Here is a 72,089-nt window from a genome sequence, read left to right on the forward strand (position 1 = left end):
AACTCAACACAGCTTTGAAGGGGCCATGAAGACACAATACAAAGTTGGTTCATTGAAGGGGCACACTGGTCTTAAGAAGAATGGACAGTTGGGCTAGTTGGTAGGTGACCATCTTGGTGGAAACAAAACCACACAAAAAACAGGGACGAAGGAAGACGTAGACAGCACGGCGCCGTGCTGTCTACGTCTTTTTTCGTCCCTGTTTTTTGTGCGCTTTTGTTTCCACCAAGATAAACACTGGTCTTAAAACCAAAAAAGTTTAATTTTTATACTTATGATGATGAAAATTGGGGGACATATGCAGTTTGTCATTCTGATTGTAGATATAAAGTTTGTTTTTGTGTAAGACGATTACATTCAAACTTGAGCGAATTTTTATACTTGATTGTTTGGAGGCTTTTCTAAGAAAACGGCTGGAGCGATGCATCTGAACAAGGTACCAGTGAACTGTGCACAAATGAAGGAGTGCAATAGGACTAACGTTATCATTCTATCTGGTCTGTAGCAGAAGTTCCGACTGTCTGAAGTTTGGTCTTGGAAGACAAAACCGTTTTTTCTGGTGCCCACTTCACAAGCCCGAACTTCAACCAAACTTCAAACGGTCGTAACTTATGCTACAGACCAGACAGAATGACAACGTGAGTAGTTTTATTGCACTCCTTGATTTGTGCACAGTTCACTGGTACCTTGTTCAGATGCATCCCTCCAGCAGTTCTTTAGAAAAGCTTTCAAACAATCAAGTATAAAAATCCGAACTAGTTTGAATTTAATCGTCTTACTCAAAAACAAACTTTATATCTACAATCAGAATAAAAAATTACATATGTCCCCCAATTTTTATAATCCTACATGTAAAAATAAAGTTTTTTTTTATCAAAGACCCATGTGCCCCCTTAAAACAACAAGCGTTTTGTCCCTACATAACGATCGTACCAATTTCTCTAAAATTTTCAAAGGAATAGCCGGGATATTAGAGGAAATAGTTAAAGCACTGGCGACTCCCTAGTCATTATCTAGAAACTTTTCGAAGACGTCACAGAATCTTGTTTGTGTGATTGGCGGCTGCTGATCTAAGCCATCACCAAGCAACATGACTGGGCAATTGTAGTGGGGCCTCTATACTCCGGTACAAGTTAAGAATGGCAACGGAAGTTGCCGCTGTGCCTCATCACCGCAGCCAGATGTTACTCCGTGTGGCGCAAGTAGCACGTTACCGGGAATATTTTGAACATGGCACGAGCCGTTTTCATGGTTTTTACGACTTAATATGCATATAAACTACCACACTGACAACAAACAAACTACGTGAGAAAAGCCAGACGATATTACGCATTCACAGCAATCTCCTTTCAAAATGCGCACCCCCGTTGACATCCGTGTCCGTCGCTAAAGTGGAGTGATACTGCACATGAGCTATTGCCGTTCTTAACTTGTTCCCGAGTGTAGTTCCGTTTGATCATATCATTTCATAGCTAACGTGCAGTTGACACACTGATAACCACGTTTCTCGTGCTGGCCCATGGTACATCACTCCGGCCCCATATTACGTCACCACAGCGCAACACTTCAAAGTTTTCCAATATTTCTCGCGTTGTTTTGGTTGAAGAACGCTTTTTGTGGCTGAATAGAGCTGAGTGAGTCACCAAAGCCAAGTTCTTTCAATCTGAACAAAGTTGAATTCTGTCTTCACAGCCCATGTGGAATGCTTCTGAGCTGTTTGTATTTTTTTTAAACGTTTTCCTTTTTGTTATCTGTCATACAAACCAAAAATCAGTTGCCCCAAGTGAAATCTGGAGCGCACAGCCTTTTACCACTTCGAGCCATTCGTCCATGATGGCCAAGGGTGGTTGGGCTTGCCACGAAAAGACGTATACTCCAAATTGTCTGAACTATAGATGTGACACTTTTGTCGTGAGGTTATTTATAGTGGAACGACTTAAAGGGGACATGCAGAGAAAACACAAGTTCGATTCATTTGAAAGATTGCCTTGTTAAAATCATACTGACACCAATTTTAATGCAAACTTCGCTCAAATAAGCTATATAATTAGGTAGGAAAAAGGGAATGGCCATGCGACCCACTAGCTGATTTCCCGCAACAGAACCTATAATGTCATACGTACCCAGCTGTGCGATTGGCCGAGGCCAGCAAAAACAAATGCAAATTAGGCGTGGCTTATGAGCTTGCCGAATGGGCTATTTGCACTTAAATGTAATGCATATTCATTTTACAGCAGTAAGAATGGTGGGGTAAACAATGAAAGTTATGAAAATACACGTAAGCATAGAAGTACTGATGCGCACTGCTGTTGGTACTGGGCGTACTACGCATGTTTTAGCTGCACAGCAGTCCGCCACTTTGGAGTTGTCTTATACCCGTGCTACACGAGCGTTTCGAAGGCCTTCGAATCGAATGTCATTTGACTCAAATGACACCTTTGAGCTGCTACACGACGTTTTTCAAAGGCATTTGGTTAAAATGGCATTTGAGTCAAAGGAGCACGACAACTGACCCTCGAAAGTCTCAAAGGCCTTTGAAACACGAACGGTCGTACCCTCGGGCTCAGTTTCTGTAAGCCGTAATGTTTTGTGCGCACTTGTAGATCGTTATCAATTTGATCACTAATAATTGCTTTTTTGCCCATTTTAACTTTAAAATTAAATTTTCGGCAAGAACGAAACATGGCAGCAGTGGCGACACCAAAACTTTCAACTGCCTTTGAGAATGGTCGTGTAGACCGACAGAACTCCTTCCAGTTCGAATGACATTTGAAATTTCGACGGTCATTCGAGTGAAATGTCCTTCCAAACGCTCGTGTAGCACAGGTATTACACGACACTGGCCGATTGGCGTAAGCGACATTGTCTTACGTAACCCTGTTTGTTGAGCATACCCTATGCTTCACGAAATGACTACTTCCTAACGTAACAGAAACAAGCAAGGTACTGATACGGTAAAAAACAAAGCAACGGCGAACAACGGTCCATGGATGAGTATGGCAGCGCCATCTGGTACGACTGTCGGCAAGCAAGGTTGCATAGCCGAATGACACAACAGAAGTTTGTTTGACTAGGCGCACCTATGTCTTCATGGCAGACGTCACGAAAACGCACGATTTCACGGGAGAATGGAAATTTTAACCTAAATTCATTAATTTCTCAGTGAATACGGCATAGTTTGCTTCCGGACAAGTGCTGGGGGCACTACAAAACATGCGCTCTTACGAATAAAACAAAGTTGTATTTTGTCTGTATGGCCCCTTTAAGGTAATGTAGCAAATGTTTTCGAATAAATTATGGCTGGGAAATGACATAAAAAAGTACTGTCTGTATTGTGGCCACCTTTCACACTTCCCCCGTCTTTGTCTTCAAGTGACAATATTTTGCACAAGAATAAACATTAGCAGCAACGTTTGGGCTATGAGGCGTACCACAATGGTGGGTCAACACATACCCTCAGTATCCCAAGGTTCTTCATTTCATACCAAACACTCCTGTACGAAGACATTTGCAATGCATTCTGCAATCGTGAATGTGCAGCTAGTTGTGGAAAGATGTTACAACTGTGATAACCAATACACATACTTTCGTACAGTACGCGTCAGGCTTGTCTAGGGCAAGCGAGCGAGCGGCTTCGGAGCATGTTGGCGACATCTGCTGATAGCGGCTGGGTTGGAGATAACTTGCCATTGCGCATGCGTGGATTTCAGACAGGCTCGGGCCGCTCACCTTTTAGCATGGACAACTCAAACTTACAGACGCCTTCCACCGAAAGGGGCGCTTCTGTTCTGCAGTGCCAGCCGTAGGCAGTGATACAGGAATGAGCGCGTAATTTGACGCGATGCCTTATCAGCGCAGGCGTTACGTAATCGCACAAGAGGTTTGACGGAAATCGCTGCAGTGCACTCTTGTTTCGTGCTTTTCGTTTGCTAAACGTAAGATTCAAAATTAGCGCAGGCTGTTTTGCATGATTGCGTAAACACCTGTGGAGATAGTGCACTGCGTCGAATGACGCGTCTGTTCAACGCTCGCTGTTCGCCGTGTGGAAGAAAAGTGCTCGACGAGCTCGGGTGGTGGCTTCTGGAAACTAGAGTGGCGCATGTGAGACGACGACTGGCCTTAGCCTGTCCGAGATCCGCGCACGCGCAAAGGCAAGCTATCTCCAACCCAGCCGCTATCAGCAGATGTCGCCAGCACGCTCCGAAGCCGCGTGCTCGCTTGCCCTAGACAAGCCTGACGCGCACCGTACAACCTTTCGTGGCACAAGTTGAAGGTAAAATTGGTACGGGACTGTTGCAGAAACTAAGGTGGCGGTACCAGCTGCAAACCAAAATGAACAAGTTCTCCCATTGAAAAAGCTCATTTACGAACTCAAATTAAACTGCTGGTACGGCACCAAAGAATTATTTTGTGTGAAAATGTATGTGTAAGACCTGAAAAGTTATTTTCACATGACAATAACACGAGGCTGCAGTCAACGTGAGTAGTGCAAACGCGGCTACTGCTATTTTTACTCCCTTTTAGTTATAGCAGAGTCCTTCAATGCTTTTCTGGTCACGAAACTCCGCCCGAAGTTTCATTCAGGGACAAAAGCTGCCGCTAGGATCGCCCCTGTTAACGTGAAGGCTTCGCCGGCGGGCGACGACGCTTGCGGGCCGGCTGTTTTTCCGTCGACAACGCGCCTACTTTCATCTGCTCTTCATTTCCACCTGTAAAAACGCGAGCGAAGTGTGCACGTTTTTGATTCGAGTGTTGTAGCGTAGCTCAGCTGTGAAATTGAGGCAAGACCACGGGTGTTACTGAGGCGTATATGTTGCAGTGTTCGTTCGTAGCGGCAGGCACCGCTACGTTCTCGCTTTGAGAAGGCGGACATCTGACGTTTTCAATTTTTGACTAGTCTTTGCAGCCGCCTGCACGATTTGAGTTAACTAGCGCCAGAATTAAATGTGTATTCAGCCCTGGGCGACATGCTGCGCTGAGCAAATAGGTGTGCAAACATACAGCACGTTGAATTAGCGCTGTGTTTACGCTATTTTATAGCACGCTAATAATGTAAAAAAATATTCGAGATTCGGAAAGTGAGCGTGGACACCAGAAAAAAAAAACGCTCACAAAATGGAAGCAGCATAATGGGCGCGCGGAGGGGCCAGGGTAGGAGTAAATGCTACAGTCTTGAGCGACTTTCTCGGCTGTCCTCATAGGCATAGGGTGCCAAAAAATAAAAACTCGCCCGCTCAGTACCTGTCACACCCCTCCCACCCAAACGGCAAGTTAAAAAATATTGATTGATTGATTATGAGGTTTAACGTGCCGACGCTACCCCGGCAATGGGGCGCGCGCCGTAGTGTAGCGCTCCGGATTAATTTTAACCACTCAGGTATCTTAAACTTGCGCCGAAATCTCGAACACACAAGCGTTTTTTTTTTTTTTCTCTTTTCGCCTCCATCAGAAAAGCGGCTAGGAACCCGAGTCCTTGGGCTTATCAGCACAACGCCTTAGCCCCTGGGCAAGCCCGGCGGTGAAGTTCAAAAAATATATATATGCAGGCAAAGATAGCCGTGCTCCGCTTTCCCAATTCAAAATGTCTGATTGGATAACCAAAATCACAGTAGCTGCAGTCCCATCGTTGTTCAGCGCCTAAACGCGACGACATTTTGCAGACGGATTTTCTCGTTGTGAGCGCGACCGTGGCTTGGTCTCCGTAAATTCGCCGGCAGGTTTTCAAATATCCGGAGTATGGCATCGACGCGGAACTTGAGCTTCTTGCGCTGCAGAAGCACAGATCGCCCACTTATTTTGAACTCAGCGGCTCGAATAATGTCCGTAGAATCGAAATGTTTCTCGCACACACCAACGGCCTTCGACTTGAAGCTGAAAGCGTCCGTCTCCTGTCGTGGAATCGCTCGCTTCCACCTGTCGCGTTGTTCGCGGTCGCTTGGGAGGCAGAACAGCGAAACCTTTTCCGTTGTACTCCGATAGCCAGAGCGGCAACCAGGTACACAGCACGTCAGAGGCATGGTAGTTCACATAGTTTGCCCTTCGTTATGAGTGTAGAAAGCTATATCACGCAACAAACACCAGCAAGCCCGCGCTCCAACGCACTTCAAATGCGGCAGCCGCCGTCCAAGCCGCCTTCACTGGACTCGTAGCGCCACCGCGCGGGAGCTTTGGTCCCCATATGAAGCTCTCCCATAGCGTTACGGAGAAGTTTCGTGACCAGAAAAGCATTGAAAGACTCTGGTTATAGTTACGCTGTACCACTATAAAAGCCGTAACTATAGCTTCTAGCGTTAGCTATATGCTAGCGAGGGACGCGTAACAGCACGCACAAAAGTGGCGCGCGCCTTAGTAAACGTGACAAATGCATGAGTGAGAACACGAAGGTTGGCCTTTGGTGGTACCTTTTTGAGCTCCTCGGCTGCCGCTTCGCAGTTGTTGAACGTAAGCACCCTGTAGATAACAACTGTAGCGGCGTAAACCTGAAAAGTTAAACGTTAGCAGTAAGCTGCGGAAGGCAACTTCGAAACTTTGGTCGACTAAGTAAAGTCCGCGATCTTTCGGGAAAATAAAAAAAAAAGCATTATTCGTAACTTACTCCAAACACGACGCAGGCATACAATGGCAGCTGTAAGCAGGTAAAAGAAGAGGTGAAACCAAAATCAGTCAAAACATTCTTTCGAGTAGGAGTAGCAGCAACAAGTGTTCCTCCGTCAGCTCACCAGCCAAACGTGCGTTGTCGCAGCGCCCAGCCTTTGAGAAAGCAACGCGGTCCATATTGCCATGAATATAGACAGCCCTAATAACCACTGCATCAGTTTCGTCATGGTAGATTCTGAAAAGATGCGGCACAAACAAACACGTAAGCAAAGTTGATCGTGCCAGCGATGGACGGGTTTAGATGGAATTCGGCGATTCGTTTTTAACGACGAGCCACCGCTCGAAAGCTTTATGGAGGTGTCGAATGGCTTACGTACTTACCTGTCACCGCTCTTGGACCACGCGGATAGTTGAAGTAGGAGAGGTTGCGTTTACGCTAGCTTCGCGCCTCGGGTGTCGGCGTGTCCAGCGGGGCAACCGGTGCTATGCACGCCAGTTTCGCGAAATGTGCTGGCGAAGCGGCATCGGCAGCGACAGTATCAAAACTCTGAGCTAAAAGGTGTTTGACAAATCTTTTTTTTTTTTTCAAGCAAGCATTTTACCTGCTAAACTTCAAGGTAATATTTGATGAAAAGAATGCACTTGGTTTTGCAAGATGGTTCAAGATAGCTGTTGGACGTTTCTGGTTTCAGTTTTGTTTTCGTAACCGCTGAGGTTCGTGTGCGCGCCACGTCAGTAACCATTCCAATTATTTTCCTACCTTCCTGCTCCTCCTCATCGGTGTAGATGATACGTGCCTACTTGGTAACTGCCAAGTTTTTTTTATCTTTTAGTGTGCAAGCACTAGGAGGGCCGAACGTTACAATTTGTGCGCGTACCCTGAAGCCTCTGCAAGAGCGAACGAACGATCGAGACGTTGCTACGGTTGGAAGAAATGGCGACAGGCGCGAAATAACGTGTCTGGTCATCGCAGGTTAGAAGGGAGCCAGAAAGATTAATTTGGGCGCGCTTAGTGACGCAAATTAGCCAAATGAGACGTGCTTGTGCACGTAGAACGGATATGCATGAGGTTGCACCATGTTTTCGTTTTTGTTTTTTTCTTGTCCCACTTGATGGCATTGCCTAGGCTTCCCCAGCATGTGATGCAGCTGTCCATTTGAGCTGCCATTCTTCAATACTGAAACAAAATGTGTAAACAAGGCCAGAGTAATTACTGCATGCAGAAGTTAGCTGTTCCTAAACTAGTCCTTTTAGCTCGAACGCGTTCCATCTTTTTGTAAATTGTAAGCTCCTATGCGCAAGCTGCACATTGAAACCCTGAATCATGTAGTCGACATGCGGTGCACACATAGAGTTGCACTGTGTATGCACCAACATTGGTGCTTAATCTTTATTACAAAGGCGGAAGTGCCCAAGAGGAACAAATGCAGCTAAGGTGAAGATAAAGAACGTGTTTGCCAAACTCTTCCTGGGGCTTGTAATCTCTCACACTTTTCTAGCGATAATCACTCAACTCACCTGATACGTTGGCAACTCCTAGAAGAAATGTTCGAGACGATACACTGCCGAGCTATTCTCGGCACCTCGAGAACACGACGCAAAGACGCCCGTCAAAAATGTCAAATTTGAATTTATTCGTTCAGAGAGGCTACAGCAGAGTAAAGAAAAGGAAAAGGGACAGTCGAACAGTCGGGATGGCAGAGCATACATAATGCCTATATTAAGAAACAGTGGCGTTATAGCTACAACCTGGGACAGGCAATGTGACTAGTCATTGCTTACTACCCAAAGGGCAACCGGAAAACATTGCACGGGGGCGCGGAGGGAGGGTAAGGGAAGGCAGACAGGGCCCTCGCAGCTACATAGCCCCCCGCTCGTAAGCTTAGGAAGTATACACAATATATATATACAGAGACATATATATATATACTATCGGTAGTAAAACGTGACAAGCCCGTATGCCTGTCACCGACTCCAGGGTTTCGTTTCGGGGCACAGACATTCAAGGTCGAGGCAGGGCTGGGAAGAGTAGAGGAGAAGAGTTCGCTTCCGAAATGGCTGCTGCCTTGACACAGCGGTGCGCACTGCGATTTAGGAAATATATCTGCAGAGACGCAGGAACGCGGCAAACGGCAGGGCACATATTGGATTCCCAATGACGACGTCTGCTCCTTGACAACACCTAGCACCCTTAGAAATTCATGACAAACGCTTCAGTTTGCTCGCGCGCTCCAAACTAGGATACCAAACAATCCTTGACCCACTTCAATGCGCAGTTCGGCTCTTCCAAATTCCCTCACCACACTGGGCGGAGAAGACACTTAGCACCCCAAATGAAGTTTCCAGGATGGGAAAAGTCGTAGCGAATAATAGTTAGATGGTCTAACAGTTTTGTTTTCTTTGTGCTGCCATCATTTTCCAAGACAAAAATAGAGCCCAAAGAGTGTTTAGTAGGCTGTTCTAGCTAAACTAAGGCAGAAAAGGCTTAATGTTTAAAAACAAATGCCTCATTCATTACAGTACAAACAATAACAATACACAAAATGCCAATACACCAAAACATGCACTTGACAAAGGCCACACGACGAGAAATAATGCGTTTCCTTTCACTCTCACATGGCCGAATAAATTCTTTAAACATCTTGTTGTCGCATGGCTGTGTTCAAATGACTGGGGACGCTTGAATGTTCCCACCTTTTTGAAGCCACACTTTGACATTCGCGTGCAGTACACCAACAAGCAAAACCGCGCACCCTGTAGATAAGTGAAAATTTACAGCCTTTTGCCACCACTCGGCCCTTTCTTTGTATCCCAGCTGCAACGTTAGTATTTAGCATTCTTGTCCTAGATCACAAATACTTATCCGACATCCTTTCCTCGTCAAACAACACTCAAATACGCAAGGAGAAGCACTATCAGGACGGCCCTTAAGACGAAACCAGATCAAAGCAATTTTTGCAAGCGATGCAATAAGAAACGGAAGTACATTAGCTGTGCTAGATAACCAGCAGATCTGGCGATCAAAACCAGTTTAACATGAGATCTGGTAGTGTGCGCAACAGCAACAAATGACAAGACTGGACTGTAACCAATGCCTTTTGTGGCCGACTTTTGTCGTTTTGGTGCGATAAAGCAGCTGGCCTGTCTTCCTGGAAAATGATGTCACAAGATGTCGTCACGTCACTCAGTCGCATCGCTGACGAAAATCGCTTCAAGTGCTTTACGCCTTTGGCATCTTTTATTGAACCACTAACATGGTAATGCCGTCTCATTGCGCCAAAATTTGGTAGGCTTACCGAACCACGTTACCGGGTGAAAATTTTCAAGTGCACCAGTAGCGGACGTACAGCGAACGGGTCATTCTGCTCTGCTCTTTTTCTGCCCCGACCACGGGCGTCACGCGCAGCCATTCACCGGCTGCTTCAATGAGGGTGGACGTATGAGGGCCTGAGGTATGAAATACTAACAGCAGTAATGACTTCGTTTCGTCTGATATGCTGGCGAGATAGCGAGTGGTAAAACTGTTGGAACAATACCCTGCCTTGCGGAAAGCTCAACTTCGTTGGTGCAGTTTATGCAAACTGGGGCGTACACGTCGTTAACTTATTATCCTTACTTTCTGCGGAGAAGTTATAACATTACCTTCAGCTAGTGTTTACGGTGCTATGTGACAAGCCGCAGCACAAAATGTATCACTCCTAGAAAAAAACACCAATCGCTTTTAAAAATTAGCCAGTACTCTTCCACACGGTGAATGAATGACTTAAATAGCGTCACTTTATAGGCACGCCTGACAACTGGACTTGACAATTTCCAACTGAAAAAATGGGTAGAAAAATTTACAAATTCGCAGCGCATGTTAGCTACAAGCGAACAACTTCATTTACCGACTCATAAAAACGAAAAATGTTGACGGCAACAGCTGAAGCTGAAATTTGCAGCAAGTACCTCCTTTTGCCTAGCTGCGCCATTTTTTTTTTGATCGTAGGCCACACTGGATTTGGTAGGCGGCTTCAGAAGTGGTCCTTTCTGTACCTCAAAGAGAGGCAACGAGAAAAACACCGTGAACCTGGCTCTGTTTGTAAAAGTACTCGCTACGTGGCTAGCGCTTCTGTCGAGGCACACCCAGTCGGTACGACTGTTACACAGCAACTTCGCAGATACAAAGAACGACAAATCGTACATAGCATGTACGACGCCCCACAGTGCACATCAGAAACAAACCAGAAGCGCACCAAGCAATCATCAAACCACGAGTCCAGTCATGAGCTTTTTTTCTCCCCTCCAAGTACGAAAGTCAAGTCAATGAGACAATACTACATGGTATTCTTTTAAGGGCTTGTTCAGGAAGGCAGGGCAGAGGCGGAGGGGTTGACAGCAGTAACACCACAGTCATACATTGGTCACTTACATTTGTGTCAATAGAGAAGCATTTAAAGGGATTAATTTTGCTTTCGCCACGCACCATGTGAACCTGACTAGCTAAGCCACAAAACGTCTTGCGGACGACTGGTATCCCTCACGGTCGCAAGCTGTGACAAACGTGACCCTTCAGAAAGGAGATGTGACTGACATATTGCATTTGAGAAGCCCCGGGAAAGCTGGCGAAGTTTTGAAGTGCCCGCTCTTCCGTACGAATACGTATTTCGAGTTCGGAAACTTTCGATCTGAACGAAACACAACTACGAAGTAGTACTAAGGCTCATGTCACAGGGACACATCACTAGCCAATACGCATATTTGCAGCCTGACGAAGAAGTCACCGCAACATCTCTAACGTAGAAAAAAAAAAAAATGTGTGATAACTTAAAAAATGGACGCCCGAACACACGTGTTTCCAACTTCACGTAAAAAAGCTCCAGTGAAAAAAGTTTACTCTGCGCCTCATTGCATTTGAGCAGGACAAGCAACAACGTGTCTCTATGTACAGAATGCTTTGTCACACACTTCCGCACGCCCATTTTTTTTTTGTTGTTGTTATTCATTTAGGAGGTTTAACTACGACACCAAACACATGCAATGCTACGTTTAGACTCCCCGTTCACCACAAGCATCTCAGCACTATGGGAATAAAAATTCTCGTTTGCTCCCAATCAATCGTGACCATCACAGCCGACCGATCATGGCCACTGCAGCCGCGGGTGACCCGTAAAGCTACGATTGGCAAGTCACAAGTGACCAGGCTGCAGGAACAGAAATCCCCATTCTTTACCAGTCAGTCGTGACCGTCACAGTCGTGACCAATCGTGGCCACCACAGCCGCACGCAAAATCTGATGCTATGTTCAGACTTTAGTTCATCTTAAGCACGTCACAAGTGACTGGCTACAAGAGCAGAAATCCCCGTTCTTTACCAATTAATCGTGACCGTCACAGTTGTGACTGACCGTGGCCACCACAGCTGTAAGTGACGTGATTAGAACTCCCGATTCATCACAAGCATGTCACAAGTGGTTGGGCTACGAGAATAGCAATCCTCGCTCTTAATAGCAATCCCACATAATCACGCTTGTGACTGACTGGCCACCACAGCCACGAGCAACATGTGACGTGACATTTAGACCCTCTATGCCTTGTCCGTGGCCCAAGCGACTGGGCTATGGGTACAGCAATCCTTGTTCTTTTCCGACCGACTGTGACGATCACGGCCGTCATGGCTGTTGTGACTGTTTTGCCTCAACATGCTCTATCACTCAAATTCTAGGTCTGTGAAATACAGCAGCACACTTATTGCTTAGTTCAGCAACAAATCGAAGCTAATACGGTCACCGGCTATTATCTACTACAGGCCGGGCGGTACATACAGTCATGCACAAAATAAAAGGGGCCAGTTAACGCGTGTCACATTACGGGGAATACATCAGTTTCTGCCTACTACAGAATGCTCTGCTGGCACCACAAATGCACTCTACTAAACGAGAAAAAGTACAGGGCTTGTCGGCGCTCACTTAAACACGTCGGCAATAGCAATTGGCATGTACAAAATGAAAGGAAACAAAAACACGATTATTTACATCACCGTAAGGTGTAATATGGTACAACGGGTTTTGCCATAAACGTTACCCGTAGGGGGTTCTTTTTTTTTTTTTTACTTGCTGTACAGGTCTCTGCAAAGCAGTACATTGCCACTTCATTTTTCATCTCTTTTCAAGAACGAATACACATGTACGTACGAAGTCACACAAACGAAAGAAGAAAACGGAACAACAAACGAGTTTAATCTCGGATCCCGAACAGCCCAGGTTCAAAGCCAATCATCATTGCCGAGAAGTAAAGGCAGCGAGAATATTTCGCAACACACAACAATTACACAGCCAAAAAAGAGAACGGAAGCAGGCTCAGGAAAGAAATTTTCGCTGCTCACTTTTTGCCGTTGGTCTGACGTGTTGAGTTAAGCCTATTCACACCGAGAAACAAGGAAGGGCACAGTGCATAGCGGCTGTTTGTACGCTCCGTAGATCAATATACGCTCTACTTCGAGGAGGGGAGGAAAATTAAAACAGCCTACACGTCACGGGTGCCACCACTTTTCCGAAACCTTCCGGCTACTCGGGGGAATAATACCAGCACCATTCCAGAAGCACAATCTTTACAGCTATGGGGAGTTAGTCAGGCTTGTAATACACCAAGATGCAGGCAGAAAAGCCTTATCTTACAGCACCGATGCGACGGACAGATATGTACAACTTGTTTAGTTACAAAAAATAACTAAGCAATTAGTTACGTAAGGTAACTAAGCAATTGGTCATTATTCCGACATTACCACAGATAACCCACTTATTTCTTTCGGATAGATAGAATAAGGTCCCCTGCAGGATACTGCTATGTATCTCTGCTTCAGAATTCATCCATTTTGACTGGGCTAATGCCATAATTCAAGAAGGAAGAATGTCTTTTCGGTGGCATGCACTTGTGTTAAAGCATCACTGTTTAGTTAAAAGGCCGAAAGTCCCATTACTTTTTCTGACCTTTACATCTTTGCAATTCAGCACACACACTACAGATGAAGCTTTTTTCCCCTGCCTCCCATTAAGTCCTGGACGTTGCAGAATTTAGCAGAGGGATATAGCAGTGAAAGGTAATGTGCAGAAGAAGAAGAGACGTTTTACCACTGTAATGAAACTGTGCACGCAACTTAAAAACTTACACCAGGCAAAGAGATCATATGCAGCTCCTTCAAATTAGATGTTCCGCTGGTGCAGGCAAGGCGATAGTATTCGTAAGCGACCGTGACGCTTGTCAGTAAAACTACTCGCGATATCAGGACTTGGGGGATTTTGGACGTTGGCTAGACAGGAAAAAAAGTGCAAGAGTAATAAAAAGGGAGAACACGATAAGAGTTTTTTCTTTACATGTAAGTTACAACAGTGTCGGCACCCGTGAGATGACAGCTGCTGTCTCTCGCGCAAACGCGCGTTCCAGGTCTTGGCGACCCGAGAGCGGAGTTGGTGCATAAAAAGGGGTCGGCATGCCGCTTGCGTTTCTGCCTAGGCATACGCGAGCGCTCCCCAACTTTGGCGGTCGACACACTTTTCCCCGGTCCCCCACGGTCACCCAATGGAGAGACAGTAACGCACACTAAGAACGGGACATTTCGAAAACGCAACGAAGCCCGCCCCCTACTACGCAAGGAAGGCGTCGAAACCGAGCGGAATCTAAATCTAAAGGCCAAGCTTTTGTAACATGTTTCCTCGTAAGAAACACTGCAAACTAAACTTCATTTTTTTTTAGATTTTCTTTCAGGAAGCAGCTATCAATACTAGCGACAGGAATATATGTAACGGCTTCTTTAGCAAACCCTCGTCCGAAATGCCCCCGACTGATTCAACGAAACACACAAGCACAAACAAACAAACAGATCTGACAAAAAAGAAGTCGACAATGCTTAAGCTCAAATCATCAGGAACATGCTTTGCAGAGTGTGCAGAAGAGAGAGGCAGGCGCGGCGCAAGATTGGAATATAACACGCATTCACAGAAGCAGGCGGCGCTAACGTGCGTGAAAAAATCGCGAGCGTGAAACCGGAAAAAAATCTCGCCCTCCGCCCTCGTTTCCTAGAAATTTGTAAAAGCTGGACTTCGCGTCTCCGAAACCGCCCACTCTCTAACGGCAGCCGAGCGGCTACGAGACAGCATGCCTTCCCTCTCTTTCTCTCTATCTCACTCACTCCACTTTATTTGGCACGTATCGACATGGTTGCCAGACTCCCTACTACTTGCCCGAGAAGTGAAACGGCCGTCTCCTCTCCGCATTGATACTGTCAGGGTGACGGGACGTTCGAGAAAGATGGCTGACACTCGCTCTCGTAACGAAGAGAGCCCTAACGACACGCATCCACTCACAAGCATCGCCGAGGATGAGACTTCGCGGTTGTTAAGAGGGAAAGCGATAGAAAAGAAGACGCATGTGAAAAATTGTCTGACAAAAAGCCTGAAAAAAACGTTTGGACAACATCCCCCTCTTCTTGCCAACTTTGTGGCCCCCGGAAGAGAAGACGCTACTCGCAATGAAATCCGAAGCGACAGGTCGTTGTGACTTGGATGAGATCGGCGTGGCAGATAACATGGCGATTAAATAATAAAGGATGTAGCAGTTGATGGTGTGACCCGGGACCTCATCTTAAGAAAGAACAGTACAAATTGAAACACCCATTTTCCATGGTCTCTGTACTTTTTATCAACTCCTAAACGACGACGATTCTTTGCGTATAGACATTTCGATGAGGCAACAGAGGCGAGAAGTTTTCCTAGAAACAGAACGAGCATGCTAGCACATAACGAACAGGTGAAAAATAGCCGGTGAAAATTTAACCTCGTAAATGCATCTTCAGAAGGACGATACAATGAAGATCCCTGAATATAACTAAAAAAGAAAATGTAGCCTAGCTTAAACAAACTAATAACTCACAATGGTAATCCTCGAGTTGTAACCCTTTTTATGCCATATGGGCAGTCCAGGTGGCACTATAAAAGTGCGAAAGGAACCTTAACCACAAAACAATAAAAAAAATAAACGAAAAAGGAGCATAATAAATTAGAGAACACTCTACTACATTCGATGCTGTTCTTGAAGTATTCAATCTCAACCCTTAATGTATAAAATGAAATATGCTCCTAAGTGTTAAAATAGATACACCACAAATTGCACAAACTAATGGGCTTTTTGCTGGCTTTGGCTGAGATTACTCAAATGTTGATGCTACATCAGTGGCTGGCTGTACTGTATGGATGAAGATGCGTCAGTGCTGATCAACATAAATGCAAACAACAGATCAATCAGCTTTACACTTCGCCACTATTGCGGTTCCTTGGCGGTAACGAAAGAAATGCGTAATAAAATACGAAACAGCTTTATACAAAGTTGCAAGCATCACTGTCAATTGCCTCAAGTGTGAAAAGAGCACTGAAAACGGTAAAACAAAATGCAAATACACTGCGCACAACTAACGGGCATAAGTGTTGTGCCACGGCAATTAACCCGCCAACAGTTTCAAGCGCTTTCAAGCTTTTTCTTAGCACATCAGAGTGATTGCAATCGATTTGCTCGCAAATGCGGACGTTGCAACTAAAAAGAACCAGAAAAAGAAGTCAACTTTTGTGCACTTGCTGGCTGTCCACCTATTAAAACTGACTAAATATTGCGAGACTTGCTTCTCAGCAAATGCGCTCGAGTTCCACACGACCAAAAATTGACGAAAAATTTTGCTTTCGTTAAAAATAATGTGAACGCAGTTCTAAAACTACCCGGCCCAGAGTTCTGTAGTAGCGAAAGAATTGCCGTTTACAAACACTACCACAATCAGAAATGACGGATTTTTAAAGAGGCCATAAAGATAACATATATCCCTCTTTCATTTGAAAGAACTAGGTTTTAGCAACCACTAAACTCTATTCTGGCCTCACAGGATATTGTTCCTGCCCACAACAAGATCACAAACACGACAAACTTCCGAATTTCCTGAGGCACTGTGTGAAGTTTATCTTGGAATCGCTGTGACTCTTCAGTGGCAATCCTTCGAATGAACCAAACTTGTATTATGTCTTCACGGTTCCTTTAAGATGGACAGCCAGACATCTTGCATCGACACAGAATTCCGATGCTGTTTCTTCGAACTGTGTCCCCTGCCATTCATGCGAAGACTTTTCCAATGCGACTGAACACAGCCGCCCACTCGGTAAGTTTGAGAGCAAACAAAACAGCCTCAAGTAAGAAGGACGAGTGAGCGCACTCACTATCCACATCTTAGCCTGGCTTACCTACAATAAATCCCCACTCTACACTTTCTCGCCGGAAAGCAAAGCATGCGTAGCGACACATCGCATCAGAAAAATAAGAAAGAAAAAAAAAAAGAAAACCAAAAAGGTCCCGCACAGTGCACACAGCGGCACTGTGAAACAATACTCTCGGCAGCGCACGCATGCACAGACACACACACACGCTCAGCCTCAGTGGTAGCACACGCGCAAGATGCGAAGAAACACAGTCAAACGTTGCGAGAAACAGAGCGAAGAACCATGAGGAACGGAGACCAAAATGCAATAATAAAAAATGTCCTAGAACGAGTGATGGAGAGGCGGTGGCGGCAACCTGGAATGAGAGAGAGACGACGGTGGCGAGGGGAGGCGGGGAGGACTCAGTCGGAGTTGGCGGGCGGAGCGGCGGATGCCAGCGGTGTGCGCCCGCTCGTGGAGGCGGAGTCTGTCGTCAGTCCGCCTGTCGTCAGTCCGCCTCCATCCTGGGACGTTCCCGTACTGCTCATGGCCAGCTTCCGCATCTGCCGGATCACCGCCGTGGCGTTGTACGCTTGCTGCGTGCGAGAGTACCGACACGTCAGGATCACGTCACGCTATACTCGGCTACAAGTTAAAAAGAGGCCATGAAGACAAAATGCAAGTTTCGTTCACTAAAAAGACTGCTTTGTCCCGATAAGAATGATACTAATTTTATCCGAAACTTTAACCAAATTAGGGGCTGGGGCTGTTAACACCTCCTGTCGTCGTTGTCGTAACCGGCGTCTTGTGTAGTCACGGTACTAAAACACCAAGAAACTCGTTTAAGCCTCGCGCTAGAACGTAACGCGTACCAAAAAAACACAAGGACACTCATTTATGCCTCGTGCTGGAGTGCTTCATGCTCAAAAGACACGAGACTTTTACAGCAAAGCTGTATACGCCCCCCCCAACGGTTTCATCAACCCCCCCCCCAACGGTTTCATCTCCGTTGGCAAAAACGCCAAGGCGTCAAGAATACACTTACACACTGCATGCTTTGCCCCTCCCCAGGTTTCACATTAGTGGAGGTACAACAATAAAGCGTCTAGTTGTTCATCAGCGCCTGTGGTTTGTAGTCTTTACTTCGTCCTGTCTTTTGTGCTGTTTTTTCTTTGAGGTGGCCCGGGATTTTTTTTTTCTGAGATATTAAAGAAAACAGATCCAGATGTGGCAACTCCCCAGCCACGTTCCCGCAATCTCTCCATGACGTCACAGAAACTTGTTTGTGTGACTGGCGGCCGCCGTCCTAAGCCATCGCCAGAAAACATGACTGGGTCATTGTAGAGTGGTTTCTAGTTCCGTTTGGTCGCATACAGTAGAATGTCGATAAACGGAAATCACTTAAGCGGAATTGCCGCTTACATGGAACAGTAGCCTGTAAGTTGGTTTTGTATTCAGATAACGTAAAAAGAACTCTTGGTAACAGGAACTAAAATTTTCTTGTCACCGTGTAAGCAGAACCAGAAACGGAACTTCATGGGACACCCGTTGGAATAAGAATCACTGTTTTACGGTTCCGGCTGTTTTGTTTTCGTTTTCTTTTTCTTCCTGAGTTTTTTTTTAGCCTCGTTGGCCTCCTAAGCCTCATCTCATTAGTGGTCAGCCGTGATAGCGCAACGAATGCAACATCGCAGTTCTTGTTCCATTTGTTCGGCCTCGATTCTAGACGACAAGGTTACAGGGCTCAGCTCCTGCCGCCTCGTTCGTGCTCTCGTGGTGCTATTCGCGCTTCATTACCGCGTTGCCGTCTTCTGAATTCGGTGGCTCGTAAGCACTCCAGAAGCTGAGGCCTCGAACCTCCGTGAAGATGCAGTTGCAAGGACTCCAAAAAAAATAACTGATGCATTTTGCAGCGCACAGCGACTCATTGTTACCAAATCAACTTTGCGAATGCTGTGCCTTATCCTCTTGTAGTTTTCTTGCTTTCTGAAAAACTATTGCCTACACTCACCTTCTAGTGCTTAGAGTTCCATTAAATAGTATTAAGAGTGTGTACGCACATAAATTGGCACTTTCACACATCTCTCTCCGTAAACGAAACTCCTGTTAAACGGAACTAATTTTTTCGGTCCCTTGAAATTCCGTTTATCGAGAGTCTACTGCAACTTGAATTCTAACATGCAGTTAACGCACCGATGACTCTGCTTTTAGTGCCGGCCCATATTCTATCACTGTAGCACAAAATTCGAGTTTTTAAATATTCCTGTGTATTTTTCTGGTTGAAAAAACACATCATTAGTGCCTAGAATAGGGCTGAGTAAGTTGCCAAAGTCTAGTGTTCTTCCAGACTGAATAAAGTTGTATTTTCTCTTCATGAGCCTATTAAGAACGGCAATGGCTCGTGTAGTGCATCACTCCGCCGAAGCGACGGACGTAGATGTCAATGCGCATGCGCATTTTGAAAGAAGATTACAGTTAAAGCACAACGTACTTTGCATTTTCTTAAAGTAGTTAGTCTGTTGTCGCTGCAGTAGTTTATAAGAAGATCAAGTCCGAAGAAGCACGGAAACAACTCTTCCGTGCTGCGCGGAGGAACAGCCGAATCGAGCGACAAGGCGCAGAGAAAATCTCTGCTGGCACTCGGGGGACACTGGTCTTGAGGACCGAAAATTTGCCAAAAAATCAATTTTCTGAATTATTTTATTTGCAGTCTACAGGTCCCAAAGAATGTACCTGCAAAATATCATAGCTGTATCATAAGTATTCACAAAGCTGTCGCCCTTTGAAGTCACCTAAATGACCATTTTTGCCCATGTTTGCAAACTTCGTGCCCTGTTTTCTCAGAACCAATTTTTTTCCCACATGGTCAGCTGTCGGGTACAATATCTTGGGGTGTACTGGTTCGATTTACATCATTTTTGCTGCATTTGAAAGCTTATGAACTGAACAGTGCAATAAAGCCACAAAAGTACAGAATTTATTTTTGCTGGCACAAGATTTTATGGAGTTAGTTTTACAAAAACATTGTAAATTGATGACCTGACATTTACGAATTTTACAGCGTTTGCAGAAACCATGCTAAAATTACTGCAGTGGTATAGTTGCACTCCCTGGTCCTTCCAGAGCACAAAGGGATAAAAGCTATTTGAGTATTTCATAGGTACATAATGAAACAATTGCCCGAAACGGAGCGACATAACATGTTCCACAACTCTAAACGTACACCCCATAGACGAAAACTGACTACATATTTGTGCTCAGGATGTTGAAATACACTCAATGTGTAAATTTCAAGCACATAGGTTAAAAAATAACAAAAATGTCCTCAAGACCAGTGTCCCCCCTTAAGGGGGGATGCTGCTCTTAAGACACCTTCCTTTAATTCAAAGTAAACTCTGCGAAACTTGTCAATCTTGCTGCTTTTTTTTCCACTGATTTAAAATATGCCCTTATTTTTTGAGTCAGTCAATTAGTTACCAAGATAATTAGAGATAATTAGCCATTTCTGGAGGAACAATAGACAAAACAGTGTTAGCCATAAAACTGTAGTCTTTGTATTTTCCAATGCTATGAACCCTGGTGAGTGCAATAAGAGAAGCGGTTTTTTGATGCACCACCTGGGACTGATTTTACAGCTCATTAAACTACGGTGTTTGAAATGGGCATTCAGAATGGCTCCTTGCCACTGGTGCCACCAAAGTTTAATGAGCTGTAAAATAGTTCCGAGAGGTGTATAAAAAAAATCGATTCACTTATTGCACTCACCCTGGGGTTCATAGTATTGGAAAATTGGGCTCATAGGGTTCATAGGTCCATAAATTGGGTTCACAGGGCTCATTGGGCTCACCGGGGACAAGAAAAAGAGAAACGTTACTGGCTAAAAAGATGATGAACTTTGCACAGTGTCTGATTAGAACATGAGGGATTACGTCAGTATGCAGGTGGGCCTTTTTATGTAGAGAGCGTTGAACAGAGAAGCTTGAGCAGGACAGCGTTATATCAGGATGCGAAAAGACAAGCACCAGGGTGGAGTTGGCCCCATGCAAGGAGACACGAGGCAAGGCGTGCCCCAGAAGCACCTTCCTCTAGCCGCATAGCCACACACCGCCAGTGCATTGTGGCAAAGCCAATACTGCTAGTGGAAGCTGCTCATGGGCATTCTTGAGGGAGAAATTTGGTCTAGTTGGTGAAATGAGTTCGACATGGCTAGCGCCCGTCGTGTGTAAGCGTTCTTTTTCGTGCCTTCGTCTTGTCGCGCTTTTTACCATGTCGATGCATTTTCAAACCTCAAAATAGTACCTTGAGATTACTTCGAAAATTTCTGAATAGGGCAAAACAAGCGATACAGGTTAAAGATAGTACAGGCCTATGCGTCAGCTAGTGGCTATGATGACGAAGCCGTAGACAGCATCTACGAAGAAGTCGGATCAGCAATGAAGAAGGTAACAACGCAGCTCATGACTGTGATGAGAGACTAACGCAAAGGTCGGTAAGAAGCAAATGGGAGAAAGGTCAGTGGCAAACTTCGGAATAGACAATCCCACAGTCGAGGCGATACTCTGGTGGGATTTGCACAGAGAAATAACGTGAGGTTGATGAAAACGAAAGAATAGGAAATGGATATGGAAAAGTCCCGATGGAACGACAAAAAATGAAACTGACCTCCTTAACTGATAACCCAGGTATTGTGAAAGGCGTAGATGTGCTAAGTAAGATTCAAAACAGCGATCACAGGATGGTTAGATGCAAGCTAAGGCTGAATCTGAATCTCAAAACAAGAAAGGGGGAAATTGGTGAAAACTAAGAAACTCTGCCTGGGGTCAGTTAGAGCCAGATCGCAGGAGTTTGAAGTAACTCTTTAAAACCAAAACAAATTCTCACTTTTGAACGAGCAAAAGAACAGCATACAGGCTAAATGACACCATAACATCGGCACTCAGTGAATCAGCAGCAGCTGTGGAAGAAGCAACATGTAGAGAACAAACTGGAAAACTAACTCAAAAACGAATGAACTAACTGCCAAACGTAAGAACATGAAAGCGCCAAGTACGGCAGATCGGATTGAATTTGCCGAGTTGTCGAAACTGATTAACAGAAATAAAAACGGAAGACATTGGTGCGTATAACATGGCAGTGGTCGAGGAAACGCTCCAAATAGGGGGAAGCTTGAAAGCAACAAAGAGAAAGCTAGCTACCGGCAAAGACAGGTTGTACGCACTCAGAGACGAGCAGGGCATAATTACGCACAACTTGGACGAGATAATAAAGGCAGCAGAATGATTCTACACCAGACAGTATGCCAGCAACGTTATACCAGGGGATACTGCTGAGAGCTGAGAGTATACGCTTACCTTGCGATGTGCCGCAAGTAACTAAAGAGGAGGTAAGAAAGGCTCTCAAGGTTGTGAAAACTGGGAAAGCTGCACGGGACGACGGCATAACCGTAGATCTTTTGAAGGAGGGAGGAGATATTGTTCTGGAAAAACTCGCAGTACTATTTTCGGAATGCTTGAAGACTCAAAAAGTGCCCATAGCCTGGAAAAACGCCAACATTAATCTTACTCATAAGTAGGGAGATCCCAAGGACCTCAAGAATCACAGACCTATCAGCCTACTCTCCGTTGTTTACAACTGTTTACCAAAGTTATAGTTAGCCGCATGGGTGACACCCTGGATTCCCATCAACCCAGAGAGCAGGCTGGGTTTGGGAAAGGGTACTCAACCATGGATTATACATCCATGTTGTCAACCAAGTGATAGAAAAACACGCAGAATACACTAAACCCTTTTACGCGGCATTTGTAGACTATGAGAAAGCGTTTGATTCCGTAGCCACCACAGTAGTGCGAGAAGCACTATAAGACCAGGGAATAGAGAAGAGCTACATAAGACTTCTAGAAGATATATTATAAGGAATCTGTAAGGGAGTAAGACAGGGAGATACCATCTCTCCAAAACTATTCACAGCATGTCTGGAGGGGTACTTAGAAAGCTCGACTTGGAAAACATAGGAATAAGGATAAACGGGGAACACTTGAGCCATCTGAGGTTTGCCGCCGACTTAGTCTTGCTGAATGAGAGTGCAGAACACATGTAATAATGCTGAGGAACTACAACCAGAAAGCACAGCCGGGGGGCTACAAACAAACATCAATAAATATAAAGAAATGAGAAATAAGCATGCGGAAAACGTCCTCCTTAGCTTAGGAAACGAAATGCAAGAAGGCGTAAAAAGAATAAAACTACCTTGGACAGAGGGTTAGCACTGATCCCAGCCAAAGAAAGAAATCCGGCGCAGAATAGGTATGGGTAGGGGAGCACTCAGCAAGCACTCCCAAATACGGTTGAACCCCTTTATAAGAGACACGTACTTGGGAGCAGTTTCTGTCTCTCATATAAGAGGTAGCAGGGCACCATAACACTGATCATCCCCTAGTTCAATGTGGGCACCGTACGACTAATACCCCTGCTACACTAGCGTCCAAATGTCATTTGACTCAAATGCCAAGTTTTGCTGCTACACTAGGTTTTGAAATGCCATTCGGCTCAAATGACATTCGAACCAAATGAGCACCGAGAGAGACATTTAGGATTTCAAATGCCATTTCTAGCACTCTCGCACGCAGCACTCTCGCACACTGCGAGCGACTTCGACTGCGTCTTCGATCGGCAATAAAAAAATATAGTGCCTCCATACGTAAAACAAACAAAATATTTTTGTTTGTGGGACTTTATTCACTGTACATGTACTTAAAATATGAAATCAACATATTTAGTTTTCATACTCTCAAAACCCAGTTGCAAAAAAAAAAAAAAAAGACTACGCAAGACAGACACCACGTTAGAGTCAAAACTGGTGTCCCTTCTAATATGATATCATTTTACTGCCTTAGACTGCTCCTAAATTTGATTGTTGTATTGTTGAACGAAAACGGAACGGGGTGACAACAGCGCCACTACAGCACGGCGAGCGATTGTGAAAGCTTTTAAATGCCATCGAAATTGTAGTGTAGCACGGCGGATTCTGAATGGCATTCAAAGCACCTCATTTGAGTCAAATGACATTTGGTTCAAATGACATTCGGACCCTAGTGTAGCCGGGGTATAAAATAGGCTCAAAAGAACGCTACAGCATGTTGCATAAAATTTATCCTAATTTATCTGTCGCACCCACAATTTGTAAAATAGTTCTGAATCTTTCTTTGATTCGTGACTGTATTTACACTGTTTTTTACAACAGCTTCCGCAAGCTCTCTCTCCTTTCACTGTTTTTGGAAGATGAATCGTAGATGTCGAGTTCACAAGCCTGATGAGTAGCCAGAGCGCACAACTTCTTACGCCGTGTGCTCTGGCTGTTCATCCCGCTTGCAGGACTCAACATTTGTGATGCTTCTTCAACGGGAGCTGCTACGCGATTGGGAGAGCCCACTGCGCCCTACCGGTATTCTTGGCTTGTGCAGAATCCCGCATGCACGGTTGCACCCGTCCACACGGTGGTAAGCTTTAACCGCTTCTGTACTATCGGCGTCAAATGAAACGCGAGCACGAAAATATGAACCAAAACGTGCAAAATTGAAAAATACTGTTTGTAGAGTTCATATAATGGCACGCTATTGGTATGTTTGGAAATCCACTTTTCCCAACTTTGTTTCTGTAACTAAGCCACGCGTCATTTTGGCTGGCATGGAAAGAAATCGCACTATTTGTGTGTTCAGGTTCATATTTTCGTATTCGCGTTTTATTTGATGCCGATAGTACATTGCATCTCCATTGTCAGGGCTTCTCATCATAATTTCATAGCTGACTGAACCACTGTGTGTTTGCTGAAGCTATAATAAATAGTGAATGCGGGCGTCTGTCGTTCCCTTTGATTCCACAACAAACGCAACTGCAGTCAGTGACTGGTGGCAGCGCATCTAAATTTAAAATGTCTTAAAATGTCCGTTACAAGCGAGATTGCAGACAGAAATTCAAGGATAACTCATGCTTTACAACCAACTATTTTCTACACCTGATGTCTGTCATAAAAAGCGGTCAATTTAATGGGAAAGATAGGGCGGCCATCCATGTGCGTGAATAGTGTCTCTCATACCTGACTGTCTCTTACATCCACGCCTCTTATGACGAGGTTCAACTGTACTGAGAAGTAAGCTACCTCTCTCACCTTTCAAAAGAAAAATCTACAACCAGTGCATACTGCCTGTGATGACATACAGAGCTCAAACTTGGCACCTTACTTAACAACTAGAAAGTAAACTTAGGTATGCTCAATGGGCCATGGAACAAGTAATGTTAGAATAATGTTAGGAATAACACTCAGGGACAAGAACCAAGTAGAAGATATCATAGTTCAAATAAAGAAAAAGAAATAGACTTGGGCTGGCCATGTAGTGAGACGAATCGGCAACCGGTGGACAAATAGGGTGACAGAGTGGATACCAAGAATTGGGTCTAGAAGAAAGGGAAGGCCATTAACCCCACGGAGGGATGGGGGTAAACACTGGACTCGAGCAGCACAGTACAGGAGTGGTTGGAGGTCAATGGGAGAGGCCTTCGTCCTGCAGCGGAGGCTGATGATGATGACTTGATTCGTGTCCGAATCGAATACACTAAAAGCTGCTTTTTAATTCGAACTTGAAGGGGACCACAAATTCGTTCTAATTATGCGGAGTTCCAATTAGTGGGCGGGTGCACTAGAATGAGGGGCAAGTTCATTCTGGCTGCTCAGTCTGCAATCGCAGCCGCAAAGGAGCATGCTTCCTCACCCTCCATTTGGTCTTGGCGAAGTTCTTCTTCAGCTGCTCACTGACGGAGCCGTGGATGTTCTTGTCACTGGCCGTGTTGCCAGATATCCTGGGGGGGAAATCAACGAGCATTCCGTTTACCAACTTGCACTGACCGCACACAAAGAATTGCTTTTAACATGAACACAAAAAATTAGAAAAAAAGAAGTTTACACTCTCAATTACGTGCACAGATATAGTTATTCCCTAACACAATACAAATTCTTTTCGCGAAGCCCAAACCATTCGCGAACAAATTCGCGAAGCCCAAACCATTCTGCCTACAGTAGAACATCGTCTTTGAGGCGAACACAGGAAGACGATGTTCCCGCTTGCACCCTTAACAAAACTCGATCTTTCTCACTCATGTTACTCCCTGTGAAGATCTTATAAAGACGCCTTCCTTTCTAAAATTCCAGCATTTCAAAACCCGGGCAAAAAAACGCTCCAACGGGACGCGACGAGAGGTCACCACATATGTAGAGACAGCATGCCATTGCATCGTTCACGGGTGAACAATGATTTTCAAACCTCCAGGGGTGGAACAGGGTACAGGGGTTTGGGAGCAGTCCTGGGGGCAGGCAAAAGTGCCTTTCATAGCAGGCTTGGAGCAGCCAGAAAGGCCTTTTGGAGCAGGTTTGAAGCAGCGAGAAGGGCCTTTTGGAGCAGGTTTGGAGCAGCAAGAAAGGCCCTTTGGCAGGGGCTGCTGCCAAAGGCTGCTGTGCTAACCCCCTGCTAATTAGGTTTTATCTTTTTATCTACTATATACTAGGCCTCCTACCGTGCACCAAAACCTACTCCAAATCAGGAACGCCGTTCTTGTACTACACCTGAAAATTTACAATATGCGGAGTTTTATACCGTCGGCCTGAGCGAGTGCGCCGCATTATCACCGTTGGAAGGGTAAGCCTCACAGGCAGAGTATAAGGGGATCAGATAACAGGCTTCGTGTCCGGTAGATGGCAGTGTTAAGCGAACTCACGGCAACATCCCATAAAACAAAGCATTTGCTTGAATATTTTTTATCGAACAACTGTTTCAGTGCGTGTAAAGCAGAACGTAGTTTTGTGCTCGCCCATCATGGGGTTTCGAGAGTCTACGAACATACCGTATTTACTCGCATAATAAACCCACCCCCCACTTTTATTATTGAGAATTTACTTTTTGGTCACTTTGAATAAAAAAAATGCAGCGGGAATTTGTTTTTATCCCAGCATCGTTGCTGGTACCGTAGACGATCGCAGTAAATTGACATCACACCACAGTGCGCACAGAAACACTAAAAACGCATTCCAACAAAAAGAAATCTCAACAGTAGTCAGAGACGTGAGCGCGAATGCCGTGGCTCACAATTTAAAAATTGCGCGCTTGCGGAGCACCACCTGCTGAACGCAAAACAAACCTTCTTGCGCCATAAAAATGTGGCGGCATGTGAACAATCAACAAAACGTGCTCCACGCTCCTTCCCTGCTCTTTGCTGTTCTGGCTGGTTCCGGCGGCGTGCGAACAAAGCACTAAACGTACTCCACACTCCTCTGCTCTTGCTGTTCCGCGATTCCGCCATTACGCTCCGTGGTTTTGTTGTTCAGCTGTGTTCCGGCATTTTTTTGTTCTCCTGGCGCGTGCTGTACAATGGGCCAGTACGTTAGCTACACAGCCGGTTTTAAACTGAAGGTGGTGGAGCATGCACTGATGCACATGGAAATCGCGCGGCTGGACAGCACTTCAGCGTTGACCCAGCACGCGTACACTACGGGTGAAAACGAGAAGTTTTTGGGCGGTGAACAGGGATCGCCGTGTGTTTCGTAGGCCCAAAGAGGGGAAGTTTCCCGGTGTCGGAAAAGATATTTCGGAGTGCCTTGATGGCACGGAAGACGGTGGGCAACAAATGTGAAGCCGCAAGCGACTTCAGTGAGGACAGCTCCATATGACTAGCATGTTGGGAATAAAAAAAAGAAATTTGATTACATAATTACCTACGTGTTTTTACGAAAATGGTAAGGCTCTAACAGCGCTTCTCTTAGCAACTTTATTGTATGAAATTTCAACTTTTACGCGCCTCATATTTGACGACTGCGGCATTACTTTCATTTGTGTTTCGTGTATACTTTTTGCGCATTTTTTTGTTTCGATGACCAATAAACTGTCAATAATTATACCCTTCACAAAACTGCTGCTATATGTTTGAAAGAGAAATCTATAAGCTATAATTTCGTGCATCGCAATGGTAAATGTGTCCAGCAACTTAAGAGAAAAAAAAAACATTTTCTGGAATCACTCAAAATCGGTAATTTTTTTCGCAGTTACAAAAGAGTTAAAAGGCATCGTGTACCGATACGAAAGGTTTTACAAATTCATGAATACGTTCCTAACAGCGCAGTTTGCTTCTTTTAGAAATTTATCACTTCTTTACTGAGATAAAAAATAAAAAAAGAAATGCAGATTGGTTTATTCAGTTTTCACCAGGTGGCGCTAGCTGTCTAGCAAGTGAGAGTTTTATTTTTTATTTCAGTACAGAAGCGACATATCTCTAAAATAAGCAAACTAGGCCGCTGTGAACACTTTTATGTATTTGTAAAGCTTTTTCGTACAGGTGCGCGATGCTTTTTAAGTCCATGGATCATGAAGCAGAAAACCCGATAGGAATGTTGACAGGTGAGTCCCCCTTACGCCAGTTCAAACAAATGCACGTTCCTGGTCATAACTGTCGCCACAAAAGACGATGAGCTGGGACTGAAGAGGGTTACTAAGATTCTACACGATACCCCAAAACGGCAGCGATATTCTAGCTTTGAACATATGCAAACTTCAGCTTTCTCTTTTCTTTGGTCCGTGAATCAGGGCGTGTGCCCCAACCAGGGGTGTGTTATGGTTGCACACAGCGACTCAGAAAGCCGAGAAACATTTCAATTAATAGTCGGGCATTAGATGGCACCAATGCAGCGAACCAAAGAGCCCGCAGTTCATGTTGTTTCCCCGACACCGTCACTTCAAAACCACTGAATTTTCGAGTTCCATCGAATCCTCGAGTACTCACCAAGGATGAGCGAGTGCTTGCCTGCACGTGTATCTCCGGTCCACATCCACGCAGATTAGGTGCCTGATGAAGTCCTTCGCTGCGGTTCAGAAGAAAGTCGATTTGGAGATTCAGAAGAGGAAAAAGAAAAGCTCAAGGGCACCTCCGTGCACTGCTACGCTAGTGTTTAACACAAAGAAAGCCGCCAGCTTCCTGTTGACATTTTATAGTAATGAACAACTCCAAAATTTCCCTTACTACGAATTCTAGGACACTGCATAAAGCAACCGCATCAACCCTGCCTAAACTTACTATAGCAGCAAATTAAACGCAGTGTCTATTAACCAGAACTGCATCAATGTAATGGTTACCATTTTGCTTAACTTAACCTACATTTTCATACCATAATTCTTGTCAACAACCCAGGAATACCACAGCTTACATCTCACAACACGTGATTTCTCGATCACTCAAAAAAAAAAAAAAAAGAAAAAAAGTCCAGAGCCATTTCACTTTGCAAAAGTGGATGACCAGCGAAGTTTCTCATCACTGGAATTTAACTTTTTCGCTACCGCCGGAAAATTGACTAATTTTAGGGGTCCAAGAAAACATTTTTTTTCCTGCTAAAAAATTGGTTAGGCACTAATTGCAGGAGCACAAAATGCAGATTATTTAACGGCATTTCCAATAATACCAGTTTTTTTTTAAGTTTTTATATATCATAGTTGTAAAAAAATATCAAAACCAAAATTTTTGTCAAGTTGTCGAAAAAAATGATAAAAAAGGAGTTGTCTATATCAAACCACCAGTAGTAGAAAAAAATTAGAATATACATTTTGTAGGAAAACATTCCAAAAACGCCCTAGAAAAAATGTCGACTTGCACAGAACAGTTTGTCAGATATAAATAAAATATGTTAGCACGAACGGTGCTCGTGTCATGCGGTGAAGCCCAACCTCCAATTCAAAATGTGCAATTTCGGGTGGTTTCCTGGAATAAATCTGGCGGTTTGTCATTATCAGAGGCACCAATTTGCCCCCACATAACGTAAGAACATCTTGTCAATGGCTGACTTTGCATTTACAGCAAGCACAATATTTGGGACAAGCACGCGATGCGGAAAAAAAACATGCATGAAGTTGAAAACGGAACGCTGTGGCTGATGCTTGTTGTCGTTCACGGTCAGTTATCTCTCAAAACATAAAGCTGAGCTTTATTATCATCTTCTTACTCGCAATTGTAGCCTTGCTCGCAAAAATAAGGTACGATGAGCTAGAATCGTGCCCTGTGATCTTTGGCCGAGTAGCAGTTGCACGCTGAAAAAGATCAGCACAACGAGCCTCCTCTATTGCAGCACCACCTAACATTTTTCAAATGAAACAGTACAAAAACTTATCAGAGACTCCGTTCGAATAGACAGTTCAACTAAGCAGCAACATTAGACACCCGGATATACCCTCGCATGGAAACGAAACTGGAAGGCGAACAGCTGGCAGTGTAAGGCCGGTTTGAAGCGCTGTCCTCAGCGGAACAGATATCTGGCGACTGGGTGTGACCTTTTGACTTGCATCTGAAGTTCTTATCGCAGAAATCGGGTTAGGGTGGGGCGAAATTAGGAGTGCCGTGCTTTGTTCGAGGATCAGTCGCGGACGCTTCAGGCGCCATGGCAGGTAGCCTTGAAGTTGGGTAACTGCGTAGTGGCGCTAAATATGAATTTCGCGATGCAGAAACGAAACCGAAACTGTTGAAACTGTTTGCGAATGGTCCTGGGGTAAGTAGAACTACCACAGTACTTAGAACAATGAGCACAAAGGCAATAAAACTGCCTAAAATCATAAAGTAGCTTTGCAACCAAGCACTGCTTGACATTTTCAGCCGATTTCTGGGATTATTACTGTCAGAGCGCGAACCTGACGATTGAAAATCGTTTGCTAGTTCCCCATTCACGCCCTGATAGCAAAAAACAAGCGCTGGTGCAGAGTAATTACGAGTTGTACGCATTCTTCGTTGGTAGCCGTGACGCGCGATGACCACGCCCCTTTTCCACACCCAGGTGATTCAAAAGCGTGTCAAAAATCACGTTTCCGTTGCAAAAATGAAAACAAAACTGATTTGGAAAGGCCATTTTCTGATCTAACTCCGAACAGCTTTACTTGTTCGAGAAACACCTGGAACGCTATGAAAAGGCGCTCCCAAAAGTATCGATCAAATTGATCGATTTTGATAGGCACGATACCGTAAGAGTTAAGAGAAAGGTGTGAGAAAATTTTGTTTCTCTGGGGCGTTGACAGTAATGCTCCCTGAGAAGGATGCAAACATACAGGGGCAGACTTTTTTGTTTTGACTCTACTAATTGTGAAATCGGTGCCTGTTGATAGCTAATCTACTGAACATGCATGCCCAACTGATGAGACATACAGGGCGTTACGACGATAGTTGGAACACTTTAAAATTTTTTCCTGAGCGAACCACTGCTTGGTTCCTGCTTTGACTTCACACGATGGTCGCATTTGGTGGTCTATATTTTATTTGACACCTGGAGCAATGACAGTACTCGCCTGTTTACTCTGAAAATAAATAAAAACGATTTTCGCCTGTGGGAAAATGGCGGCAAATTTCGACGTGCGAGCCAGTGGAAGCTGATCGTAGAACGGCGTCGCCACCTGGGGCATGCGGAGCAAAACGGACGATGCGAATTCACAGTAGGAAGAAGCCAAATGGTGTTGTAGATGATCACAAAATCTCCTTCGTCCCTACTAAATAGTTGCATAATAGCTGATACCAACCATAATAAAATATTCCCACGGTTCATCATTGCCAATAAACGTTGGATTTGATTCCTCACCTGCTTTCACATTTTCTGATCGTCTGCTACCTTATTTGGCTCCTTCCTGCCATGGAAAGAGCGTGAATCCCCATCGCCTGTTTCGCTCTGCAACCCCAGGTGGCGCCGTCGTACCAAGATCAGCTTGCACAGGCTCGCACGTACAAATCAGCCGCCATTTTCCCATAGGCGAAACTAGTTTTATTTATTTTCAAAATAAACAGGTGAGTACCGTCGTCACTCCCAGTGTCAAACAAGATTGACCACAAAATGCGACCTTCCTGTGAAGTTTAAGCACGAACCGAGCAGTGGTTCGCTCAGGAACAAAGTTTGAAGTGTTCCAATTATTGTCGTAACACCCTGTATAAGCTTGAGGTCCAAATCATGTCCTGAGTGGCGTGGAACTTTGACGGCGATAGCACCTCGCCTGGACGTTCCATTTCTAACACTGTGCACTACAGAATGCCTTTCACTTCAAACACACTTTGCTCCTCCAGTGTTTCCATTCACGGGCACGAGAAATACACCAAACCTCAGCCACGCAAGCTTCACTTAAAATGGACGGCCACTTCTCCACTGACAGCCAGCAATGGAACACTTCCAGCATAATACAAAAGAAAGACGGACAAACAACAACCGCGGCCTCAACAAGGAACCGCCTTTCAGAGTTTGAAGATGTCAGTCCACCTACCTGAGTCCGAGATCTCGTCCCAGTAAGGCGAATCAAATTCGAACTCTCCTTTCAATATCTGAGCAAACAAGTTGGCGTCGCTTTCGTCGTAGAACGGCGGGTAGCCACAAAGCCTGTGTGGAAAAAAAAGAAATACAGGCAAGTTGGGAGTAGGTATACCTAGAGAAGAAGGGACATCCACAATGAACTAAGGATGAGTGGCCGGACAAAAGCTAAAAGCTGCAATGGGGAAGGGGGGAAGGGGGGGGGGGGCCATATGCTAATGCATGAAAAGTTGTCAGACACACTTCCCTGCACCAAAAAAAAAGCATCCCACGAACAGACCCTCAAGTGCATTTGTTGAACTCATGTTTATGGCTGCACTGTGACGATGATAGTGACGATGATGATGTGTAATTCCACACTGTACATTGTCCTGTTCAGACGAAGCTTTCACTTGCACTTAAAGGGGCCATGCCGACAAAACTTACAAGTTTAGTTCATTCGAAAGATTGCCGCGTTAGAATCATACTGACACCTCTTTTAACGTACCCTTTGCTCAAGTAAGTTTTATATAATGAGGAAAATAGGAATGGTCATGCGACCCACTAGCTCATTTCCTGCAACAGAACCTATGATGTCATACCAGCCAGCTCCGTGATTGGCTGAGGCCAGAAAAAGCAAACGCAAAATTAGGCACGGCTTAGAAGCTTGCAGAATGAGCTATTTGCGCTTAAATGTAATGCACATTCATTTTACAGCAGTAAGAATGGTGGAATAAACAATGAAAGTTACCAAAATACACGTAAACATAGAAGTACCGATGTGCACTGCTGTTGGTACTGGGCGCACTACGCATGTTTTAGCTGCACAGCAGTCCGCCGCTTTGGAGTTGTCTTACACGACACTGGCCGATTGGCGCAAGTGACGTTGTCTTACGTGACCCTGTTTGTCAAGCATACCCCATGCTTCACGAAATGATTACTTTCTGCCGTAACAAAACAAGCCAGGAGTAAATACGGTCAAAACAAAGCAGCGGCGGAGTGCTGAGTATGCTAGCGCCATTTAGGAGGACTGACGACAAGCAAGGCTGCAGAGCGTAATGACGCACTGGAAGTTCGTTTGAATACGTGCACTTATGACACCATTGCTGACGTCCCGAAAACGCATGATTTGGCGGGAGAATCAAAATTTTAACCCAAACTGATTAATTTCTCAGTGAATACAGCATCATTTGCTGCCGAACAAACGCTGGGGGCACTGCAAAACACGAAATTTTTCAAATAAAACAAACTTGTCTTTTGTCTGCATGGCGCCTTTAAATCTCGGCAGAAGACAAAATTTTACGTGCCAGTCACAGCTGCCTCATGGGCTGTTGCAATGATGTCGCGCCAGTTTGCAACACTGTTTCATTAGTATTTCGGTCTTTAAAATTTTGATGTTCACCTATTGCTTGGTTATTACCGACTTCTTCTTTGTTCACCGGCAGTTTGTACAGAAAATATGCTTATAATTCATCTAAGTCCCGTCTCAGCTGACGTCACCAAACTGAAAAGAGGGGTAGCGTAAGGCAATCAGCACTTTGGAATTTTTCTCTTGAAAAAATAAAATGACCGCAAATTGACCGTGCAGGCTCTCAACCCAAACCATGTCTTCTGAACTACATGTCATAACTAACTTTTCAAATGCACGTTGGGCTTTTTTGCACAGCATTAGAATCGCGTTAGGAAAACAACTTCAGAGTTTGTGCTATGCAGAGAAGCCAAAACGGATCTGCACCCCATTTACCTTTATGTACCAAAAATTGAAAATAACATCGAAGTTTGTTCTTAGTGTCACTTTAGTAGTTGGAAATTTTGTGCCTAAGAACAGCCTTCTATTCCAAGGAAACTTTTGAGGCCTGTTACCAGCAAAAAAAAGAAAGAAAGAGACATTTATGTAAGCCCAAGATGAATAACCATCGTGAATAACCATTGATCAAAACATGGCCACACGGATACAGAAAGAAGAAAACTAGACGGTAGGGATGTATGAATACTGAATAGTAAATTTCAAATCCAAATTGGGAAAAAAAAGCCGAACATCGAATACAATCTTTTTTTTTATTTTACAGGCCTCGATTTTCCACAGGTTTTTCTGCAGAAACAGAAGCTACTTCGCATGTTTCTTAGTCATGTCAATTTTTTTTTTAACCCGAAGAATGCACTTTCCAACCCTCATTCGCAGCAGCCCAGTTGCCCAACCACTATGAGGCAGAACTTCAGGAATCTAGAGCAGGCACGATGCAAATTTGAAGGACGACTTGCACTGGAGTTGCTGCACTGCCATCATAGGCAACGACCAGACAGCGCCTTTGAACTCCGAAGCGAGCAATTTGCAGCCATAAACATTGGGGGGGGGGGGGGGGAGGGGGGGAGGGAGGGGGCTTGCACTGACCGCTCATCGCTCATAGAAGTGGTAGTAAAACTATTATCCCCCCTTTGGTCTAGAAAACAATATTTTAAAAAATCATGCAATGAGCATACACCAACTGCATGCAAAAAAGCCAGAACCTCTTCTGGTTCACAATGAACGGAGGCGCTGTCAAAAGCAACAAAAGCGGCGCCGATTGGTTTACTGGAAGCTGCCCTAAAATGTAAAAATTAAAGCCGTTCCACTCAACGTGAAAGCTGTCGGAAGTGCAGAGCAGCGATTTGCCATAATGGGCTGTGGCGCCGTTATCCGCTCACTGCTACCACCCATCCCGCTCTTCGCTGCCCTGTCTCACTCCTCTCCTGACGAACTGAACGGAGGTTTGTCCAATGCATTTCGAATTTCCCGCCTTCGCAGTTCTCCCTTGCCCCCTGCATAGAACAGTGCGAGGGGGAGTTCTGTTCTTTTTGTGCTTGCTTTCATCCCGCATGTGCCGGCGCCTTACTGTGCAATTTGGAAAGCGCCGTTTTTGGGGGCCGCCTTTTTCGATTACTATCGTAAAAACAAACTCAACCGGCGTCCTCAACTGAATGGACACGGGGGCTACTGGTTATATACACGAATTTTGCGTCAAATGTACCTGCAGTTTTCTTTGCACTAAACAACGGGCAGATGCATGACAAGCGGCAGCAGTTCAGGAGTTTCAAACGGTTATGACAATATAAACCGCTTGGCTTCCAAAGCCTTTGTGGGACGCCGCTACGACGATACGCCATGGGTCCAGCGAGCGAGCTACGATGACAAGGTGAGCCCCTAAAGTGCTCTGCACTTGAAATCCGATCACACAATTCAAAAAGGCAGCCAGAGTCGACGGCACGGATAGCCACCATAGCATGAAAGAAAGATCTTATCAACGTCATCGTAAATGACTCTGTGCTGCATGGTAAAATTTACGGTCTCTGCAAGGTGTGCTCGTCGAAAACGTGATTACGATAAAACTTGCCCAAGCAGATAGAAAATGAGCACACGGAGTAGCAGCAGCAGTGCGTTAACATGCGCTGACATCTCTCGCTTTCGCAGAGACAGACACATTCGGAAAATCTACTCGGCTATCTGAAAAATCGAATAGCAGATACTCGATTTGCGAATCGTCGCGGAGGTACTACGCAACTCGTATTCGAATACGTAGTCGAGTATTCACGCATCCCTACTGTACGACATCTTCGATAAACCTGCACTCAAATGTAAATTTTTCGTGAAATGAAAGCTGTATGTTTAGGAGGGGTGCTTAAAGGAGCCATGAAGAGAAAACAAAAGTTTGTTTTATTCGAAAGATTAGGTGTTTCATACAGGGTTCGTACAGGCTTCAAAAGCAAAAATTCAAGGGTTTTCAAGGACTTTCAAGGACCAGAAAACACATTTTTAATGTCCCCATCTTATGTTTTATCTGGGATTATTTATAACTTTTTCAACACCATGCAAAATTTTGTTATTGCCCAATACCTAAGAACAATAATGCCCATTTTAGATAGGCACTATGGGTTCATGAATGCTCCCCCAGCTTTATTTTTTATTTCATATTTTGTATTTAGAGGTTTTTCTTTTTTCTTGGTGTTTTTCTGAGGCTCTTTGATTTCAAAACGTAGTTAATGTTGCCTGCATCTCCTGATTTGTCAGCAAGAGTATCAGCTGAAATTAACTCAGCAAGTGTTGCTGCAAGGCAGGATGAACTATGTACATGTCCACCATTTGCACGTAAAAGCAAACGCAGATGGAGCGTAAGAGGCACACCAAACATACAATGAAAGGTTGTCCACAGACTAGATGGAACATGCAAGACAGAGAACAGAAGCCGGCTTTCACGGGATTGTATCGTGACATGAATTCTACTGAGGAGTGCTGCTTCCATTGTTGCCTCGTAATAATGAGAACCCACAACTCATAATTTCAAGCAACACACTGAAACTTGATTGTTACAATGTTTTTTTACATTTTTAACACCTAAAATTCACGGCAAACACTTTAAATTCTTGTGAAAAGATGGGGCCATTGGTTCTCTCCAGAAAAATCAAGGGTTTTCAAGGACCCTTTAAAAATTCCAGGACTTTCCAGGCCTTGAAATTTACACTTCTAAATTCAAGGGTTTTCAAGGTTTTCAAGGACCTGTGCGAACCCTGTTCATAGTACCCCAAGCGCTTTCCCGGAAGCAAATGATGCTTTATTCATGGAGAAATAAGGCAATTTAAGCCAAAATTTTAAATCTCCCGCTAAAATTGAACATTCCGTGACGTGTACAATGGCGTCATAGAGCCGGTCCATGAAACAGATACTTAGTATGTAGACTCCATACAGCACCCACACGCGGGAGTCGATCGAAACGGCGGCCATTTTAAAAATACTAGTAAAACCTAGTGCACCCGCAGCCCTAGTCATAGAATCGCCTGATCCGGAGAACAAAACTCTCGCCGAGGAGCTCGGGCTTGCATTTAACAACCTCACACCACTAAAACGCTCAATGCTTCTAAGTGCACGAGCGGTAAGAGTAGTAGGATACGCGGTGGACGGGAAAGCGACCATTCCGCGATAGCCACAACAGACGAACGCCCAGCCGTCGGCACCGCTGCCTCGTCAGCCCCGTCGCGACGGACGAATATAGACTGGTGCGTATGTGCCGTATTTTGATTACGGTTAATAATAGTTCAATTTCAGTAGCAGTATCACTTATGCCAGTTGGCCGGTGTCGTGTATGGAAAGCCGTTCGCGCGAGCTTTCTGCTTCGACCAGAGAGATACGAGCGTCAATGCGCGGTGTTTATGGCATTTTTTTCCCCAAGGTCAGAGCGATTTGACGAAGTCGGCGACGAGCGCCAGCATGTCCCAGGAGTGAGCTAACGTAAGGGTCCCTGCCGTAATCACTTCCTCGGAAATGAAGTGAGCACACTCGTACTTCCTTTAGCTCTCTTTCTCCTCCGTTTGCAAAGTTCACAAAACGTAGCCACTTGCTTCGCCTAGGTTCGTCGTTGGGCAGCACATGAAAGGAGATCTCCTCACCGGCGGGGATGTCGCACTCCCTTGACGATTTGCCCGTACTACATGGGCATTTCAAAACGCAGCAACGAAATTTCATTGTAAAGTACTCGAACAAACTGAAGTTTTCAGTGGTTGTAAACTGGAAACGAGCTCGTAACGACAGCAGCAAGCCAACACCATTCGAAACTTACGCGACGACTGGCACTATCTCGTCGCTTCTTGCTGTTCCTTACTCCCCTCGTTTCTATTTTTACCTTTGTTGGTTGGCGATATGACGGCCAACCTCCTGTGAAGGGATTACGATATGAACCAAGGTCGCGGCTGTGCGTGCTGGAACGGGGCCAACGTTGGTGTCGTTGGCCCCGAAGAGCCTCGAACCCGAAAATTCGTCTGCGCGACGGCGAGATGTCGAGCTCGGCCGGCGCTAGTTTCGTAAGCATTGGCGCACACGCTTGCGTGTTCGTTCGGACCTTCAACCGTTTACTCCACCGTTCTTTGTCATAAAAAGAATGTGCAGTATGTTTCACGGGCATTTAGCTCGCTATGCAAACTGTAAGCCCTGCTTAACATGCGTTTGCTTTTGCCGGCCTCCGCCAATCGCAGAGCATTCCCAAGTGACATCACAGGTTCTGTTACAGAAAATGAGCTGGTGGGTCGCATGGTCATTTCCTTTTTTCCTAATTATGTAGCTTATTTGAGCGAAGTTTGCGTTATAAGTGGTGTCGTTATGGTTCTAACGAGGCAATCTTTCGAATGAACCAAACTTGTGTTTTCTCTTCATGGCTCCTTTAAGGTAGCGCACGCGCTCTGTACAAAGGAACAAGTCTCAAGTATCCAGCCAAATGTGCACAAGGTTATGGCGTCATGCTTTCCGGGGTGGATACACTGTAACCGTGCAAAGCACAAAGACCCCTACTCACAAAATGTAGGCGATCACTCCTATAGACCAGACATCGACAGCTTTTCCGTAAGGTTTCTGAGCTAGAACCTCTGGAGCTGTAAGAAAGAGAAGAAGTGAGGTGGTCACTAACGCACTTGGGCTCGAGTGAGGGCCCACTCAAGCCCAGACAGATCCGTGCATGGCTAATTAGGCATCTCATTAAGCAAAACCCCACAAGGACCAAAGATATCCATTCTACTTATTGGGAGTTCTATGCACGGAATGTTCTTTTTTACTTTTGGATCCAACTCTAAAAGTGGAACGGCTTGAGGGCATCAGTTGCGTTCCAGGAATTTCAGCTTACTGAGAATCCACCGACAACCATACATACCAACCTTCGTTATTTACTCCTCCTTTTTTACATTTCAGCGTTCTCTGCCCATCCAAAACTATTTACCGATAAATTCCATTTCTGCATGAAAAAAGCACAATCCCGAACAACCACCAACCAACGTGTACTTATAGCTTAGACAGGCAACATACTAACGAGGACCCTATATTTTGGCCACGTCAATAAGAAACTGCTATACACAAGCAAGGCTTTGTGCCTTGACCAGCTTACACATCTAAGAAATCTCGTCGGATCTTACAAATCAACTGTATTTTTTTTTTTGAGTACGTGAACCAGTTGTCAGCCAAAACAATACATCTTCAAGTGTTGATACACCTCGGTTAAATCTACTCTCACCCTCGAATACCCATGGGTGACTACCACATTTTCGTGCGCATAACCCGCACCAAAAATGCGAAAATTTCAGTGGCAAAGTAGGGGTGCCGATAATATGCGGGGTTTGTCCTTTAGTGCAGCTTCACGGATATGCGCGTTGTGCCATGAATATGCTACGCAGTAACACTGACTAACCCTTCCATGGCAGCGATTGCACAAAACATACAAGGACAGGGAAGAAAAAACAAGGAAGGAAAAGCAAGGAAGAAAAACAAAACGATGACGAGCACCCTCTAACAACTGATTTATTAGTGAATTGTGACTTCCTCCTTGCAGTCAGTGCACTCTACTTGCTAATTATACGCTTTTTCTGTGTACATAGCATGTGATGTGTTGCTTGAGCAGTAGCTTTGGTGCAGTCTTTCCTGTATCAAATGTGCGAGCAATACGTGAGGATTTTTTTTTTTTTTGCGGCGGGCTCAAAGGAGGGTGCGAATTATATGCAGGGACGGGTTATACGCACGAAAATACAACAACTAGATGGCCACGGTAACTTTACTGCACTCAATCGTTCTGACCATTTACATTAAAGTTATAAGCCAATAGATGACCACGTTTGCATGCAAGTGACAAACTGAGAAAAAAAAATTGGCCGCGTATCGGCCCCTTTCATTCCAAATGTCGACAAAAGACTATAGTCTTTGTCGACATTTGCCAAGTAAACGCCTCCCTTCGCTTTCCCGCTCACCTATCATGTTGCCCCTCTTGCGTCCAAAATAAACACTCTAATGGTTTGCTCAAGTCGATTTGAATTTATTGCTTTCCACTGCTCCAGGCCACGTGCCTCGATGCCAGCGCTGCCGTACGGCGGAGATGCATGTGAATCGATGCACCCTACAACGTTTATAAAACCGCGTTTCCCTACTCCACGTGCGTTCCAAGCAGAACATGGAACCTATCTAGTGGAGCCTTTTGTAACTGTTGCCGCTTGATTTCTTAAAATGCCACCAGAAGCTATAATGGCGCGGGCGACAGTGTTTATTTTTTTCTGCAGTCGATTTATAGTAGTCCATTTCGCAAAAATCAAGCATCTATGAATTTTGTTATACAGGAACACTGTAAATGTCCCTTGTGTATTAATTTTCTGTCTTATATTTGCATAATGTTCAACAATGTTGACAAGTATCAAGTCACAGACAGACAGGCAGACAGACACACAGACCGACCAAGATTTCTGGGTTTAAGTAGCCCAAGAAAGACTATCGTCTTTAAAAAGAATCGAGCGACAGAAAGAAGAGAGGGAAAAGAACGCACCGACGTATCCGGGAGTGCCGCATGCCGTCGCCATGATTCCAGAGTCTTCCATCTTGGAAAGCCCGAAATCGCTGATCATTATCTTGGACTCTTCTTCAGGACAATAGTACAGCAGGTTTTCGGGCTGCGAGATTGCGATCAGGCATAGGAAATTTCAACTTTGGCGAGAAAGAAACTTGGCACAGACCATTTAGGGCCCCAGTAAGCAGACAACCAGCTTAGTTGATTCGCTAAAGGTAATTCCTTTTCCTTCTCAGCACAACTAAATTTGAATGTCTTGATAATGTGACCTTTCCCTTAGGGGGCCCTACAATGTAAAAGCAAGTTTGCCTATATCAGTACAGTACAGAGCCACGAATACAAATACGCAATTTAAAGCAGCTGCTTACCAATGCAGAAAATGCTGAGAGCACCGACACAGCTATCGCCACCCTATACACTTTCCCACGCTAACAGTTTGTGACATCGGAAATTACAAATGCTTGGTGAAGCGGGTTTCGTGGAACTTTGCTAAGTGTTTTTTTGTTGTTGTTGTTGTTGTTAACCAATACTAATGTGGGGACGTGCAAGTATAAATAAATGTGTGCAAGAAGTTTTGCAGACCATGTGCTTCTTAAAAGACACGAACTTCAGCTAGCATGCTTCAGGTCCGGCGGTGGGCTTTGATTTAGCTTCAATTTCGTTCAAATGCTTTGCACTGCGGTACGACCACAGTGGAAAGGTGCGTGCGGGCACATGCAACAGCCCACAACATTTACGGGCCACCAGCGCACGCTTATGCCAACAGAAAAAGTCCAATTATTACAGCGATCGGCTACACTGCCGAAACTGCCGTCAACTTTCTCTGCCTTAATTTAAACCAACCCTAGCGCTTTGGGAAGGCCAATACAATCACATTCTTACGCAATGTGCAGAGTCACTCCTATTTCCTTTCCGCAGGCCATACATGCACTACCATCATTTTCGGTAAACTTCCCCACAAAGCTCTTTGTTCACAAAGGACCAGCTCTACCCTCAAAAAGCAAAACACTGCCCTCAGAGTTGTCATAGATAGCCCTTTCTAATACCAAATTTCTCTGCCCTGTGCATCTCTAGCTGATGATGATGATGATTGCTATTGGTTTCCCCTTTGTAGCATGGTGATGACGTGTCATCTTACCAAAAAGGAATAATATACCTATGTTTTACACTCTTGGTTCAATACTAGCACTGCTTAGGGCAGGCACAAAAAGCTTATTAGGCACAAAATACTTTTTTTTTTCTGTTACAGGTGGTAACTGTCCTAGGCAATATTCCCCTCTCTGCTTTTCGTCCACCAGCACTCTAAATCTTCTTTTCGTCCCCTCGGCAGCCTTGAAGTTAACTCCCTCTGTGCTACCCTTAAATCATTTGGCTTCTGGAAGCCGAATATTTCCCTCACGTAGATTTGGATGGATACCCTCGCATTGTAACACTATGTGCCGCATAGTTTCTGTTTCTTTTCCGCAGACCACGCATACCCCATCATTTTGTGAATACTTCCCCACAAAGCTCTTAGTTCGCAGGCAACCTGCTCTAGCCTCAAAAAGCAAAGCACTGCCCTGGGAACTTAATCTCTGTAAAGCTTGCTTGCCCACACGGTGTATTGCACTGAAGCCATCTTACAAAAAAAAAAGTTTTTGCCTGTTTCGTGGTGTCACGCGTTTAGCAGTAAAAAACCCAGTCATGCGAAAGTCGGCTAGAAGTGCTGCTAACACAATTTCACGCCATAAGGGAAAGCTTGGGTGGCCCCACAACCCTTTTTGTGTATTCTCTCTCATCCCTTTTTGAAACCCAATCATTTCAGCGTGTGCCAAAAAGTGGGAAAAGGGAGATGCCAGAAAGTAGTGTAATGTGATCCTTTCGTGCAGCTACAAGCAGAAATAGTGTAATGGGAAGGCACGAACAACCAGGTCCTATACCACTTGGGAGGACGTTTGTGCCCGTCAATGTTCCTACCACATGTGAATGGCACTTCGCTTCTCTGTCTCCATCACCTGCAGCTACACAAAGATATATATATATATATATATATATATATATATATATATATATATATATAAGGTAAGTAGAGACAGAGACACACAAGAAAAACATTAAAAAATAAAAGTTTACTGACGTTTCAGGAAGAGGACTTCCTCTAGAAAGGAAGTCCTCTTCCTGAACATCAGTAAACATTTATTTTTTAATGTTTTTCTCGTGTGTGTCTGTCTCTACTTACCTTATTTTTTCGTGCTCTGTGTGAGTTTTTATGTTTCCAGACTATATATATATACATATATATATATATATATACTATATATATATATATATATATATATATATATTCATCCCACGGTAGTGCAAGAAATAACAGTTGGCTGAAAGCCACGCCAAAGAAAGACCATGGGCAGCAATGTACTTCTCACAGAGAAGCAACACAAGTGCTCTCCTTGGAGGCACAACAACTCGACAAACCATTTCACAACAATCAAGGGTGCATAGTGATCGATTATCTACCAACATGGTTAATTTGGCCAAAGCATGATTACTAAGGCTTACTAATCACTCCGAAAAGCTCTGTATTTCGACTCTTGTTCAAGGGGGGCTCACGGGATCACAATCCCACAGGGCTTACTCATTCATGACCGACAGGCTTAAAAAATTAAAAACCACTGTGCACCAACATGAAAAGTTTTACAGGCCCTATTACAATGTTCCTAACAACCTAGTTCGCTTGTTTTAGAAATACATCACTCTTGTACTGAAACTAAAAAAAAAAAATTGAAGAACATTTGATTTTAGTTTAGCTAGTTTGCACCAGACTGCACTCACTGTCTGGAAAGCGAGAGTTTCGTTGTTTTATTTCAGTACAGAAGTGATTTCTCTCCAGAATAAGTAATCTAATCCGTTGGAAACATTTTCATACAACTGGGAAATTTTCCGTATCAGAGAACAATGGTCTCTAAGCCTGTGCGTCATGAATCAGCAAGTCCCATAAGAATGCGATCCGGCGAGTCCCACTTAACTCCATTCAGTTGTGTATCCAAGGTAACCTTTAAAACGACCATCCAGACAAAATACAAGTTTGTTTTATTCCAAATATTTCGTGTTTTATATTTCCCCCAGCACTTGTCCAACAGCAACTGATGACTTATTCACTGAGAAATTAATCAGTTTAAGTTAAAATTTTGATCCTCCCGCCAGATTGTGTGTTTTCGCAAAGTCTGCAATGACATCGTAAAAACGGGTCTTCAAGCTAAACTTGGTGTGAGGCGGAGATTTGTTTACCGTTAGTCAACTTAGATGGTGCCACCATACCACAGCTGGCCGTTTTCTGCTTTTGGTTTTGACCATATTTGCACCTGGCTTGTTTTTGTTACGTTAGAAAGTAATCATTTCATGAAACATGGGGTATGATGTTAAACAAATATGGTAACAAAAGAGAATGTCACTTACGCCATCGGCCAGTGTCGTCTGAGACAACCCCAAAGAGCCGCAGTAGTATGCAGCTAAACCAAGCATAGTGCGTGCAGTACCAACGGCAGAATGCATCAGTACTTCTATGTTTGAGTGTGCTTTCATAACTTCCATTGTTTGCCCCGCCATTCTTACTGCTACAAAAATAATGTGCCCTAATTTAAGCGCAAATAGCTCTTTTGGCAAGCTTATAATCTCTGCCTAATTTTGCATTTGCTTTTTCTGGCATCAGCCAATCGCGGAGCTGGCTGGTATGACATCATAGGTTCTGTTGAAGGAAATGAGCTAGTGGGTCGCATGGCCATTCCCTTTTTTCCTAATTATGCAGCTTATTTGTTGAACTGTGCATTAAATGTGGTGTCAGCATGTTTCTAACAAGGCAACCTTTCGAATGAACCAAACTTGTGTTTTGTCTAAATGGCCCCTTTAAGGAGAAGGTTGGGGACGAAGAAATGCACAGGACGTAAGATGCTCCGTGCACCTTACTCCGTGCTGTTCATGATACCCCAGCAATGGAGCTCTCTTGCAAGATGAGCCCCCGGCGGAGCTTCTAGGCATTAGAGGTAGCACTACAGGCGTGAACGTGCAAGTACCCAACACAGCAAAAAGACAGGCGGAAAAAGGGAGGTTAGAGTGGGAAGTGCGCTTGCCTTCAGGTCCCTGTGAACCACCCCTTGCGAGTGCATGTAGTCTACAGCTTCGAGAATCTGCCGTATGAGGTCGCTGGCGTCCTTTTCCGTGTAGCTCCCTTTCTCCACAATGCGGTCAAACAGCTCACCGCCCGTCACTCTGCCATAGCGTGGGTGAGGGATGGAAAGCGATTGCCTCAAAAATAGTGACAACAAAAGAACAGTTCAGCGCCCTTCTACCATGTGAAGAAGGACGACCAGGAAGGACGGGGCTGTTCGCAATTTGAAATTGAGCATATCAGCATACTGCCTAGGACTCTGTAGCATTCACAACTTTACTGTGCACTATCTCGATATGACAAGTAATTGAAAATCGGCGAAATGATAGAGCCATCTTCGCAGCCAATTGCAGTGTTTTTTTTTCTTCCTTTTAATTTTTATTTTATTTTTTATTATTATTATTTTTTTTTTTTCAAGATTGGGGAGCACAAAGTTGGCTTTTCTGCAAGACTTAATTTTACCAGGCACCCTGTCCATGCCCGCAGTTTCGGTCAGAACCTAGCCTATAACAGCTTTGCTGTAAGAGCAACGGCCATAGATGTGCTCACGACAGTACTTGAGGAAACACCCAGGAAAAAAAACTTCCTTCCTTAGAAGGTCCCAATTTGGCACCAACTCGCCAGCGAGGTGTTTACATAAAGTGCAAAAGCCATTCGGGGCATATTTTGCTTCCTTAAAGACCTTCCTCAAAAAGCCTTCCTCAAAGACGATTACTACAAGGTCAAAGCGAGGACTGCTTGACCTCAACTTGGTAAATACTACACACGTGCACGTGAGCTCTAAAATTACACTTGGGATACAATAAGGTGATGGCAATGTGTTTAAGAATGGGAGAGAAAAAAAAATAAAGATAATAAAGCTTAAGGGGGAGGGGATACCTGTATGAACAAAATGACGCTCAAGTCTGAATCTGCACAATTAAGCACAACTTGAACTGCAGAAACAAGAAATTAGCTTTCCTGATCTAAGCTGAACCATCAAAATCTGAAGGTTTTAGCTTGCCATACACCTCATATATTCCAGCCATACTGAAATACAGGAGACCATTATGAAAGGGCAGGGGGGAGAGGGTTGTAATCTGTTCATGTCAGCATGAAATAGGCTTAAACTATGTGGCACAAGTCGGACATTAGGAAATTAGGTGGAGGGTGGGAGTTTGCTGATATTGCGCGGTATTTACCCCTACAGCCAACGTCAACAGCACGGAAAAGTTGAAAAAGTAACCCCTCAAACCTCTCAGATTTTTTCCATTCCGTAGGAACTATCACTAGACAAAGACCCCATTCATACGAACGGGGGCCTTTGTCTAGTTTGTCCAGGTCGGGGACCTGACGGGCACTACAATAGCTTTTAAGAAATTCCAGAAACTTGCAAGCAAGGGTAGAGATGCCAAAGGAGAGTGTGCAAAAGGCCACAAATTCTCGGTAGCCCTTTGGAAATTCGCGTGACAATTGAAGCAAATCTTGGGTTACGACGTGAAGAGAGGCTTACAGTTCCATAACGAGGTAGACCTTGTTTTTGTCCTCGTAAGTTTCCAGAAGCTGAACTATGTTTGGGTGTTTCAACCTGGGAAAAAAAAAAAAGAAATAAAGAAGAATGGGCACACAACACAACCCTTTAGGAATAACCGCAATCGTAATTCGGCGGTGAAAAAAGTTTATCGCGCGGGACAAGAGAATCGCTTAGTACACACTAGCAAGACGCATCGCATCGCATAATGCCGTCGCAAATACCTCATCATTCAAATGTGTAAAAAGTCAAGAAACGCCCTATGTAAAGAACTGAAATGTCAAAGCAACACGGTTAAACTCTTTTTCTCCCCGACATAATAGTCACTGACACATTCAAGGTCAACTCCGTAGAGTGGAGCGACAATCCCCACAAAGAATTGACAAATCGTGGCTGCTAAAGAGAATAATTACTCTATTCAAAGGAACCATACAGGAATCTTTCTGACAGCCTGTATTCATACATACACACTAACAAAAGAGGGCATCACAAACGACATATGTGGTCTCTCGTTTCAAACGCTTTGTGCTACGAAGCTATTGATGAAGGAAAGCCCAGCTGAACGTCAAAGGCAAAAGATGAAACAGTGCTTTTGTGCGTATCACCTGCTGCCACCGTTGGTCACGCATCATCAATCACGAGACCACCTGCTAACTCCCTCTCTTTTGTTTCGCGCACAATCACACGCACGTATGCCCCCTAACTCGATACACGTCTTACTGCACAAAGGGCTTCAAAAAAGTTTAGAGTTCAAGCCTTGAGACACACTTCCCAGAGAAGAACAGTAGCTGACAGGGCTTCGTAAATTCCTGCTTCGTATCGTAGTTTCTTTTTTCCTACCTCATTTTCAGGGCATGACCATTCATTCTTTGAGGTGAAAAATGGGAGCTAACAATTAATAGGTTACGACACATTTTCGCACTGGTAATCGCATACTTCTCCGGACTTCGCATCAAAAACAGCTTTGTCAATGTGATTTAACATTAAAATAAGATTAAGAACCAAACTAAAATCCAAATAGGTTACCCCTTGAGTGTCTTATGCCCTCCAAGAAATACCCAACACGTCATCATGATCAGCATAGCCATTTTAACATTAAAATAGGATTGAGCACCAAGCCAAAATGCAAATAGGCATCACTGGCGCAGCCATTCATTAGCCTAATCCCTGGTTGCGTTGGAAACATAACTTCTGTCAATTACAACTTTTAAGCTATTTTATTCAGGATATTATATCTCTAAAATGGCTGACATGAAAGCAATGTGCCCCTTACCTTGCAAGCAAACCAAAAAAGAAAGAAACAAAAAACTAACAATGAAAGAAACCGTCTAAACACATTCAAAATGAATTCGGCGGGAAGCAACCAATACCTACGCACATTCATTTTTTTTTCCTGCGCCATCTAGACTTCAAAACAAAACAAAAAGCGGCAGGGGGAAATGGCAACCATTTTGGCAAAAACTGGAATTTCGCATTTACCAACTTTGTAAGCAGGTATTATGTGCTGGTGAAGGAAAAATTTTCAATTTAATTGTAGTTTTTAACCAGTGCATTTTTCTTTATTACCTTACTTTCAAACCACCACGGTATATACTACAGACAAAAGCAATTCCAAACTTTCTTGAAGCAGTTCTTGGCTAAGCCACCCATTAGGGGCACCTTCAGACATTGTTGCCAACATCAAAGATACCGTTTTTGATAACTTCCAACACTCTCTTCCTTCAGAAAAATTCTGCAACAGCAGCAAAGGGATAAAAGATAACCTAAAAGATACCCACAGAACATCTTCCATACAGCTCCCTCAAGTCTCTCGCAAGCATTCCAATGAACGCCTTCCACGAAGCGCATCTTGCGTCACTAAATGATACTTGAGAAACGTCACTCAGGGCATTACTCAGGGCAGCATAGCACTGAATGTGTGTTCAGGTTGCAACTTGGCTAGAAATTAAAGCCAGAAAAACATGGAGAGACCGAGGGGGAGAGAGAGAGAGAGAGAGAGAGAGAGAGAGAGTGAGAGAGGGAGAAAGAAGAGAGTGAGTCAAAGGGAGAAAGGACATAGAGAGAAAGAAAGGACGGAGAGAGAGGGAGAGACAGAGAGAGATTGAGTGAGAGGGAGAAAGGTTAGAGAGAGAGAGAGAGAGAGAGAGAGAGAGAGAGAGAGAGAGAGAGAGAGAGAGAGAGAGAGAGAGAGAGAGAGAGAGAGAGAGAGAGAGAGAGAGAGAGAGAGAGAGAGGGTGAACATTCTACAACAGACCTTCTGAGGACCTTGATTTCGTTCTCCAGCGAGTCCTCTTTCCCCTTGAGGGCCTTTTTGTCGATACATTTGATAGCATGCATGACTCCCGGGGTGTCCTTGCTTTCCGCCAGCACAACCTGGGAGAAGGCCCCCCTGCAACGCACCAAAGAACGGCGGGAAAGCGGGTTCAGCCGGTCACACTGCACTCCCGAGTAAGAGGAATGGGCCGCGAAGACAAAATACACGTTTGGTTCGTTGGAAGGACTGCTCCATCCCAACAACAATGACACCCATTTCATCGCAAACTTTGTCACAAACAGTCGAGACATTAGGGTAAGCATACGCAGCAGTGGTGACTCCCCCAGCCGCTTACCGGCGAGGTTTCTACGACGTCACAGAATCCTGCTCGCGTGATTGGTGGCACCCGGCCTATGCGTGCACTGCCGAGAAACTCTGTTGTGAATTGTATTTGAACCTCGTGCTAAACTGTCACGTGGTTCGAATGAGCCACGCAAGGGGACGAGGAAGAAGAAATGCACGTGCAGCACGCAGCATGTGCTGTGCCTGTTGCTTTGTCTTTTGGAAAAGAACACGACGCTTGTTGAAATTAGTGCCAGGTTTTGCGTCTCTTTTCTTCGGCGCCACTACAAGCCGAGATGCGGTTTTCCCACAGCCTCTAGTACAGTTCGATCGCATCGCTTGTATACTAACGCGCAGTTAATTAACACAGTGATAACTGCATTTTTAGCGCTGGCCTCTTTTAAGTCATACAGTAAAACCTCGCTACAAGAGACACTCAAGGGAACCAAGAAACGTGTCTCTTGAAACCAAGGTCTCTTGTATGCGATGTTGCTAACATGGTGAACATAGGGAAACCAACCAAACCTATTTCATTCAAATGTCTCTTATAACCAAGTGTCTCTTGTAACAGTGTCTTGTATATATTGTATACAAGACACTGATACTCTTGTATACATATATGCATATGTACCTGCTATATTATTACGTCACTGCAGTGCAACATGTTTAAAAACTTCTGTGGTTTTCTTTTTGTTAAAAACACATCTGTCATGGCTGGAATTGACATGCGCGAGTTATCAAAGGCTAGTTGTTTGAAATTGGACAAGGTCATATTTTGTCTCCATTGCTTAAGCCTTTTATCGACCAAAAATGAGCACTACCGATATACACCCACAGCTGTGTCTGGTAGTATTGTCGGAAATTTTTTTTATCCGAGCTGTGTTTGGAAGATCAACACATTGTGACTGGAAACAAAAATGATACCTTTGTGCTCCCTTAGGAGAAACAGCTCCAAACAACCACCACAGAAACAATAAAATCAGATATTCCAATTGTTTCAGGGAAAACAATCTGGTAGTTAAAAGGTTAGCGAGAAGGCAATACGCTGCCGCACCTATGCAAACAAATTAAATGCACTGCAAATTAAAGCAGAAATTAAATTACTTCACTTTAACTTTAAAGCGGGTTCCAATCAGTTTCTGAAAGTAATTGCGCCTGTCCCTTAAAATTTCTTTTTCTGTGTTTAGTCAAAGGTCCCTACCACAAGGACACTTCGCATATTTTATCATATTCTTCAGGTTATTCTACCAGAAAATGACATTCGCTCATGACTGTTTCAAATAACTGTTTCAAATATTATTTTTAGAGTGGAACGGCCTTGCGAATGGCGTCGTTTCACAAAGCTCACTGTCCTTATTCGAGTTGCACTTTGCTTGATTTTTGTTTTCCTGCGGTCATCTATGTTTCTGTTTAATTGCGTGTCATTTTATGTACAGTAGACGCCCCTACCGACAAACTTGAAGGGACCAAAAAAATTTGCTTGTATTATCAGACATTCGTTTTAAGCGCTACAAGCATTACACTGTGGACGTTACAAGAGAGCAAAAATGTTGTTTGTCTTAACCATAGTGGTCGTCTTAACCGAGTTCACCTTAAAGGGGTCCCCTGTACTTGTGACAATGATGCACCCACCCTTCCAAGATTTTGCATAAAAATCGCAGTATCTACAAATAAATACATTTTTTAAAAATCTCAACTTGCACTAAGTTACCAAATTACTTTCCTTTACCTCTGAATGTACAGTGAACTAGCTAGCACGAATATACAGCCAATTATCAAATTAATCTGCTTTAACTCCAAATATAAAGCTTCTGGGCATGGTTTCCCCAACATCTTTTCATAACCAGGAAAGCATGTTCTCTTGGTTACACCAGAGGTGTTTTCAGTGTACACCCGGGACCTTATTTTGCATACTTGCGGCGTACTGACAGCTTGTCAAAGTTGCACCTAAGGTAACGCCCCTGATTTGTCTATAGTTCATCTCACAAGCTAGCTGCAGCACTGTGGAGGCTACATTGTTATCAATAGTGCGAGCACTGAGGGCGCCTAATCCGCCGTGAAGGGCGTCCTGAAAGGACACTCCCTTCTCCCCTCTCGGCAAGTGGCACCGCACGGCCCCGGCGCCTTTTGTCACTTCCTTCGTGGTGAGTTAGGCGCCCTGAGGGGGACAACAATGTAGCCTCCACAGTGCTGCAGCTAGCTTGAGAGATGAACTATAGTTCGATGTATTCGTAACAGGGAGAATGACTGAGCCAGACATTTCGCAGCAAATAATTAGCCACAAGAGCTGAAGAAATGACGGCACAAGCGCTGTAAAGACGTCAAGCACACGAAGGAAGAACTGCATACATTTTCCCTGAATTTATTGAAAATTTGCTTTTCGCACAATTTCGCAAAAGAACGCCTGACCCGCGCAAGATTATTTATTTATTGCCTTCGGATAAAATTTACACCTAGACTGAAGCAAAGGCCACAGCTTTGAGGAATCCTTTTCGAAAGGTTAAACTTGCGTTTGAAAGGTTAAGCTTTGAAGAGGAAGGCACGAGTGATGTTCCATTCGGGGAATTTCGTTCCTTTTTTTAGAGAATTTTTGGCTGCAATTTTGGCCAAAAAAGAAAAAAAGGAATCTTTAATGGATGCAAGGAATTTTAGGAGTCGTGAAGTAAAAAGAAAAAATAATGTCAGTAAATTGGACCTCGCATCATTTATTACATTTTTCTTTTAAAAGGTTTCCTCAACAGTTAATCAGATATATGTTCAAATATCCGCCGTTGTGTTCCCGCAAGCCACAAGCATCTCAGATTGCTTCCAATCCAGGTAATAAAAGAGGAGAAAGCATAGAGGAAGGAATACTCCACGGGAAAGAGCTAGGTCATTCATAGAAGAGTAAAAGTCAATAAAAAGTCTTAATTACCCAACAATGTCTTGTTGTTTTTCATACAGGCAGACTTAACTTAGAGCTTCCGCATGCAAAGTAAGTATGCTGTTTGTTACAAAACGGGAAATGCATAGTCGAGTGCTGGTGAACGGCAGACGCAGTGGAATTTAGTTCACACTGAAACTCTTGATTCTCTGAACGGCGTCTGCGTCCAGAAAGCTACGTAAAGTAGACATAAATGGTGCCAGCTAACGCCCCATACCAAACAGGAATCCATGTAAACATCTATCAGCTGCCAACAGAGAATGCAGGTAAGTTTTCGGGGAATTCTTGAGGAACCCGAGAAGAAAAGCACTAAAATAAGGAATGTATGTACGTAGAAACGGGAATTTTTCTCCCCATTATGGAACATCACAGGAGGGCACTGTTGTGTTCTCTAGACAAACACATTTACATTTCAAATAATCAACGAGTTTGGGGTCTTGGGAAAGTTCATCCCCATTATCCGGATTACTTGGTATGGTCGCACAGTCCAAGAACGCAAGGCAGAGCTCCCGAATAAAATTTCATGTGCTGAGCCAAACGTTCTTGCATTGCGAAAATTCTAAGCAGTCAGCATGCTACTGGTACGACTCAGTGTACGAAAGAAAATACCTGCGCCAGGCAAGGTTTCTTATCACCACTACACAACTGCCCACATTTGCATTTCTTTCTTTCACTTCACGTCATTGCAATAACACATTGTCAACAACACTGCGATTCAGAATGTCTAATATGTTCCACCCAGCAGCCTTTATGAACATCTGCACACACTGAACCAAGCAATCTACAGTGAGGTTAGGCGTCTTGACACTCAAACAGAGGAATGTTTTAAAGCGAAAGCTTTCTTAGTGGGACCGATCGCGTCCAGTGAAAAAACTAAGGCATTTCCCCACACACTGGTTGGCCGACTGAAAAGCTTGCATAAAAAAATAAAAAGAAAGGTCCTAGGGCCTTGATATTTTGATACAAGACGGTTGAAATCACTCCTGGAAAACTGCCTCTCCAGCAATATACCTTTACCTCATAAATCATGCATCACTATACATTTAGGTTGTTCGTAGATGCATTTACTTAGTTTGAAAAAAATAGTTGCCTTCGCACTTCTTTCACCTGTCTTAAGAAGGAATGGCAGATTTTTTTTTTTTTTGTTTCTCCTCGTGTCACTACTAATGTTCATAGCGTCTACATTATCAGATTTGTGGAATTATGATTTCTCTTAAGGTTAAGCCTCGAATGCAACATTTAGCCAGCACAAACAAGTCAGGCCTGACTTTGACAGCTTATTTTTGTGTTAGAGATGCAACTTTAACCAGCGCACGTGCTCTTGAATGCTCATTTGCGAAACATGCTCCCATTCCGAGATTCAAGCAGTATGTACCCAGTTCCCCTGATGCATGATGTTGCACATACACTAAAATTTCGAGGAAAGCTTGATTTCACCGTGGAGAGCATTCTGGGAAACTGGTGATCTGACTGCGACGGCTCTGTCTCCCACAAGCGCAGCATTCAAGTCGCTGCATGCAACAAATTGAAGGGGTTTGTGCCCAGGCCAGTAAATCAAGAAAGGCAAGTTCCTTTCCAAAGCCACAAGCAAATCATTCGATTCGCCAGTGTAACTTTGGCGCAGAGTAACTTTGACCAGTGTAACTTTGACGCAGTGTAACTTTGACGTGCACCAAAATGTACGCGAGTTCGCATATACTTTGCACCTTGCGAACTCTGCCTCAAATTCAAATAATTACTTCAAGATCGAACTAGACAAATTCAGCCACACTGCATAAAGGTAGGAAACCTTCAAAGCTTTAGCTTTGCTTTAGCAAAAGCATTTTTGCCAACAATTGTGCCAGAATTTCGACGAATGCATAGACACACAACAACAACAACAAAAAAAAGGTTTTTTTGCAAAAAAATGAACTGACGACCATTGCTGAAAAAAACATTTCACATATGCAGTGTGTGATCCATCCTAATTCAGAGCCCCTCATGTACGTCAACAAGCACTGAAACCTTGCATACACCAGATTTTCTATTCTGCATTGCCTCTGCTAGAAATAACATCTGTGCCACAGTTGACAATTAAGGCACACTCGCCTAATAACATTCGTAAGGGACTGACTATTTCATGACCCTCGTGCTTAAAAACCATTGTGCAACTATACGAAAAGCTTTGCAGGTCTATGAAAATGTTCCAAATGGCTTAGTTCGCTTATTTAGAAATACATCACTCCCTTAATGAAATAAAGAAATAAAACTCGCTTGCTTGACAGCTCGTGCCATGTAGTGGAAACCAGATACACCCCAATGTGTTTCTTGTTTACTTTTTATTTCAGTAAATAAGTGATATATTTCTCAAAATAAGCAAACTACAGGCCGTTAAGAACATTTTCAAGTATCTGTACAACTTTTTGTACCGGTACACGATGCTTTTTAAGCCCGTGTGTCATGAATTAGTGAGTTCCACAGGAATGTGATCTGGAGAGTCCCCTGCAATGTGTTCTGCAAAACGAACTCACTCACACTGTTTGCACACGCACACTTAAATTCCGTAGCCTCTGACACGAAATTACGCAAAATTATTCAGCAACTGGCTAGATAAACGAAATTCATACGTTTCCATGTAATACTTTCTACACAAAGACACAAAACGAAACGCACCGAATTTGAAGATGAAACCAAGTACCTTCTTCTACTGAAAATTACGGGTATTGTCCCGCTAAAGCTACACTTTGGCTGTGAAGTCCACCATAGTGGAGGGCCCAGGATTAATTTCAACGACCTAGCAAAAAAAGCCAGTGTGTTGGAGATTTCGGCGCACATTAAAGATCCCCAGGTGGTCAAAATTAATCCGGAGCCCTTCACTACGGCGCACCTCATCGCCTGTGCAGCGTCGGTGCGTTAAACCCTACAATCAATCAATCAATCAATCAATAGATAGATAGATAGATCAATCAATCAATTTCAACCACCCGAGGATGTTTACCATGCGCCAAATTTTCATTTTTTTTTGTTTTTTTTTTTCGCCCACACCAGAAAAACCTCAAAGTAAAAAAAAAACAAAAAGAAAAGCAGATTTTGGGTTTAAAGTGCCGAATTCCCAGCTGGGCTATGACACACACCATAGTGGAGGGTTCCGGATTAATTTTGACCACCTGGGGATTTTTAACGTGCACTGAAATCTCCATTTTTGCTTTTTTTTTTCTCTCCACGTGAAAAGCAGCTACCACTGCCGTGATCAAACCCGCATCCTTGGCCTCAGCAGCACGACGCCAAAGCCACCGAGCCACCACGTGGGTTGCTCCCCGACATAACGAGGTGGACGAATGCACGCAGGTGACTTCAAAGAAACTGATCCGCCCCTTAGCTCTGGGAGGGCGCAAAACGCTAGACGAACGAGCTTGTTTTGCCCCTCCGTCATCCTGCCGAGGAGTTGGCACGGTTTCAATGCGTGTCCCTGTCGGTTCGCTTCATTCGCAGTGCTTTGGAAAAACATCCTCCCTGCCTTGTAACGCGCGTCGCTTCGAAAACGGGGAACTGTTGGCAGAGCGCGACTGCCCAAAGGTTTGGCACAGTGTTGAGAGACGAGACTTGTGGGTGATGGTTGCATGTCAGTTTTTGAAGCGAAAGCTTTCTTAGTGGGCCAATGGCGTCCTGTCAGGAAACTAATGCATTTCCCCATAGACCGGTTGGTGGACCAAAAAGCTCTGGTGAGATTTCTGGACACACGGTGCATGTGTGAAAACTGTTACTTGAAAATCGCGAAAAGGGGACAGTCCTCGATCAATCAAGGGGACCCGCATCAATCATGAATGATTGATTGATTGATTGTAGGGTTTAATAACGCGCCGATGCAACGGACGCGATGAGGCACATGTAGTGGAGGGCTTCGGATTAATTTGGACCACCTGGGGATCTTTGACGTGCGCCGAAATCTCGTATACACGGGCGTTTTTGCTTTCCACCTCCATCAGAGAAGCGCATCAATCATGAATAAGGAGTACAATAGCACACCTTTATCTTATAAACCACGTATTGGTATACATTTCGATCATTCGTAGATGCGTTTACTTAGTGCGCGAGAAATGGTCATATGGGTTCGTTGTTTGTTTGTGATTTGGGTCTTTGAAAGTTTGACGATCGATTGGATGCACTCCTAACAAAGGCTGGATGCACTTCTAGCTTTCACGCTTTTCTCAGCTTTTGTTAGGAAGGGACAGCAATTTTTTTTTTGTTCTTACGAGTGCAAGAAAACAATGAAAACAAGGCTGCGCAAACTGGTGCAGCAAAGAGGTGAATCGGAAAAACAAAACAAGAATACGTCACTGTTTCATTCCGTTTGTATTCGGCATGCCTTGACCAATACTCGTGGTCAAAATTTTCTATTGCTTTCTTTTCACAGTTTTTAGCAACTTCGAAGTAAGTTTCCAGAACTTCAGGCTGTTGTCCTCTCACAGGCAATACATAAGCACAACGCGCTTAAGATGTTCCTCTTTCAAAATGTTTCATATGGCTGATTCGGCAGAAATGGACACGGGACGGCACCGCACGCGTACACTCAAGCTACTTGTGCCAAATGGTACAGCTCACACATATGCACGCAAAAAAAAAAGAAAATATTGGCCACGTATCTGCTCCTTCCATTGCAAATGCCAACAAAAGACAATAGTCTTTGCCAACATTTGACAAGTAAGTGCCCCCCTTTGCTTTCCAGCTCACCTCTCATGCTGTTCCTCTCCCGTCGAGCTCTTCCCAAGGTAAACTCACTAAAGGTTTGCTCAAGTCAATTTAAATTTACCACTTTCCACTGCTCCAGGCCGGGTGCCTCGATGCCAGCGCTGCCGTACGGCGGAGATGGGCATGAATCGAGGCACCCTACTTCATCGTTTATAGAACCACATTGCCCTACTCCACGTGCGTTCCAAGCAGAACGTGGAACCTATCTAGTGGAACCTTTTGTTGCTGTTGCCATGTGATTTCTCAAATGCTGCCAGGAGCGCGGGCAACAGCAGGCGACGGTTTTCTGCAGTAGATGTATAATCATTTCCTATCGCAAAAACCAAGCCTCCATGAATTTTTTAATAAAGTCACACTAGGTGCAAATATTATTTATGTATTGATGTTCTGCCTTATGTTTGCGTAATGTCTTGTTCAACAATGTTCACAAGTATGAATGTTGACACCGGACTTAGACGTTTAGGTTTGGCTGTGGGTATATAAAACTGTTGCGCAGATTTTGTTTCACTTTGGCCGGGTGGCTGAATCGAGTCACAGACAGACAGACCAAAATTTCTGGGTTTCAGTAGCCCACAAAAGAATTGTCGTTAAAAAAAAATTCCGAATTTCCCAGTAACCACAACCGACGTGCAGTTGCGCTTTTTTTTTTGTTACAGTGCTGCCGTGCTTCTTATAATTTCACAATTACATATATTATTGCATAAAGAGAAAATTTACGAACCCTGCAGACTTAATTGCCAATCAACTCTCAGCATTGCCCGAAGCGCTGACATGTTCGAGGTGATAAAAAGAAACAATCTGTCCATGCATGCAACACGACTAGAGCTCGGACACCTTTGTGCATGAATTCATGACACAACTGCTCGGGGATCGAACGTTACCCAAAGCACCTTCCTGCCCCCACAACCTTCCCCTCATTCAAGCCGCTGGATCTCCAGGGTCAGGCCGCGTTTTTGTGAATGTTCTGCGCCATTCTCGTCAGCCAAGGCCGCGGCAGCGGTGATCATGCTTCCCAAGCTTTCAAGGCTCCCGGAGCCAGGTTGTTTTTGCGGGGGGCTCGCGCACCACGCGCACGGTGCAATGTGCCAAGATTTCGCACCCGGGTTGGTGTGAAGACCTTGTTTTCCCGGCCGCTATTTTCTGCAACCGCGGGCCGCGCGCGAAAATTGACAGACAACACGAATCGGAGCATTCGGGGCTCGAAAATTGCGTCTTCACTGTTTCCGCAGCTGCCAAGGGAAACAGAACAGGTTGCCGCGCATCGCTAGCGGTAAATGTCAAACGCCACGGCGATAAGATCAAGGCGACGGCTCTCTCCCTGGTGAGCGTGAGAAACGTGCCCGGATCTCTGCCGGCCCGAGCATAAAATTCTAGGAGCCGATATATGCTGGGAGAATCCGTCGCTTTGAGGCTAATTCGCGGAAAACCAGATGTACTTTCAGCGGAATCCTACGTTGTGCGGATCCGCATCGGACTGTTTCGCCTTGGGTTCGACGATTCTGTAGATCGTTTCTCAATTCGGGTGCAATACGGCGCCGGGGCGATGGCACGCCTCCGCAAGCTACCGAATTGTGAAATAGAAGACAAAGAAAAGGTGGAGCTCGCGGATGCACGCGTCGAATGATAAGAACTGTTCGTATATCCGCAGCGGCGTTGTTACATAATCCGACTAGCGTACGTGTTTCCCCGTCAGCGCACGAAAACAGTGACCGGCGCCTTCATGCATCCTCGCGGCTTTTTCTTTTTTTTTTTTTCTCGGGCCAAACCAGATTAGCCAGACCCCGCGGCTACTTTCTCGGATTCGCTCATTCGGTGATCTCATCTAAATCACACGGACTTTGAAATTCTTCGCACATAGCACGACCTAGTCTGGTTTCAAGCTTGACAGATCACCGCCTGCAGCCACTACATTTGTATATTTTTCCCTACCGATATTTACTAAGTCTAACAAACAAGTCAACGGCGTAAACGCTGCGAGAGAACAACCGGTCGGAAACGAGCCGTGGGTTAGGAAAAGCGGCGACACGACGCAGCATCTCAACTCGCTGGCGCCGGCCCGCGATACCGCACGGGCGAATGCGCGTATCCGCGCGATCTGGGCGACGGGCCCCAAATGCCAAATTGACTCAAACAGTGCTGGCGGGATAGTATATGCGGTGGCAAAGCTCAGCGAGGCGATTTTGAAGCAGAACATCGGGCGCTTGATTTCGTCTAGGACCGCCCGGCTGCGCGGTGCGGGAGCGGGTTTTCACAGCCCGCTGCCGGAGCGGCTGGAGAGGCAGACGCATCATCGCGAACGCGGTGCGCTGGGCGCTGCAGACCCGTGCAAGCGAGACTTTCCCGCCCGAAAGCTTATCGTTCCTTTCAAACGGACGCACACACACTGAAGATGCAAAACTGCAGACAAGGAAGCGAAAGCGAAGCGCTCGAGATGGCGAGAAAACGAGCAGAGGCAGGGGAGCCTTCGAGCGAGCACGAAAAAAACTCACGTTCCGAGAAGATCCTTAAACTCATATTTTTCCTCGACACTGACACTGTCTTTGTCCTTCTTTCGTTGGGAATCCTTTTTGCCGAACAGCGGCATGTCGAAAGCACGGGACGCCGCGTCGAATTACACCGAAAAATGAATCCGTACTCCTAAATAAAAGCCGCCGCTAAACACGCTACACCGGACGCCATGAGTAGACTTTCCTAAAAGAGCGAGCGCCGTTAACCGTGACGTTGCGGAGCGCCCTGGCGACGTCACCGGCGTTTGCTGCGACGTCACCAGGCGCAGCGGCTCGATATTTTCCGTTTTGTGTTTGGTTCGCTTCGTTTCCGTCTTGTCGCGCTGTGCTGCTGGGGTTTTTCGTTGGTCCATCGCTGGGCGCGCTGCACACTGTTCGGGGAAGACACGAACAAGAAGAGTGAAAGACGGGAAAGAAAAGAAACTCGTTCCGCCGGCCGGAACAGGCTGTTGACGGATTTCTGCCTGCGCGCATACAAAAGGTGACCGTACTTATCGCGAGAAACTAGAAAAAGCGCGCGCGCCCTGGGCGTGGTAAAAGCCCGGTTGAATGGGCGTGGCTTTTGATTGTGGCACGTGCCGTCTGTCCGTCTTTTTGCCGTCAGAATTCGGCTTGAATTCATTGTACCACAAAGCGGCAGCGGTAGTACCACTGCAAACGGCGGTTGAACAACGACGTTCAAAAGATTAAACACTTGTGAGCTCTGTCGCTGAAATTCGGTGAGCAGTCTCTCTTTAGCGGAACATTGCGTCACACGCCCAATTTTCGGCACGTGGCCATTTTCGCGTTATCGTTCGAATGAGGTCTGAAAAACTTGCTATATACTACCGTAACGCTCTCCAGTCAATATCCCTGTAGCTTTTGTAATTAACTGAGGATAATGCATTCATTGGTTTGTGATTGCTCGCTACAGCACTTAGTCACGACTATCGCCCGTGAACGATGTGCCGTATTTTATCAATTACAACCCCCCCCCCCTCCATTATGTTAATAACCCGATCGACCCTATGTGTCAGAGTAAATTTCCAAAATCCAATATTCAAAGTGGATGTGCTTCGAGTGTGAGCAGCCTCACTTTAAAGGGGCCATAAAAGACGATCTACAACCTCGTACAGTTTGAAAAAAACCAGACTTTAGTAACTTAATGAACTCCATTCAAGCCTTAAAAGACGTTTCGTAATCATAAAAAGAAGATAAATATTTTGAGCTGAATTCATCTTTCCCCTGCACAATACTAACGTGCATTTAATAATTATACAGCGCATCTTTCTATGGAGTTTCGTTTCCTAATAGTTAATTTTCATACGGAACGTAACTAGACTGACCATAGAATTACCACGAGTGTTTCTTTTTCTCTTTTTTTCTTACCGGTTTTTAATGCGATCACGCGTCCGCGCTTGTTCAGACTACGGCGAAACATAGAGGCAGCGCTCAAACGTCACAAAGGCCAGCCAGTGACCCCTAGTGTCAGTGGTAATGGCCAAATTCGATATATTTGACCGCGGGAAGACCCTTAGGATTTATTTAAAGTGCCTGACATTGTGCTCGTGGAAAAGAACTGGAAGTATGGTTCAAAGAACGCCGGAGGTCCGAAGTGAGCGCGGGAGACGATATGACGAGGCGTTAGTTCAATTTATTAAATTCATTTTTGGGCGATGGATTGACATTTTGTGGAAGACGTGCCCCCGTTCCCAGTGAGGAGCGATATTTATTGCTAGTGAAAGTGGCGGAAGGCCTCTTCCTTTGAAGTCATGCGCCCTGGCCGCATCGAGAGAGTCGTGATATTGCAGGAACGCAGACGCGCGCCTACGCGCCGTCACATCCGCTGGTCGCAGGCGCTGAAGAGTTTAAAAAAAAAGTTCAAAGATGACGAGGAGCGACTCGAAGAAAGGTAATCGAGTCCGGAAAAAAAAAATCATGAGCCATTCCACTCTTTGAAGGTGGGTGGCCAACGAAGCCTTTTAGCGCACGACGTACAGGGGACCCAGAATTTAGGTGGAAAATATGTGACAATTCTATTTCTAAGGTCATCTCTAAGGAAGACACATGCAGCCGCTTGCTGTTGAGCATTCGCGATAAAGTTGGCATTGCATCAAGGCGTTTCCGCGCACGTAAAAAGGGTTAATGCACATAAACCTAGCAATATAGGCTTCGCTTGAGAAGTTCCGCCGTCTTGAGCAAGCGACCTCTTGAAGGGTGTTGCTCTGCACCAAATTTAGTAGGTCGTGAATTGTACTTTTAATCGTGTACTAATCAGAAGGAAGAAAGAAAGGAAAGAAAAGGGGGAAGGAAGAAAGTAAGGAAAGAAAGAAAGGAAGGAAAAAAGCAAGGAAGGAAGGAAAGAAAGGGAGCGCGGAAGGAAAGGAAAGGAAAGAAAGAAAGAAATGAAGGAAGAATGGAACGTAAGAATGGAAGCAAGGAAGGAAAGGAAAGAAAGAAAGGAAGGAAGGAACAGAAAGAAAGACGAAACGGAAGAAAAGAAACAAAGGAACAAAGAAAGAAAGAAGGGCGCATCATGGATTGCACAATAACTGCGAAGTTGGAGAAACCGAAAGCTACAGGAGGCTGAAGTCCTCTCCATGCACGCGTGACATTTTAAAAGGTAACTTTTCGGCGGTAATTTATACGAGCGGCGGGGAAGGCGGCCGTGTACTCAGGCGTTCAGCATCGCTGCAGAGGGAATTGACTTCCACACTGCCCTGGCTCGGTTACCTGCCTCTATCAGTCATTTCCGGACACCTGTTCAGCAGAACTCGGGCTCCCAAGCTCCGGCCCTTCCAAGTTCCGCTTCCGAGACTACTCCGCTTGGGTGAAAAATGAATAGGGGCTCTAAACAGACGTGGAAGAAGAGAAAAACGAACGTCATAAGCACGCAACCCTATATGCCGTTCGTTATCTCTTCGCCAGCGTCTGTATAACGCTCTAGTATTTTCACCTTGATAATAAACTAACTCGCTGAAGAACAAGTTTGGATAAATCGTACTCCTCTGGGCTGTAAGAGGCGACTCCCCATTTCAAAGCACCTGTGCTCGCTTCAATGTTCCTTCCTTCCTTCCTTCCTTCCTTCCTTCCTTCCTTCCTTCCTTCAGGCCTGCACGGGTCCATGGAAACCAACGGGCCTTTTCATTTGCATTTGTGTAAATTCCTTGATTTTGCTTTTTATTTTTTTTTATTTTCTTGGTTTTCTTACTTTTTTTGCCTTTCACGATTTCCCTTTCCATCTTAAGAAGCCCCCCTCCCTCCCTCCCTCCCTCCCAAAATGGAATCCTAAGTACGCTACGGACGTTGAAGAACAAATAAACTTTCGTTTGCTGGACACTTTTTTTAATTTCCCCCTTTGTCTTTCACTCGGTTATTTAAAACAATGCCGTCGTCAATTTACGACTCCATCAACGCCCGGAGTTATTTTCTTTTTCATCATCCGTTCGTACTTTCCTCTTTCGTACATCGGTGGCGTGTGCACGCTAAGGGAAACTGAAGGAATGCGAAGACTGCGTCCCTGCGCTATATCTCTCCGAATGCTAATGGGAAGACGGAAGCTGTGTGGTTAGTGACAGGAGAGCTCCGTGTCTTGCGTGCCTCGCGCTTACGCAACGAACGTTTTGTCTGCGCGCTCCTCCTCTTGTACAGTGCGCCGCTTTGACCTGGGCGCAATGAATCACTCGGGATTTATTTACGCTTCGTTCTGATCTTCACCGCGCGTCAGACGCTCCGCATACACACACTGGCGCACGTGCGTAAATAACTTGCGTAGGTAACAGTGGGCCTCTTCGATTTACCGATTCTCGAGAGTCCGCGGGCAGTCTGAGGGCTCTGCTCAAGACGTTGGCGCCTTTGGAATACCAAATCGGCGGCGTATCTGCTTCCTTGGCTGCTAGCGTCGTCGAAAGAAGGCAGTCTTCTGTCGCCCTTGTGACGTAACCTCCTCTCCTCTTTTCCCTTCCCACCGCTCATGCTCTTCCCGTCCCCCCTTGCTCCTCCCCCAATGAATGCACTCGAGGTTTGCGCAATTTAAATAAAAACATTAGCAGTGGCATATAGCCTGGCTATGCATGGATATACGCAGCGTGAGCTATGGTTCAGCTGGTTATTCTTAGGTTTCCTGGTTGTCTAGGATTAGCTGATTATAATGCTTGCTGCTGCTAAAACGATTTCCAATCCAATCCAGTCCACTCCGGCCCAGTCCAGTCTAAACGAATCCAGTCCAGTCCAGTCCAGTCCAGTCACTGCTTCTCGCGCATGCGCAGCACGGCTCTCCAGGAGCCACGCGAAGCGACTGTGAAGCGGCCCCGGCGCAGCGCAGACTTGGCTACTGCGCAACGGAGGAGCACAGCACGCGCCGGCGCCAGTGCGTCTGCCGCGGCTATGACGTCACTCCTCTGGAATGCACAGACCGGCGAATGGGCGGACCCAATTCTCTACACACCCGTACTCCAATTGAATTGGATTAGAACAATCCAATTTAATCTAATTCAATCCAAATCCAATCCAATCCAACAGCGTGCATCTCGCCTTTCTTCGACGCAGGTTCTAAAGCGTTTTTTTTTTTAATCTGCGGTCGTTAGAACCAATATTACGTGTATTCTTAATTAAAATAACGCTGGTATTTTCGGTTATGTAGTTATATTTTGCCTCAAATATGCACGAGGTTTTCTTGGTGCTGAATAATGTGGCATGTACTTATGAACCGTGGTGACAGTTCTTTTACGGCGAAGCAAACATTACGGGGCCAATTTTTTGGCCGCGCACAAAGTAGTTGAATCAAGTGACAGACAGACAGACCTACATCGTCGCGTTAGCGTAGCCCCGAAAAGGCTTATCGTCGTTAAAAACAAATACCGGGTTGGCGTCCCGGGTACTCTTCGGGCAGTCCGGGACTGATCGTCGTCTTGCAAAACTCCTCCGCTATTTCAGATACCAGTACGTGCTGTGTTTCAGTACGACACTGCAACTTCAAAGAAGCGCTTTGTGGTGCCATGGTTAGAAAAAGTACGCAGTCCTTCCGCTATACGCCTCGAGCGCGGCCTGTAGGGGCGCCACTGAAATCCCCCTAGCGGCCCGTTTCGAAAGCAGGCGCGGGAGTCCGCGTCCCGCTCCGCAGTGCCGCCGCTGCTTTTGCGGCACGTTCGCGACTGAGATTTACCGCTTGCGGGCGTTTGAAATCCATGTTTATGTGGAGCAGTCACTCTGTTCGCAAATGGCAGTGTGTTTACGAGAGTATAAATGTTTGACGCAATCTTTGTGTGGTATATTTGGTCTGTATAAGCACCAGGTGTGTGTCACAGGCCAGCGTCGCGGAACCGCCGCATGATTGAGCCGATTGTAGTTACACTGACCTGAATTTACCAGCAGTGTCTCACGTAACCAGCGGGTCCTCAGATGTCCATGCTACGGCTATACACTACGATTTAAATCGGTTTTGTGCGCAATCAGCGGAGCACTCATACCTGACAGAACGCCAGTTACGTTTGCCAATATTATACCTCACATATTGATCACCACCATTTACAAGCCAGTCTGTTTTAATTTCGGGAATATTCAACAAAATATGATAGACAATGCATAATTATACTCGGGGATCAGCACACGACGTCGGAGCCGTCATGTCGTGAGCTGAGCGCCCGCAAACATTCATCTGCTACATATATCCTCTGCGAGCAGCGTGGATACGGGCTTAGAATATAATCCGCGTCCGCGACTATAACCCTTCTTCGAAATATCGTCATATGGCACAGGGAACCTGCAGAACAAAGCAGAAACTGAAATCACAGGGCCTTATCACATACCACACTCTTCGAACGACACCTTTCATCGCTTGTTGAACAGCCTACCCTGTATACTTCCAAAAATGCGTCCGCCGTACGATCAGCTGTTCGTTGAAGTAGAAAAACAAAAGGAAAGTGAGCGCGAGATTTGTGTGTATGATTACTAAAACGTTCATTGCTTGATTCCGTTCCGCATTTGTACACAGCGTCCCCCCCCCCCCCCCCCCCCGATGTCTCGCGAAATAGCAGTGCATTTCGGGTATAGTTGGTCTAGGGAACCCTACCTGCCTTTAGTTTCGACGAACGTCTTTAGCATGTCAGAAGCTGCACTGTGTTTTTTTTTTTTCATTTCCGTTTGAGCTATTATGTTTCTTAATACCGCACTTGCACAGCATTTATTTTTCCGTGGTTTCATTAACTTGCCTTGGTTCTTGCTCTATGGCGTGTGTGGGCACATATTTAACGACGCACAGGCTTGGAATATACTTAATATTTTCGCAAGGTTTATATGTTATAAAAGGCATAAGTTATTGTCCGGGGTTGGTAATCACATCCTCGAAACATATTTTTCTGCGATGTATATATTCGAAACGAAGCCGCATTCGTTGTCCACGCTGCAAAATAAAGCCAGCCTCTCATTGTGCCAGTATCAGGTCTAAACGAGGCGAGAGTAGAATTCATTTGTGCCTGATGTTTTGGAGGTGACATGGGTGATATGGTGCTACCGTCGCCGACGCCTGGAAGAGCGGCGACGAAGCGCGCAGAACCGCGTCCCCGGGTAGCTCTTGCAGGCGATCGCGTACTCTACGAAGATGCAGCTGCTTTTTAAGTGACCTAAACGTACTCTTTGCCTATAGACGTCACCATAACAAGTTTTTTTGGGGGCGCGGAAAGGCGAAAAGAAGCGAAACAGAACCAAAACACTGTACGAGCCCCTATCAGCCACGCAGCGCAAATCCCGTCAACACCGCGGAGAAGCGGCGGCAGGCGGCGCAGCGATCGCGAATCTCGAGGCGTATATATATTCTGCCAGGGTGGAAAACCAGCGAAGCTGTACGGCTGCATAACTGTACTGAATTATGTATAGCAACTTACTATATTGACCGCATAAAGACATACACGTCACTTCCTTACAATTGATTCTAAATTATTTCCCGTGTAATTTGTTTTGGGATAGTTCTGATAAAAAAACAGAGCCCTTTTACCCTGGCAAGGGGGAATTCCAGCAAAGATTGTGGTCTGGTTGGATTTTCAATGTTGGGGTTCAGCTATACTGGGGGTTTGCTATACTGAAATATGAGGAACGTAGCCCTATCTCCACGTCACAGAGTAAGGACACACACGATTGGTGGGCAGAGACAATGACGCTTTACTATAGGGCGGCTAAGCCAATCACAGCGCAGGCTCCAGCGTGCCGCACAGGTGGCCGTCGAGGATAGCGCGGCATTGCGCAAAGGCAGGGTGGAGGAAGACGCTGCGCGCGGCGAGCAGTCTAGACAACCAGGGAAAGAGGCGGCGGCGGTGGAGAGGAGTTTAAATGGGCCATGCAGACTAAACAATCATTTGGTTCATTCCAAAGATTGCCTCGTTGGAATATCATACTGACACCACTTTCAACGTAAACTTCGCTCAAATAAGCTGAATAATCGGGAAAAAAGGGAATGACCATGCGACCCACTGGCTCATTTCCCGCAACAGAACCTATGATGTCATACGTGCCCAGCTGTGCGATTGGCTGAGGCCGGCAAAAGCAAACGCAAATTAGGCAGGGCTTATAAGCTTGTAAACGTAAACACCGAAGCAGTTAGTGCGGTAGATTTGCCGGCTGACACTGCCCAACACAGCCGTCAGACGCGTTGGACTTGTCCAACACAACACTTAACCAATTGACATAAGCGGCACGGTCACTTACATGACCATTTTTGTCGAGTCATCGCTTACGTTTTAGGAAAGGATTCGCATCAACCCTAATAAAAATACGGCAGGTATAGAAGTCTGGCCAAAAGCAAAGTGCGAACACTGGCACTTCAGCACTATTGTATTTTGCAATTCAGCACTATTGTAATTCGTATTTTGTTTGCATGGCCCCTTTAAAGTGGGGCTGTAACCGTACTCCTCCCTTCCTCGGTACATAGTTAGGCTGCACTGCTCCGCACACGCTGTGGGAAAGCCGGCTTACAAAAGCCACAAGCTTACCCGTACTTTCTTAAAGTCGGTTTCACCTCTAAACACAAAACGCAATGCCGGGAAGCCACTTCTGACATTTTTCCAGAGGCAATGTAAGACCTTATATTAAAATATGGAGGCACCAGGACCCTTTTTTCATTTACACGAAAGTGTTTTATTCCCGGATACACGAAGATTTCACTGAGGTCATATCCGTCACGGAAGTGACGCCTGTACAACAAAGCAAGAGGCCTGTAAAGGTTGCACCCCTGCACATAGGGCCTTCTTGCGGGGAAGCAACGTTTATTACTAAGGAGCACGTTATCTTAGTGTTGTTCGTTTTCGGGTTTTATATTTTAACACGGAAGTGCTTTATGAGGCGATATCCCAAGATTTCACTGACGTCATATCCGTCACGGAAGTGACGCCTGTACAACAAAGCAAGAGGCCTGTAAAGGTTGCACCCCTGCACCTAGGGTCTCCTTGCGGGGAAGCAAACTTTAGTACAAAAAAGAGCACGTTACACGTAGGGTTGTTCGTTTTCGGGTTTTATATTTTAACATGGAAGTGCTTTATGCAGCGATATCCCAAGATTTCACTGGCGTCATATCCGTCAAGGAAAAGCCGCCAGTGCACCTTTGCCGAAGCGACCCGCCAGCCGGACGTCGCTCGCCAAGCACACCCACAAGACAGCCGCCGACCCGCAAATCATGCTCAACTGCAGATTTCGCTGCACACTTCACTTTCGTGTTTTACCGATTCCTATGACAGAGGAATCAACCACAGTTTTCTTAATGATTTTTTTGTTTCGCTGAAACTGTGCCGCTGGGTAAAGCGTTCCCATCACCGCGAGGACCTCTGGGATGAGACATATCCAGCTTGGCTGCAAAAAAATCTGCAGAAATTCAGATAATTGTCTTCGCCGCTTGTCTTGAGTGTGAGCTCTTTACAGCCAAATATGGCTCTGTGTATCAAAAGACGTTGTAATATTCTGTTGTTGTTAGGTTTTGCTGTGTGTCTTTTCTCCAATGATGTAAATTTACACCATCACAGCGATGATGCCATCACAGCGATACCATCACCATCACAGCCTTTACTTCGCTAGTTATATACAGGGTGTCCCAGCTATCATGCACCAGCATTTAAAAAAAGAGAAATTGCGTAACTCGAAGAAAACCGAGTGCATAATGTTTGCAGTACTGTGAAGAAGCGGAGAGTAATTTTTTCGTTAATGAGACTTAATTAATTAATTGTAATTAGTTATCTAACTCGAGAAATACTGTCCTAATCACTAAAGTGTCAATGAGGCACTTGTAGGTAACCACGAGGGGCATCTAACTGCGCTATTTTCAGCGACGAACTAATTGCATACTCATTTATTCTGACTGATAAAGGAAACCCGCGAAATATGAAAAATACCACGTGACGACGCTTACGCGCGCATTGTAAAGCAGCGTCCCCAAACAAAGCTGATTGAAAGCAACTGCTTTGCGTGTTACCCGCCCGAAGAGACAGCGCATCACCTTGATAATAGCATGCATGGAAGGAGCAGCAGCAGCAAGATTCGCGGGACGCGTTTGCAGATAAGGAACAAACTCGGTCGCGATTTCTTCTTTTTTTTCTTTTGTCTATTTCATTCTGGCTAACTCAGAGGCAGCCTGTTTGAGGGCGTTGCTTTACGGTGCGCGCGGAGGCGCCGTCACGTGGTATTTTTCATATTTCGCGGGTTTCCTTTATCAGTCAGAATAAATGTGTACGCGATTAGTTCATAGCTGAAAATACCGCAGTTAGATGCCCCTCGTAGTTACCTACAAGTGCCTCATCGACAATTTAGTGATTAGGACAGTATTTCTCGAGTTAGATAATTAATTACAATTAGTTAATTAAGTCTCATTAACGAAAAAAATACTGCCCGCTTCTCCACAGTACTGCAAACATTATGCACCTGGTTTCTTTCGAGTTACGCCTTTACTCTTTTTTAAAATCTTGGTGCATGATAGCTGGGACACCCTGTATATATTTTTTCGAAGATGCAAGGCGCGCTGCGGGGTTGGTCCGTTTCAGCTATTTGTTTATTCGTATTTCCAACGGTTTTATGCGCACTTTTTTTTGTTTAGACTTCGGTATTTTGAAGAGATGTAGAGGATTCATGTTTTTGGTTTTGTAGGATCGATTTTGTGAAAATTTTATTTTTTTTCTATTTTGCTATTTTTTGGTTGTTCAAAATTCTGTCCGGCCATTTGTCTCCATTTAGTCTATTATAACGACTGATGCTGTTACTTCCGCCAAATCTGCATTTTTGGGACAAGTGCAGGGCGTTACACGGTCCTGGCTGTGGGGCTACTCGGCAAAGAATGCTACGCATTAATAGTTACAGCCATTTCCTGTATAACCACGTACTCCCTCCGTAGACAGCCAGGCATTTACAGCAGACAATAATTCTGTAACGCTTACTACACTATGAACTAATTCATTGTGACAAGTAAATAGAACTCGGCGCAACGACAGAGTAGCCTTAGCGGGTAATTTCAGTATGATTGTTCCTTAAGTACAAACCACTTTACATTGATAGCTATACACACTATTTTACACTACACTCTTAACAAAAAAGTTCGTAAAAGGGTAGTAACGGCTGTATTTACTAACACCTTACGGAGTTTACTACCCCCTAGAACGGTACGTAGGTCCTGTCACTAAGTGTGCACATGCCATGGAACCGTTAGTAGTATAGACCATACACTTAGTAACTGCTGCTGGTTCGATACTAACATTCACTGATGTAAAAAGTTCTATGAATTATTGAGCATAATAACTATAGCTCTTTTTCCACACCAAATCACGATTAAATTTTTTTTTGCAAATCCACATGCTGTCTTGTATATGCTCACAATAAAATGCATAATTCTAAAATTTTCGCTAAAATATTTAATTTTTACGACAAGCCCACCGACTCACTCAGGGGCTTTCCGCTGCCGGCTATAAAAGCAAGAAAAGCAGATGTATTTCTAAGGTAACTAAGTAATACTCGCTTTCTTCGGATAAATAAACCTCTTCAGCATCCCGTCGGCTTTCTTGCTCAATTCAGTTGTCGATTGTCAACGTGTGATCTGTGCGTGATGAATGTCCGCGCTGTGCACTCAGATAATCCACATTGTTACGCGTAGCTTTTTACAAGGTCATGCATGACCAGTTAGTAAAAGCAACTAAGCATCTAGTCAATACTGGGTCAAGTAACTGGTTAGTGTTCTGTTAGTAAGTGCACCGACCTTTTTTTAAGAGTGCAACTCTCGAGCGAGTGCGTGGTTCTTCGTCGACGTTACCCGATGCACACACGCAATTTTGGTCAGAACCTATCGCCAGATTGCTTCGCTGTCAAAATTACGGCGCATCTCTGGTGTACAACGTTACGCAGACATTGCGGTAGCGGGCGTAATACCTATAACTGTCAAATTCTGCAACGGCTGACTGAGAGTTGTGCAAGTAACGTTACGACTGGTTATAGTTATCGCCGCCGTGTGCATGCACTACGGATCTCCAGGGGCTGCGCAACGTAACGAGTGTTTTCTCTCTCTTCCAGCGGAACAGAGTTGACACGGGGATAGTTGAGCTCCTGCGTTTAGTTTCGTTGCCCTGCAAGCCGTCGTCGCCGCGTGCCTTTATGGGTCGTAAAACGAGGAAAGTTGTGGCACTGAATATATTTCCCCTCCGCTCGCTAACCCTATCCTGTTTACGTTTTAACGGTGCCTGCCTGCCTGCCTTTTTCCTTCAGCCATACGTCACGCTGCATGCACGAGCCCTCACTTCTCCCGATTTTACGTGCAGCAGAAACAAGACACACTCCCGCGCGCGCACGCACGCACGCACGCACCCACCCACCCACCCACCCACACACACACACACACACACATGTATGTATGTATATATATATATATATATATATATATATATATATATATATATATATATATATATATATATATATATATATGGTTAGAAATGGGGGTCTCGTTGAAGAAATGCAGAAAGGAAAGCCAGCAGCCTGCAACGCCAAGGTAGGCACAGGGGAATAGTTCTATACTTTTTTTACTATTAGGATTAGTAAAATTAACCATCACCCGCCGCAGTGGCTCAGGGGCTAAAGAGTTCTGCTGCTGAGCACGAGTTCGCGGGTTCGATTCCGGGCCGCGGCGGCCGTTTTTTTGGTGGAGGCGAAAAGCAAAAACGCCCGTGTGTACCAGATTTCGGCGCACGATAAAGATTGCCAGGCGGTCAAAGTTAATACCGAGCCCCCCACTACAGCGTGCCTCATCGCCTGCGTTGCGTCGGTGCATTAAACCTTAAAATCAATAAAAACTAACAATTTAATTTTCTTTGGAAAAGAAAGTAGAGAGAAACATGTGTCCAGGGTGGGGACTGAGCGCACGCCTGCTGAGGACGTGTCAGGTGCCTTACCGATTCGGCCATCTGGGTGACTAGGTGTTCACCTCCACTTTCTTGGGTATTTATTTGTTTATATATGCTTGAGGGGGGTAGCCAGTACTGCTGTGACCACGCGGGGTGCAGGGGGCCTTCTTTTTTTTACCCCCCTGGCCGTTGCTCGAGTGCCTACAGCCTGTCAAGAGCACTAGATTGTCGGGAAACCCTCTTACGCTACCCTTGGCATCAAGGCTGCCAGAACCAGCTCTTCATTACTCCATTACATTACTCCATTACTTAACTTACCTCCGCACCATCGGTCAAGTTGTGTGCCACGTCTCGCTTACGCCAGACGAGCTATTTTCGACCCACGGAGTCAGCTAATGCTCTCGCATTAAAAGCGTCCATCGCTGCAACGAAAACACGATACATTTGCTACAAGAACGGTCCCTCGTGTTTCGATCCGCTTCCTACACTGCCTTCCTACGGAAAGCCAATTCTTACGGGTACGTTTTATCGGAAAAATTCCTCGAAAAGCCTATCGAAAACACGCAGCCCCACTTCTGGCGAAGCTTCTGAAAGCCGAATGAAAAACGAACTGCTTTACCTCATAAATAGACGGTAACAGGTCCCGCGTGAAAGCGCTTCATAAGCCGAAGAGAAACCATTCGCGTTTCGGCCTCGCTCTCATCGACTTCCTTTGTTTTTCACTACGTCGCCCGACCGGAGCGATCATCGATCCATCGCCCCCCTTCCCTTCTCACCCATATCCTTTTAGAGTATCTCTCGCGTTTGTGTTCGCTCTCTCCCTCGACGACAGGTATTTCAGGCCCATAAATTATCTACGTCCA

At 45.0% G+C, this 72,089-nt stretch overlaps 2 protein-coding genes across 2 annotated transcripts in view; both read right to left on the reverse strand.

The window, feature by feature from the left end:
• Dpm3 (Dolichyl-phosphate mannosyltransferase subunit 3) overlaps window positions 1–7,117 on the reverse strand; it is a 7,425-nt gene extending 308 nt beyond the window's left edge. Inside the window, exons 1-4 of the mRNA XM_077688571.1 lie at window positions 6,979–7,117; window positions 6,720–6,832; window positions 6,596–6,625; window positions 6,402–6,479 (exon numbers count right to left, since the gene is read on the reverse strand). Of these exons, the coding sequence (XP_077544697.1) occupies window positions 6,402–6,479; window positions 6,596–6,625; window positions 6,720–6,824 (213 nt within the window). The 5' untranslated portion in view covers window positions 6,825–6,832; window positions 6,979–7,117. The remainder of the gene's footprint in view (window positions 1–6,401; window positions 6,480–6,595; window positions 6,626–6,719; window positions 6,833–6,978) is intronic.
• Window positions 7,118–8,207: 1,090 nt separating this feature from the next.
• On the reverse strand, window positions 8,208–59,092 carry Camki (Calcium/calmodulin-dependent protein kinase I). The gene is made up of 10 exons (XM_077690047.1): window positions 58,874–59,092; window positions 48,392–48,526; window positions 46,120–46,194; window positions 44,590–44,728; window positions 40,463–40,586; window positions 38,462–38,537; window positions 32,122–32,234; window positions 28,628–28,706; window positions 25,573–25,660; window positions 8,208–17,403 (listed from the first exon to the last, which is right to left on the reverse strand). Exons 1-10 carry the CDS (start codon window positions 58,966–58,968, stop codon window positions 17,230–17,232), a joined length of 1,098 nt encoding a protein of 365 aa, XP_077546173.1. The 5' UTR covers window positions 58,969–59,092; the 3' UTR covers window positions 8,208–17,229.
• Window positions 59,093–72,089: the final 12,997 nt, after the last annotated feature.

This window comes from Haemaphysalis longicornis, unplaced genomic scaffold (genome assembly GCF_048455015.1).
Source record: "Haemaphysalis longicornis isolate Haplotype H1 unplaced genomic scaffold, Haemaphysalis longicornis Haplotype H1 scaffold_10, whole genome shotgun sequence".
NCBI lineage: Eukaryota > Metazoa > Arthropoda > Arachnida > Ixodida > Ixodidae > Haemaphysalis > Haemaphysalis longicornis.

Coding starts and splice junctions, on each gene's coding strand:
- Camki (XM_077690047.1), bottom strand. CDS start 58,968: ATGCCGCTGTTCGGCAAAAAGGATTCCCAACGAAAGAAGGACAAAGAC. Junction 38,538..40,462: donor CGGCACTCCCGGATACGTCG/GTGCGTTCTTTT, acceptor TCTTTCTTACAG/CTCCAGAGGTTCTAGCTCAG. Junction 25,661..28,627: donor CAAGCACTCGCTCATCCTTG/GTGAGTACTCGA, acceptor TTTCCCCCCCAG/GATATCTGGCAACACGGCCA.